A 69,504-nucleotide genomic window follows, 5' to 3' on the forward strand; every position below is an offset into this window, starting at 1 on the left:
GAACCAAACTTTTTTTCGTCCAAGTGGGCGCTACTCTCTGGACAACCATCACTACCTCACCTAACCTAACCCATTTATGGTGGTATTAATTGCCTTATCAGAGAGGTTGTGCCGAAATAGCTTTAAGGGAGGCTGGGAAGTAGGCCTTTCCGGCGCTATCGCACCCGAAAAAAAACTTGCACAACCAGCATGAGATATAACGGAAGTTTTAAAGGCTCCCAGATACGAAGAATCGGAGACTAGAAACCCGTCCTTTCTCACTCCATCCATTCATTCACTTCCATCACATTCACATCCGATTTGATCACATAGTATGTACATATGTGTATATCTCATTGAACAAATAATTAGTTTCTTAGCACTGGCAAGGAAACATAATACTCTAGCACATAAGATTTGTTAACTTATTGTTAGTTTCTCATACAAGAAGGATTCAATAAATAAAAATAAATTCGGAACCATTTGATCTCGATGAAAGATGCGCAGTCTTGTTCTTGCCTAAGCAATACAATTGCACAAGATATGCTCTGTGGTTTCATCATCCTTCAGATAGAGTCTACACTTTGTCTCATTCCCAATGTAAATTTTTTAGAGGTAATAATTTAAGTAAATGAGTAAATTACCTGTCAGAAAACCAACTATTTTCCTCAAGTTTACTTTACGCATATTATGCAGTTCCCTATTGTGAGTTTGGCTTGATAAGGTTCTAGTGAGACTTTCCAATGGTGGTAATTCTTTGAGTATTCTTCCAACTATTTATCCTGCACTTAACTTCTGCCCAGTTGATACCACAGTATAGTTCTGCTGCCGATCCTGCCCTAGCTAGTTCATCAGCAATTTCTTGGGCTTTACTTCCAGAGTGACCCGCAACCAGCAAAGTGAAATTTTACTTGTTGCACTAAGTTGGTTTAGGTTGTTAAGTTATTCGTACATTAATTTCGTTTTCACAGAATGTGCTTATAATGCGGTTAACTGCCCCTGTATATAACCATGTAAGCACCTTGGTTGCCCTCCATATGATTTATTCTCGCACAGATTGAAATTACTTTAATTTCAGCCAGGGAAAACGCTAAGCCATTTGCGCATTGGTTCGGAGATTTTCGTATTTATTTTCGAACCGTCTGTGAACCATTTGACACTTCTGGACGACTCTAGGTCCTCCCAGTTCCCATTATTCACGGTCATAATCTCACTTCAAATCTACGGTTAAAAACACACTTGGAATCAAATAATACCGGACTATTTGATTCCAGCATCAAACCCTGTCTCCTGCAGTTTTATTAGGAGATTATCAAATTCTAAAGACCACAGAAGTGGTGACAAAACTCTTCCTAGTGGACTGCCTTTCATTGCCTTGACTGAGGCGGTTTCGCCCCCTAGAGTTGAGCTAATTATTCTGCTGCCAAGCATCGATTTCTCGTGTTATCGATAATCCGTGTTATCGGCGCCTTCAATGCCTAAGAAAGCGAATAAAGCAATTTTCCTAGAACTTAGAGCTTTCTCTATCCTTGTTACAACTTAGTGAAGTGCCTCTTCTGTGGATTTTCCTTCATTATATCCAAACTGAAATTGATGCAGTGGCGTTTTGTTTATAACTTCTCTCTAATATGAAGATCTACTAATCTTGCATAGTTTTTAGGAGAAATGATGTAAGACTAACTGCAAACCTACTTTTGTATTAGTATGCATTACGAATAAACCTGCGCATACGCTATGAAAAGCGTTTTAGCTAAGCTTCTCCTCGAAGTTGAGGTATGTGTTTTGCTGTTGTCTCACGAACGGCGATTTCACGCCACCAATGACCGCGGAAGTTTAATTTTTTTAAACATATTTTAAGAGGTTTGGAATAGCTGGTGTCGTAGTTGCACGTACACCCATCTTCAAAATTACACATTTAGAAATATAATACAATTAAGGCCATTAACGGCTTTTCAAACATTAAAAAGAAGTTAATTATACGCATTTCTAATTTCCTAAGAATACCGTGCCGCAACGAATTTATGAATCTACTTATGTGCGTACAGTCATAGGCATGCGTGTATGTACGCACATAGTAGGAGGGTTCAGCAATTGACGGGTTTCCGGAACACTAGGCGAGGCATAGACACAAGGACTGGCGTCAGTGTGTGAGAACTGGTGCGCAATAGGTCGTACCTCCAAACATACAGATGCACCTTTGCACTAATTGTTCATTCTTATTATCGACGGTATGGTCACTTTGACCGTCATTATCATTTGGATCATCATTTGGTCATCATTTCTGACAAATCATGTTGAGAACCTTTTGATGTTATCCTCAGCGTTAATTGTTTGTGTAATTTCGAGGTTCTCATTTTAGCCTTGTTTGCTTGTTTTGTATGTAAGTACCTCTTTCGCCACTTGTTGACAGATGGCGGTATGCTATACATATGCATAAATGCATTGAAACTAACTCAGTGCGACTGCACAGCATGTTGGCACAACACTGCAAAATATTCTCCTTTCCACTGTTTACAATCAATCAATTTGAAAATTCTCTTATAGTTTGCTCTAATCATACGTGCTTATACATTTGCACTTACACATGTGTATTTGCGTGTTTGTAGAAGAGAAACTCGCACACCCCATTGCTTATTTTCTTGAGATTTTTACTCAGATCTGAACCAGTTTGGAATGTAGAATTTGTTGGTTGATTGTATTAAATATTTCAGTGTTGCAACGACAGCTGGCCCATATATTCTGTAGGTGTGAAGTGTGGAGAATTCGTGTGTTTTTTCTTATCTAAATTGCTTTTTGAGTATCAATAATTTACCCAAAGTGCGATTCAGTGTTGTGGTGTCGCGCTGGAGATCTAGTGTCAGAAGTTTTGTTACTACCTTCGTTGTTTTAAAATATATATTTATACGAGCATGTACTTTATTTTTTAACTACTCTTTTTGATATGGAAACTGAGAAAGGAGAACGAATCATTATCTATGCATAATTGCAAAATATTCTTTACTTGTGGACTATATTAGGAAATGTAGTACTTATATGCAAGACGGGATAAAAATATCGGTTTTTTTTATTTTAAATTGTCTATTTATGAATTATTATACTCGTATGTGTATATTGAAAGAGGTGATCAAATGATCTCCTATACGCAATTGCGATGCCTTTCTGAAAATATCGTGACGTAATTTACGGTGCAGCTGGGAACTACTACTACTAGCTTCTACAAAAGTTTTACTAAATTCGGTATTTTAAATTTACTAAATTGTAAGGTAATATTAGAAATTAACAGCACCAGAAAGAATCTAAATATAAGATAAATTTAGAGCTTTTTACTCAATCAGAATAATGGAAAAATTTTCTAAATATATTCCACACCTGAATTTTTTCATCACATGACGCCACATGAGAATGCTTCAAAAAATTCACATTTTGCCAGCGTTTTCATGAATTTCACGGTTTCATAAATATTAAATCTGTAACTTTTAATTAATTAAGTATTAATTAAATCATTGATTATCCGTATCCTTAGAAATACTTAGCTTTAATGTTCCCAAACGTAGCTTTAATGTTCCCGAACTAAGTTTGCTATCAATACTCCCTTAGTACGAGCTATGGGTGAATTAAATACAATCTGTTAAAACGCTTCAATTCTCTTTCCGCCCGAAACAGGATCTTCAGAACATCTTTATGTATTTATAAGACACTTCTATCATAAGCTTTAATATATCTGTGACTAAATAACACAAAATCTTCGCCACTACCTCTACTATAATTTGGATATACCAGTAGGCTGTGATATAATAAAAAACAAAAACTTTTACATTACAAATGACTACAAATATTGAAGCTGATATATATGTGGCAGAATTAATTCCCACACGTTATGAAGTCCAACTTTTATCTTGCAAACTAGCTGTGCGCTCCTCAAAATTAGTAGCATTAAAAATTAGATGTTGACACGCAATACCTCTCAGAGCGTCTGTATATATGTATGTATTTACGTACACGCACGGATTTGGCTGAACTATAATTGGTTGTACCAATATCTGAGGAAAAGACTTATACATTCATATGCCTGTGAGTCCGTTTATAATTGTATTTATATACATACTTATGCGCATGCGTACAAATAATTTTTAGCCGATGCTTCGAAGAAAACTGAGGTTAATACTTATATGAAATAAGCAGTAAAACCGTAATCAAGTGGGACTGTAAAAGCGGACACTAAAATTATAATCAGATTATGATCACTAATGATCCTTTAATAATTATCGTTTAGACTTACTTAAGAAATCAAATCAAATCGAAATCATTTCCGTGCTTGTGTGCCATCAAACCGTCGCCACCGCGAGCACTGGTGCCTGATTGCGGGAGAAATCATTAAAAATTGGATTTCATTAAATTTTTTGAGAGTGCGAAACAGGAAGTGGCGATCATGTCATGAAGTCTATACGGCTTAGTTCGGTTGTAGGTCAATTTCAACAACTCGTTCACACATACACACGAATGGAGCAAAATATTTCCACAATATATTTATTTATCTATAAGATGCAAAACTTAGGCGTTTACTGCTTTAATTTTCAAAACGATAGATTTTTTCTACATACACGCATGTAAATATGTATTATTTCCGTTTTTATTTATTGCAGGGAATTTTCTTAATAACACCCATTACATATATACATAGATGCATAATAGCTTTTTAAGTATGAAACTTATTTATAGTATTAGTGTAAAATGTATATGTATAAGTAGAAGAATTGGGTACAGCGTTAATTTTTTCGTAGCGATTGTATTGGCGACTTATGTTCAACTCGCTTTCTACTTTGTTAGCAACCGAGGACAGGTGTAATTTAATTATCCTCACGTGTAAATACCACAATAGCTATACCATATAACGGTTCGTTTTTATCCTTAAATTTACTTAACTGCTTTGTTAGTGTTGTTTATTATTTGTACACCCGGTTTCGGGTCTCTGCTGCTCGTTGATTTCCATCCACAACGTTAATGCGACCAAGTCCCATTTAAGTGACACATAAAATTGGTCACTTATCTTAGTTGCCACCGAATTGCAGCAGCGCCCTGCCGTTCTGTAGTAATACAAAGTGGCTAATGCAGGGGAATGGGAAACGTACTTGACTATTCGACGACATATCAGCAACCCCAAGTGAGCCCGCTACAAATTTCGTCCAGTCATGTGCGCGCATTCGTGACCTTAATATCCATTCTTTGGTTGCCCTTGCGGACGTTTGTGCTATTGTTGGCTATTTTATTTGACGTGGTAGTTGTCAGGTGTGCTGTCTCGTATGGCCACATTATTCTGAAAGGTGGTTAAATTGTGTAAACGCTTATTGCCTTTTACAGAAAAACATGTTGCGAAGGCGTTAGATTTCACAATTAGTAACTCAAGTTGATTACAAACAAGCAAAAAAATAAACACACAAAGAGATACAAATTTTACAAAAAACGCTCATACATAGACTCATTCAAATGCTCCAAACATTTTTCGTAAGTGCTATTCGCCATATATTAGCGCTTCCGCTCTAAATTAATTGAGTTTCAAATATAATTTATGTTTATATAAAGACACTGTATATTTATTTTTCAAGTCGCACTTGTTACAGTTTTTTTCTAAACAGTTATTTTTAATAATTCAATTCATTGTATTGCAATTTATCTTTTATATGATTATACATTTTTTCGATATTTCATAAGCATAGAAACGCCAAGTTGTGTGGTCTTTCTAAGGCAGATGAGGCCTCACTCTGCCTCCAACAGTTTGTGCGGGATTTAACTCTCCGTTGGACACCTTTTTTAAAACATTCGGCTAGACATCCGAGTCTAACATTTTTAAAAGGTTATACCATAAATCGATGGAAAATTAAACTTTAAGAAACTAACTAGAAGCTCAAGTCGTTAGCTATTATAGAACTATGTTAAATTCAGGTCCAAAGTCGAAAAAGCCTGGCCAGAAAGGTTTCCGGGTGCCCAACGGAGGGTTAATAGTTTCAAATTATTATTAGTATTAGTATTAATTCGTATGGCATTGCCGTCGTTAACTACCAAAGAACGAGTAGAGAGTGGTTTTTGTTCATCGGCGAAGAACTATACATCTCCATTTTCTACTTAGTCCAGATTCTACATTGATGACACAGATTTATAAAATTCACTGTTTTGGGGTGAAAGCACTGAAAACACGTTTTCGTGTACCATATTTTCTCTTTTCACTTTTGCGCCGCAAAGTCACCTTCAGTGCACAGAATTACATTGGAACCCAGTCTCATATCAACACAAAAATACCTGTGGATTTGCAGAGCGCACAAATTTCCATCGTTAGTGATGCATTATTGCCTCCATATTCTATGCTTTCTGTATTGCTACATGCACTTTGCCAGTTTCTGGCCAAGATACTTGGAAAGCGCCGTTGTAATTTCCGTTATTGTCACCATCCACAAGGAGATGAAGGGTGCTCTCCATAATTTAAGTATGTTTTTTATATAAGTCTTATTTGGAATATCCAACTTATTCTTCGGAAGCTATACGGCAGAATCGAAAAATTCGCTATCATTGCTTGCGCGGACCTTTTTGTTGAGCAGTACACTTTAAGAGCAAAATGGATAGTCGTACTCAATTCTTGTTTGAATTTAATTCTTTATTGTACTTTATTATAAAATGTATATTTCAAATTTTATCAAAATTGTTTGTTACAGATGAATGTATTTGCATTCCAACTTTTGTTGCAGCTAGAATTCTTCTTCGCAAGATAATGGAAATAAACTTACGATAAAAAACTAGTGAATACACAAGCAATTAATTTATCATTAAACACAGGATGTTAAAACAACGTAGTGTAACCCAAAACGTTATAAAAAAACTATAACAGTGAATTAAGATGACGCAAAATAACTTTGCTTTAACGGCTTTAAGTCACTTAGAAGTTGCATGAAAAAATATACAGATTCCATTTCTTTACTCTTTTCAATGCAGAAACATAAAAAAATATATTTCCAAGTCAACAATTGCAAGTTATGCAAAGTGAATGTAATATGCAGCAACATAACTATTTGTATAGATGTAAACCCGTACTGGTCAAAGTATAGAAACTATTTCAATCGCTACCCACGTAATTGATATCCACCTATGCATGTATGATGGCATGGAGCAATGTGGCCAGCAGGAATAAAACTAAGTTTCAATGACTAATCTATCATTGAATAAAAGAAAAAATGGAAAAGGTATAATTGTCAAAATGTTCAACTTTTGGCAAACATTATTTGAAATTATTGGGGATCTACGCAGATAAAAACATATAAAACTGTAGTCCTATATAAACATATCAGCGCATAATCATAGTTGGAAATAAGCCGGTTCTAACTATATTTCTTAAACAGAACTTTGAGAAAACTATAATGTAATTAGTACCTGGTTTTTAGCATAAAACCGGGCATCAATTTAAACCCATCACAAGCTGGTACTAAAATTGGTTTTAAGCAAATTAAAAAACGAAACCAGGAGAAATCAATAAAAGGTTGCTTAAATATTAGAAATAATAATCATTTTTCATTTTAACGATATTGATATTGACAGAATAAATGATGAAAGATTATTAACGCTCCTTAATCCATTTGAGTTTGTTGAAAATGCTCTTTATAAACAAAAGCAAAAAAGATCAAAAATCAAAGCAAATATTAAGCTTCTTTAAACTAACCCTTTATTATTCTAAAATTCAATGGGCTATTAAACTGCATACTTGAGTTTTTTCTCAAAATTCTGGTTAAAACTTCTGAATTTTTTGTCAACATTTTTTTAAGTTTTTAAATTTTGTGCACAGAGTGAAACTTTAGGCTACATAAGTTTTGTTGTAATATGAACTATATTTTACTTACTTTTTGTTTCTCTACCGCTCTTAATTCCCAAGGTTTATATGAAAATAAACCTATTTAAATGTAAATTTATAAACATACACTTGTCGGATGACATTAAAATATGATAGATTAGTGTCAAAGTTAATTCTTACTAAAATGTATTGTAGTACACAATTTAATATGGCAGAGAAAATAAACCCAGTTCTTGCTTAACTTAACCTGGGTTTAACTCAGGACTAACATTATGCGTCCTTGATATTTTCCACGTAAATACACACATATGATTCAATTTAAATATGTCTAAGTACATGCATAAATACCTAAATACATATGACATTAATTCGGTCCGTAGATGTCCTTAAGAGGTATCTCTACTGTGAGCCAGTCTTCTAGCAATTAATTGTCTCAATCGTATTAATGACAATTTGCCATGAGATGGTTCTATCAATGAGTATCATTTTTAACTTTTTAACTCCCATGTGAAATCGATATGATTCATACATACATACATGGTATAAATTTACAATTCATTCAAATACACACACCTACAAGTAGCTGCATATACTCATTTTACACTTTTTGTTAAATACTCTGAAAACGAGTACATGCAGACAAATGCTAAGCGAATAGAGCGTAAGCTAAACGAGCGAGTATTTTGGGGCCTACTGCACCGAAAAGTCAATAAAAACTGGTCTAAACAGACTCATAAGTAAGTTATATCTAAGTAAATTTATAATTTTGATTATTTTATGCAAACTCGTGATATATTCACATTTAGATATAATGGTAAATATTTTAAGAATTCTTCTCTATTTATAAGTGGTTGCTGTGCCCATCCTATTTTAGGTGTTTGGCAAAATTTTTCCTCCAGTTTGTGAAGTGTGCATTGGTATTGTAGAGAATGGTTCCGATGGATGGTGAAAAAACTCTCTTACTGCCATTCGCCTTTAAATGATTCTGTTGCATACGGTTCAAGCAGCTCACAACTTCCGGGCTTTACCCAATTATATTCTGGCTAGCTTCCGAACACCCGTTTGGGAGCGAGCTAATGTGAAAAGGCGAAACAGCACAGGACATCTCGTTGTGCGCTGAATTTGGGATCTGCCACGTACAAAAGGAACTATCAATGAAAATACAAATAGAGCCTAGGATAAGAACTTCTTACTCTGATGACGAGCACGGCAAACGAACTGCTGAAAATCCCGATCCTGATTGGGACTTTGGTTCCGCTATCCGACAAAGCGGACTGCCGATTGAGCTATTCCATCATGGCGGCAAATAGCTGATAAGGTGCAAGCATCAGCTCTTATGCAAAGTATGGTCGGATGAATGCGTGCCTGCTGATTGAAATTTAAGAAGGCTGATCCTACAATCTCTGCCAACTACCCCGGAATAAGTCTTCTAAATACCGCGTACAAATTTCTATTAAACTTATTGTGCAAAATACTGAAGCTCACCATCAACCAACTAATTGGACCTTATTAGTGTCACTTTAGGCCTGGAAAATCCACATTTGACCAGATATTCACAATACGCCAAGTCTTGAAAAATATCCATGAAAGGAAAATCGACACACATCATCTTTTCGTCGATTTTAAAGCCACATATGACAGCGCGAAAAGAAGTTGACAAGACGGTCGCGCAAAATGGCGTTGATCAATATCAGTCGCTCCGTCAGAATTGGCAAAGACCTATTCGAGCCATTTGATACCAAACAAGGTGTCAGGCAGAGGGACTCTCTCTCTCTCGCGTGACTTCTTTAACCTGAAGCTGGAAAAGATTGTGCGCGGAACTGAATCGCTTAGGCACCATTTATTATAAAAGCCCTTTGACAGTTATGAACCAGCACGTTTATTTAGAACCAGCATTAACACCCAGCTCTAGCTATTTTGGACTAAGTAGCCAATTGAGTAGTAAAGTCCTCTCTTGACGAACAAAACTAACATTTTATAAATGTCCCAAAATCTTTTATCTCCCCTTTATATCAATTCTTATCCTGAAACGTGCCAAGAATAGCCGCTGACGACATTAGAGCTTTATAGGATGAATATGATAGTTTATGAAATAAGAATACTTGCGGATAAATGGGGGACAGGTTCTTAATTATATGTGAATGCGTTTCTGGAAATAGTTTGTTCAAGAATGATGCAATTTTACATGGTTAAAGAACTATCTATAATTACCGTATGCAATATTTTTAATTTTCTAGCTGCGGAATGAGCTAAATCTTAAATTGATGAACTCTAAGCTGGACACTTATGCACATTATTAAAACTACTGATTCTACTATAGTGGGCGCACATAGCGGGATCACACTTTACAATTTTATTTCAATCATCCGATTTCTCATTAATACTTCCTCACAAATCTTTCCGATCGTAACGTAAATTGACTCTGATTCATGCAACTGGTTTTTTGCACTCCTAGAAATCAAATAACTTCTTCGAAAAATATAAACTGATGTATGTAGTATAATTGACGTATAAAACACTAAAATAAGTATGATCTTTGTTATTAATTTTAATGGAAACTTGTTTTTATACGAGTATTTATGTACTTAATACTAGCTGAGGAGACCTGTACGTGAATCTTACTCTATATCTGGACATGAAACCTTAAATGATATATAAATTTGTTGCTGAAGACGGTCGCCCCTCGGCAGGTAATGCTTTATCTTCAAGTGCATATCTGCCATGAAAAAAGCGTCTACGTTCGGAAGTAGCATACAACACCCGCATTGTAGGTCCGCCCATTTGTTGGACAATATCAATATGCCAAAAAATAGAGGCGGATCTTATCGTAACCTAACCTATCTAAACACATAAAAAATAAATATAAGCAAATATGTATATACCATAATGGGATTCAAAGACGGCGTAGGTCTTTGATAGCAATTCTTTAGTATATTACATTTTAAGTATCCACTCTTTGGAGTGGTTTTTCGACTGACGGAGGCATTGGAGCGTGTTTTTCGAAATTGATGCCGGTAATGCTGTTAAGTCCAAGATGGTTCCAGAGCTGAAGAACGAAATCGTAAGCGTCATAAATTATATACAGCCTGAACTATGTCAAAAAGCCATGAAAAATTGTAGTATTCGCATTCTGTATTGGCGGGGACGTAGTGGCCCTTAACGGATATTGTGTTTCATACATAAATGCCATAGACTAAAACACATGATGAAATAAAAATGTTGTTGTGTTTTATTTTTAAAAGGAAATCTGAGGTCTTATTGAACCACCCTGTATTAGACTAATGAGTGTTATTTTCTTTTTGTCTTTTTCAATTTCATTTCTGAAGTACTTGAACGGTAAAATGTATTTAAATAAAATGTAATTGTTTCACAATTAATTATTGATATTATTTTATACTGTACGACTACCTTTTCCAGAGAGCAAAGTTATAACATATATACCTAACATATTTACCTTCTTTTTGAAATAGGGGAAACCATATTTTAATTGATTTTATTCATTAATCATTGAAACCGCATTAAAAGGTTATTAAGTATTGCGGCGGCTTCCGTTCATATACAGAATCGATTAGATTGGATAACTCCGTAACGAATTCGTCGAATGACGCTGCATTGGTATAAATATATGTATGTATGTACATACTTACGTGAGCTTGGATTGATACTTCAACAATGAGTAAGAAAACACTGTGGTGGAATCAGGAGTGTGTCAAAAAGATTCTTATGAAGCTCATGCACAAGATGAAAACGAGTTATTAAATTTTGCTTAACTGTCATAATAAACGTTAATTAATAGTTTATAGCTATAGTTATATAAAGTTATACTTTCGACCCACAACTAATGCATTTATAATTTTAAGTGAGGTTAAGAATAGTTTGAATTTCTAAAAAAACATTACTTTAAGCTCATATTGAAATGCTATACTGATATATCACATGTGATATATAAAAATTAATGATGGCCATTTGCTCATAAATGAAGTTGGTCGACAAACCAAAAAATAATTTGGATAATCAGAATTAATTACATTTCTAAATAGACCCCATTTTTACGTGGACAATTTCTCAATGTGGTATGTTTCACTTGAAGTGTGCAACGCACATAATTTCAAAAGTTACTCCGTTCGTTACCAATTTGCCAACAGTAAATGAATTCGAAATAGATGTCACTTATTTCTTGCCTATCTAGAGGCTATCGAAGTACTTAAGTAAAGGCAAAATAAGTCATCAATCAAATTAACGTGATCGGTACTTGGAAATGTGCATCGCTGATTATCCTTTTCCAAAGAACATTTGTTAAAACTGTACCACAAAAGTAACCGACTCGTCATTTTTTGTCCAAATTATAGTTTACCTTTGTGTGAGTTGTTGCGCGAAGGTGTGAGGTATGGCGATCTTTTTGCTGCCATCCAATCACACTAAAACCATTAGCTAAGCGAATGCAAGAACAGGTATAAAAGAAATTTTCAATGGTGTAATGTAATTTATCATCAATCAAGATGTTCAAGTTGATAACTGGTGGTTGGGTCTTAAATAAGAGCGTTTGTCAATAATTCAATTAACTCCTTTGGAACGAGATGTGTGCTTTAATGAAAATATATAACATAATTTGAAATCTGTTAATATATCTTTAAGTTAATTTTTTGCTACATATAGCACATGCTTTTGATGACAATGATGGTTCATAGGGCATTAAAAACTCTATACTAGCCATTAAAAAAGTTTACAAAAGAGAAGTAAACTAAATTAATAAAGCAAAAATGAGTAAATTACAAAATAAAATAAATGTTGGACCATGAATTGAGTACACTAATGAATATTTTTTTTTTAAGGCTAATTTGACAAACTTTGTGCGTATAGAGACTAAAATTTGTAGATTGCATGTGGTAAATAGTGTGTATGTATGTATGCAGACACTGCCAAATGACAACTGTATTCACTTGTATAGTGACATGTTTTCGGGTGACGAAATTTCCGGTCACCAACAATAAAATGAGGCCACTATTTAAGACACAACACGGGAACAAAGGGAACTGAGTGACGGTAGTAAAACAACCGTGGTTAACCTGCAATAATTAAAATTGAATAGTTGGTTTATACATAATTTAATAGACCACAAACAATTAAATTGCATAGTTATGAGAGAAATTTGAATTTAAATTGAAATATAAGCTAATTACTAAATTCGTGAAGCGCAAATAATAAATTCAAAATAATAGTGGACACGGAATGTCAAGAATTACGTTAGCGACATTTACCTTTACGCATCGACAACGACTGGCGTACCTATAAATGAGTGTATGCATGTTTGTGCATTTATAATTTATGGCCTCATGAACAGTGCACTCTAATAACTTCTGAGTTTTCTTAAAAGTATAAGCAACCGTAAATATGTAGTTCTCTTCTTCTTCTTAATTGGCGCTATAACCGCTTACGCGATTTTGGCCGAGTTTAACAAAGCGCGCCAGTCGTATGTAGTTACGAAAAGGAAATAAAGCTCAATTAATTCCGAGTTCAAAGAATTTATACATTTCGTTTTTGATGATTATTATTAACTTTGCTCCTGAAATTTGAACTACTTCTTATGCGTCAAAACTAATATCCTGACGGTCTCAGAGAAAATAAAACATTTTCAACTTCACCATAAATGAAGACTCATTGTAGTCTCTTAGGCTTAGCCATAGACTAGTAGAAAGTGGAGTCGAATCAAATTTCCCTTCAATTTACAAGGCATGTGGAATAGTAATTTAGACAAAAATCATTTTATAATACACATCTATGCATGAATATGTACGTATTTCCATATCAATATGCACGTGTACAATTTTGTATACCTGTAAGTTATTTAGTGTCCTCAACAGCGCTTTCACCCAACAAATAAATTTGTCTACACTTTGCTTTTGATAGCATTAGTTCAACCAATATAATTCCAGAATTAAAATCGCACCAGTTGAGGCGGATCCCTGAAAATTAAGTATATATGTACTACACATAAGTACATAGGTATATACTGGTAAGCATGTAGATAAAACGATGCGCAGCTTAAAATGCGGGAGTTCGAGAACAAAAAACGTAAATTACTTTAGGAAAGTACTCGTGTATTTGCTATTTAAATATGCAAAAAGAGTGCAATTTACATAAATTTTTCCGACATTAAAACAATTTTAACTCACGACACCTTCACCCTTCACACCTACATCAATAATATACCTAAATGTGCCACTCTCTAGGTGGGTGGTTTGAAATTATTATTTCCACACCTCCCAGCTTTTATTCGCGGGTAATGTACTGACAGAATTACAGAGGGGTGAATTTTCACTGACAACTTTGTCGTCGGCCACATTAACAAATTTACATCACGCCCTTCCCCGGGCTTTTAAAACACCCTATAAACGTATACAAAAATGTTGGCAGTGTTTCCATCCCTGCTGCTGCGTATTACCACTTTGTTACTATATTTTTTTGTTTCTGGTGCTTTGGTTTGGTGTTATTTTGTAAAGGCAGGTACCCAATACTGCAGCGCAAAGTCAAAATTACATATTCCAACACCATTAGTGCTAAAAGTGAGAACATTAAAACATTTTAAGTTTCATTTTGACTAGCACTCTTTAGATTCAAATTTAATACGAAGCTTAATTTGAATGTATTTAGTATTAAGAGCAAGTGACATGATGGTGTGTAACATGTAAAATTAGGCACCATTTGAAGAAATAAATGTAACTAGGATATGTAGATACCCCATGCGTATATAAAATTCTTCGGTAACTATTTCTGAAACATATTTAATACTTTACTCGTGAGTGGCTTTAATCTAAACGTCCACCACGTTGACGTATCTCTAGCTTCACTATTATTCGCGATTTTTGTTACGGAGGGCATCTACTAATGTGCAAGATTAAATTTGTTCACATAACCGATAGCTGTAATAACCCAACGTAATCTATGACCGAATTGGCGGCCGCCGTAGCCGAATGGGTCGGTGCGCGACTACCATTCCGAATTCACAGAGAGAACGTAGGTTCAAATCTCGGTGAAACACCAAAATCACGAAAAACATTTTTCTAATAGCGGTCGCCCCTCGGCAGGCAATGGCAAACCTCCGAGTGTATTTCTGCCATGAAAAAGCTCCTCATAAAAATATCTGCCGTTCGGAGTCGGCTTAAAACTGTAGATCCCTCCATTTGTGGAACAACATCAAGACGCGCACACCATAAATAAGAGGAGGAGCTCGGCCAAACACCCAAAAAAGGGTGTAAGCGCCAATTATATATGTATATCTATATATATAAAAATGAAATGATGTTCGTTTGTACGCATTTTTTTGGGCCGATACGAGGCCAATTTTATTCGTTCTTTTTTCATATTATAGGGATCCACTAGGGGAAGGTTTTTAGCAAAAAAAATTTCTTTTAAATATTTTCTTCATATAAAAAAAAGAAAAAATAAAAATATTGTACAAAACAAAACTTGCTCGATTCTTAGATTAAAGTAAGTTTCGAATCGACATTCATTTTATGTGTACAACATTTTTTGAATTTTTCGTTATTGTATACAGATATTTCAAATGATTCGAATGAAATTTTTTTTTTTTTTTTATTTCTTCCATAAAATATTACACCTGTCGTTAGACAATAAGTAATTTGATTTACAAAAAGATGGAATGAGATGGATATTGAAGGGCCAATGCCCCAAGCTCATTTAGAAGAAATATATACATATTATTTAAAAACAAGTGGTTAACAAACAATGACATATACGATTAGTTGACAATTGATTACAAGGATTTTGCAAGATCTGTTGGTGTTTGACGGTTAAGCCGACTTTGGGTAGATTTTTCTTTATTTGGTAGTCTTTTCATCATAGGATTTGTATGCGTTAATAGTCTATTTATGTGTCTTCTGCTAGCGCTTTGTATTGTTTCATCAATAGTATCGATGTCAAGGTCGCGATGAATATCTGCGTTAGGTATGTACCAAGGTGCATTAGTTAAGGTCCTAAGTATTTATGAAAATAATGTTTCAATTCAATTGAGCAATGCTTTCTTTGACCAATTCTATATGGAAATGAATGCGTTTGCAAACGATGTTTTCGGCTATGAACAAATGTTGGAATCGAATGAAAAAGGAAAGAAACGCGAAATGATAAAAAAAATTCTTGGAAAATTTAAAATGAATGGTGCTTCATTGGAAAAATTCAAAGGTAATAAGAACATACACAAGATAAAGTTAGAATTCGAATTTTTAGATTTACACCACACAACAACTCATTCCAACTCTGATTTTGAAATCCTGTTGGAATTGGTGATCGATAATTTTGTCACTATAATGGTCAATGGAAATTTGCGTGTATCAGACCCTGCATATTATTTACCATATCAACTTTTTATGGAACATATGGACCAAATGAACACAAAAAAATTATTTAGTTTTGTTTTGATTTTTTGCAACATTTTGGTTTTCAGTTAATACAATAAAAACAATACTGTTTTTTCGTGAACACAAAATTCTAAATTTATTACGTTGTTTGTTTAGAATTTTTTTAGAAAAAAAGTAAATTTTTTGGTTTTGAGGAAATTTGTTTATTGTTGCTATTTGTGAAAGCGTAGATATTTGTAAGTATTTGACTATAATCCTAAAAGTTAATGGAATACCACTATGACACATAGAAAACATTTTTTCAAAGGGGTGTTTTTCGAAAATTATAAAAAAAATTGTTTTCAAAAATTTTGAAGAAATAAAGTAAAATAAAAAAATTTCGAAAGCATGAAATTTTTTCAAAACCAAATTTTCCTCAAAAAGATAAAAGAAATTTCTTCGAAGAGGTGTTTTTCTAAAATTACAAAAAAAAAAATTTCAAAAATTTTAATCAAATAAAATAAAATAAAACTTTTTCAAGGGTATGAAATTTTTTCAAAACAAAATTTTCTGAAAACCAAAAAAAATGAAAAAAAAAAATGGTGTTTTCAAAGCATTTCATATTCCACTATTAATAGAGAATACATTTTTTCGAGAGGTGTTTTTCAAAGCGGAAAAAAATCTTTTTTAACAAATCAATTTAAACTTTTCCAAAAGTATGAAATTTTTTCAAGAACAAAATTTTCTCAAAAACGTTAAATTAAAAAAAAATAGTTTTTTCAAAATATTTAATTTTCAGCAATTAACTGAGAAGAAATTTGTTAGAGCGAAGTGTTTTTCAAAACCTCAAAAAACACTTTTTAACCAAAAAAAATAAACCTTTTTTCAAAAACAACAGGAATGATAACATTGCCTAACAATTTCTGCACTTTTGCACAGTCTAAAGAGGCATTGATACAGAGTGTATTTCCAAACATAGTTCAACATTACAAAAACCATGATTGACTCAGCGAAAGAGCAATTTTAGCTGGGAAAAATAAGGACGTCAATGATATAAATTCAGCTATTTTAGATCAAATACCTGGTGACATAGTTGCGTATAAGTCAATGGACACTATTACTGATCAAGATGAGATCGTAAATTATCCAACTGAATTCTTAAACTCACTCGATTTGCCAGGCTTACCACCTCATAATTTACGATTAAAAATTGGAGCACCGATTATTATGCTGCGCAATAGTAATGTGCCCCGACTTTGCACTGGTACCAGACTCGCTGTGAAGAAGCTAATGGGTAACGTTATCGAAGCAACAATTTTGAAAGGGAAGTACAAAGGAGAAGACATTTTGATACCCTGAATTCCACTGCTTCCGGCGGATTTACCATTCGATTTCAAACGTTTGCAGTTCCCTATTCGCCTTGCCTTCGCTATGAGAATTAATAAGGCGCAAGGACAGTCTCTACAAATGTGCGGTATTAATTTAGAATACCCAATTTTTTCTCATGTACAATTGGATGTAGCTTGCTCACGAGTTGGCAAACCATCGTCATTATTCACGCGAAAGATGAAAAAACCAAAAACGTTGTCTACCAAAAAGTGTTACAATAAAGTTCGAATGAAATTGTATCAAAGAATTTGCTTTGTTTCGTATTAATTTTATTCTCTTTCAGCAAATCATTGAATTTATCGTCTAGCGAAGCGGGCGAGGGTACGCTAGTATATATATAATCTATGACCGAAATTTTATGGAGAGTCCGGAGGAAACGAGACAGCTGTTGTTGAACACTCCCTGAGCAGTAAGATCTTCACAGTGAACAAAACTAAATGGGCGAACTCCACTTTCAGACCATTTAAATCGCCAGGTGTTGGTAACATACAGCCGTGTCTACTTCAGCACGGCGGGAATGTATTAGCACTGGTTTTAACATATATTGTATTTTCAGGATAAGCCTGGAATTGGCCGCAGTGCCTACGAATTGGAGTAAAGCTAGGCCTCAAAAGCCTTTCGACCCATGACCTTAACTTCTTTCCTGCCCCTTACGACTAAGATCGAAAAGGCGTTGGCTGGTAAGGAAATTGACCTCTGTACAGCGGTAGACATTGCAAAGGCTTTTGATAAGGCTTCTTTTAGTTCTATTGAGGAAGGTATGGCTAGAAAGAAAAACGATATACTAATCATAACGTGAATTCTCAACATGCTGAAGAATTGGACAATAATCTTTGAAACTGGACCGAAAATATTATGTGTCAAGCCAATAAGTATGGGAATAAGTGTCCGCCCTCGTAAAAAAGGTGTCGCTGCTGATACTATTATTGTGTTCTTCTCTTCTTAATTGGCGCGATAACCGCTTACGCGATTTTGGCCGAGCTTAACAAAGCGCGCCAGTCGTTTCTCTCTCGTGCTAACCGGCGCCAATTGGACACACCAAGTGAAGCCAAGTCCTTCTCCACCTGATCTTTCCAACGCAGAGGAGGCCTTCCTCTTCCTCTGCTACCACCAGCTGGTACCGCATCGAATACTTTCAAAGCCGGAGCGTTTGAATCCATTCGGACGACATGACCCAGCCAACGAAGCCGCTGGATCTTTATTCGCTGCGCTATGTCTATGTCGTCGTAAAGCTCATACAGCTCATCGTTCCATCGCCTGCGATATTCGCCGTTGCCAACGTGCAAAGGTCCAAAAACCTTACGCAGAATCTTTCTCTCGAACACTCCAAGCGTCGCTTCATCGGATGTTGTCATCGTCCAAGCTTCTGCGCCATAAGTTAGGACGGGCATGATGAGAGTCTTGTAGAGTGTTAGTTTTGTTCGTCGAGAGAGGACTTTACTGCTCAGTTGCCTACTTAGTCCAAAGTAGCACTTGTTGGCAAGAGAGATTCTACGTTGGATTTCAAGGCTGACATTGTTATCGGTGTTAATGCTGGTTCCTAAATAAACGAAGTCTTTTACAACCTCGAAATTATAACTGTCTACAGTGACGTGGGTGCCGATACGCGAGTGCGCCGACTGTTTGTTTGAAGACAGGAGGTACTTCGTTTTGTCCTCGTTCACCACCAAACCCATTCGCTTTGCCTCTTTATCCAGTTTGGAGAAGGCAGAACTAACAGCGCGGTTGTTAAGGCCGATGATATCAATATCATCGGCATACGCCAACAATTGTACGCTCTTATAAAAAATTGTGCCTGAGCGATTAAGTTCTGCGGCTCGTACGATGCTCTCCAACATCAGGTTAAAGAAGTCACACGACAGCGAGTCACCCTGTCTGAAACCTCGTTTGGTATCAAACGGCTCGGAGAGGTCCTTCCCAATTCTGACGGCGCTGCTGGTGTTGAGCAACGTCATCTTACATAGCCGTATTAGTTTTGCGGGGATACCAAATTCAGACATAGCGGCATACAGGTAACTCCTTTCCGTACTGTCGAATGCAGCTTTGAAGTCGACGAAAAGATGGTGTGTGTCGATTCTCCTTTCATGGGTCTTTTCCAAGATTTGGCGTATTGAGAATATTTGGTCGATGGTAGACTTTCCAGGTCTGAAGCCACACTGATAAGGTCCAATCAGCTGGTTGACGGTGGGCTTCAGCCTTTCACACAATACGCTCGCTAGAACCTTATAGGCGATATTTAGAAGACTAATCCCGCGGTAATTGGCACAAATTGCAGGATCGCCCTTCTTATGGATTGGGCAGAGCATACTTAAATTCCAATCGGCAGGCATGCTTTCATCCGACCATATTTTGCATAGGAGCTGATGCATGCACCTTACCAGCTCCTCGCCGCCATGTTTGAATAGCTCAGCCGGCAGTCCGTCGGCGCCCGCGGCTTTGTTGTTCTTTAGCCGCGTTATCGCTATTCTCACCTCGTCATGGTCAGGTAACGGAACGACAATTCCGTCGTCAACGATTGGGGTATCGGGATCTTAACATTCTCTATGACATGCGCAGCTGTCACCGTTTAACAGGCTTTGTTGCTGTTTTCATTGGGGGGGCTTTTTAAGTGGCGGGTCCCAAACCCAGCGCACAACCAGCTATGCTGGGATGCTTCGCCTTCTCACTTTAGCTCACTCCCGGACGGGTGTTCGGAAGCTAACCAGAGGATACGTGGGCTAATCCCGGACGTTGTGAGCTGCTTGGACCATATGTAGAAGAATCGTCCTGGCCACTCCCAAGTGAATGGCGATCAGTAACTTTCCCCACTTGCGTGGACTTCTACACATGGAACCATCCTCCTATTATTGTGTTCGCTCTAGTAATATACTGGTGATTGGAAGGTGCATATGTGAGGTCTCGAGGTAGTTGACATTCGTTTGAAGCGCAAAGATCTTTTTTATCTGACGCCAAAAAGGCAATTTCTACGTGAGTGATAAAGACCGCGAAGGGGCACCGAAAAAATTTTAAAATGCTCAACGACAACAATTATTGGATGAAGACGCATGTCGAGCCTTTGCTGATAAGGCTAAAGAGTTGGATGTTAACAGCCGTCGGTAAGCGTTTGCACGCGATGTGATAAGGCCAGAAAGCAGGTAACTAGGTGGCACATCAATTGAAGGAGAGGGATATCGAGAAACGTTTGGTGACGTGTGAGATGCTTCTTGAACGGCAGAAAAGATAAGGTTTTCTGCATCGCATCGTCACTGCCGATGAAAAATGGATCTATTATGATAACCCTAAGTGTCGGAAATGTTGGAGCCGGCCAGGTGAACCAGGTCCATCGACAGTGAAAAAAATCTTTATGTTTCAAAGGTTTTGTTGTGCATCTGGTGGGATCAGAAGGGAGTCATTTATTATGAACTCCTTAAATCATTTGAAACCATCACTGGCGGTCGTTACCGACGGCAGCTAATACGTTTGAATCGAGGTCTCAAAGAATAGCGGCCGGAATGAGACGGTAGACATAACAAACTGATTTTGCTGCATGACAACTCCAGGCCACACGTTGCTAAATCGGTCCAGAAATTTTTAGAGGGACTGAATTGGAAAATTTGAAATCTTGCCCCACCCGCCATATTCCCCAGACATTGCACTTTCGGATTACCATCAGTTCCGATCAATGCAGTCAGCCTTATTAGAGAGCAGTTCACTTCTTACGAGAGTATCGCAAACTGGCTCAATGGATGTATCAAGTCAAGAGAACTCGAATTTTTCGTCAGAGGAATCAGTATGCTACCGGAATGAGACGGTAGATATAACAAACTGATTTTGCTGCATGACAACACCAGGTCACATGTTGCTGAATCGGTCTAGAAATATTTAGAGGGACTGAATTGGAAAATGGGAAATCTTGCCCCACCCGCCATATTCCCCAGGCAATGCAGTTTGGGATTACCATCTGTTCCGATCAATGCAGTCAGCCTTATTGAAGAGCGGTTCACTTCTTACGAGAGTATCGCAAACTGGCTCAATGAATGTATCAAGTCAAGAGAACTCGAATTTTTTGCCAGAGGAATCCGTATGCTACCTGAAAGATGGAGTAAAGCTGTAGCTTCCAATAGCACATAATTCACATTATACCATGTATTATTTAATTGTTTAAATATTTTGTAACTTTGGCTAAGAAAGGACGGAAACTTATTCCCATACCCAATATATATATATGTAATTGGTGCTTCCACCCTTTTTGCGTGTTTGACCGAGCTCCTCCTCCTATTTGTGGCATGCGCCTTGATGTTGTTTCACAAATGGATGGACCTGAGTTTTAAGCCGACTTCGAACTGCAAATGGTTTTTTATGCGGAGCTTTGCTATTGCCTGCCGAGGGGCGATCGCTATTAGAAAAAACGTTTTCTTCATTTTGTTGTTTAACGGAGACTCGCACCTACGTTCTCTCTGAATTCCACATGGTAGTCACGCACTAACCCATTCGGCTACGGCGGCAGGAGAGTCACGCTCGGGCTTATGCTTGAATGCGTGTATTATCGGTTTGTGATCCGTATAGATAATTATGACTTTGGCGCAAATATTAACCTGCTTCGTAAATTGCGGAAACTCAAAAAGGCCAAACGGTGTGATGATAGCCGTTTCTCTACGTTCTGCCCTGGTACTGTGTAAATTAGCGGTTATACCCGCAAGGCATCGAATTGGTATAGTACGTTCAATAAGGCGACGGTAATCGCGGCATGGGTGCCATTCACCAAACTTCTTGATTGGGAGATGTGGTAGAGATCGTCTTGGGATATATGATCGTCTTGCAATGCCCATTTTGATCATCTTATCAAGGGCGATCAGAGATTATCGATGAGCGCGACTACTTTTGCGTTGTATGCGAAATGTGAGTATATGCACCATCGGGGTGAAATTCGGCAAGCAAGTGCCCAAATGATGATGATTTATTTAACTGTTTGAAGTTTAATTGATTGCGCATCCACGCTCCTGATTGTGCCTGTAGTGTATAGCCAAGTGGCTACGTCGATAAGTCGTTGGTTCTTAAGGTCCAAGAAGCGGGCGCAATGCAAAAATAATAAAGCACCGCGTCAACGCTCTGCGAAAACCGATATTCAAATTGATAGTTAGAATGCCGAGTATATTAATAGGCACTGCCAATAGTAACTGGTCGCCATCCCAGTAATGTTATCCCTGTGGGGATAAACTGGGACTACCACACCTGTGTCCACCAAAAGTAGGGTTCACGAGTGTCGGTCTGTAATGAAGAGGCGGTACGATTGTGAAAGAGAGGCGCTTTGCGCCGCAGGGGTTATAACTTGATAGAAGTCATCTTCAGGGGTGTGACCTGTGATTTTCCAAGGCTCCGCCAAAGTGGCCGCTAAAGTCATTGCGATTGATGTCGATATCTATATTAGCTTAAATAATAGTCTTACTCCTAGTTTTTTCTAACAGTCGGCTTAAAACTGCAGGTCCCTCCTTTTGTGAAAAACATCAAGCCACACGCCACAAATAAGAGGAGGAGTTCAATCAAAGACCTATTCATAACACCATAACTTTTTTGTGCGAAATTAGTTTTTATTGATTTCAAAGACAAAATTGTTCAAAAATGATTACAATTTTAACATATATTCACTTTGGCTCGATATGGCCACCTTTTGTCTTGACTATAGCCTTCAAACGGTCAAAAAATGAGTTGCATGCTGCACAAATGTGATCTTGAGGTATTTTGGCCCATTCTCGTATAATCGCTTTTTTCAGCGCATCTATACTGGCATATTTTTTAGTCCTTACCTTGCTCTCCAAAATGGACTAGATGGAATAGTCCATCGGATTTGCGTCTGGCGAATTCGAAAGCCATTGTGTGGACGAAATGAAGTGTGGAATATGATTTTTTAACCATTGTTGGTTCACTCGAGCTTTATGAGACGGTGCCGAGTCCTGTTGGAACGTCCATGGTCTACGATCGAAATGTTTGCGTGTCCACGGCTCTAAAGCAGCTTCTAAAACATTTTCCCGATAATAAATCGCATTCACTTTGACACCAGGCTCGATAAAAACGATTGGAGAGCGTCCATCAGCGGTCACTGCGGCCCAAACCATTACTTGCGATGGGAAATTGCTTCAAGTGGCCATACGTAGGCTCAAATTCTCGTATGAGCGTTCGGTCAAGTAAACACGATCGTTTTGCTCAATTGGGACATTTTTTTTCATCAGAAAACACAATGTTAGGAAATTCGCCACGTTCGTGCAAGCGCAACAACTCCTTTGCTCTTTCGCACCGAACTTTTTTTGCTGGGGTGAAAGATCGTGTGCTATTTGGAGCTTGTAAGCCTTGACCTTGAGCTCATTTTTCAATATGCGTTGAATGATGTCTTGCTATATTTTCAGTTCTTTGGCCATTTCTCTTCCACTTCGACGTGGATTTCGTTCAAGTCGAACCTTCACTTTCCGAACCATTTCTGGCGTTGTTGCGGTTTTTTTGGTCCACCTCCATAGCGTTTTGTAATGCTACCAGTATCATTTTAACGTTTTATAGTGCGATACACAAACATTTTATTCACTTTGAGGGGACTGAGCTCACGAACAATGGCTGGTTGTGATTTTCCTGCCAAATATAACGCAATCTCACTATTACGTTTGAATTCCATCACAGAAAAAAATATCAACACAACTGAGACGCAAATCCTTTTGATGGCTTATAAACAATATATTTAACTGTCATTAGAACAATTTTGACGTTGATGTCGTGAACTGTTTTACAGATACAAGCAGTGTGAAGTTGGTAAAACTTCATATCGTTCACCCTGTATATAAGAGAGATAGTGTAAGCATAGTAATATTAGAATAATAATGTAAAGTATAATGATAAATAGCTTAGACCTTTGTTGATAAAGTAAATTATTAATTGTTTAATGTGGGTGACGGTACACAAATAGATCCACACACGAGCAACTCGACGGAGGTATTGGATTGGAAGGCAGTCCCTAGGTCTTAATTTAAAAGATATTTAGTTAAGGCGGAACAAACTACCGCTTAAACTCCTCCATACGTTAATAAGCCCAACATGACGAAGAACAATGAAGCTACTTCCATATTATTATGAAGGAAAAATCACATAATTAAAATTGCCAACTCGTCTCGTTGGCGATGCTTCAAGCACTAGGTCCAATTTTTCACGTCTTGGTCCATTGTGTGCGGCGTTATTCCGGCGATAGCATCTCGAATTTTGGCCTCGCTCTCGTACAAATTGGTTGGATGTAATTACCGTGGACTAAGCGTAATCTCAGAGAAAATGATTAAAGAATGTCAAGTCGCATAATCGCGGTGAACGCTCGCCGTGAGATGACTCGGTTGTCAAATTTTTCCTTCACAACTTCGAGCATTGTTATGGCATGTAGTGCCGTTGTTAGAATTACAGTTCGGATGTATCGATGCTGTCGATCTCTGATTACAGGAAGTTGACTAAACTCACTCCATACCATGATCCATTGGCGGCAACTTTCTTGTTCCTTTTCTCATTTTGGGAAAAATTAGGTCCTATGATGTCGTCATCGCATAAACTGCATCAAAGAGTCAATCTTGGTGAATACATAGACGTTTGATTGGGTGGGATGTGGGTTGTGTTTGCTCCAATGATGTCAATTTTGCGTTGGCATGGCCGCTGAGCCATAAATGGCCTCGTCGAAGAGTTGATTTTTTTTATTTACAAAAATTCCAGATCTCGGTATTTACAACTGATCCGGAATTTCGCTAATATTTTCAATAATAATGAAATGGCAAACATTACTAAATATTTTGGCCACACACATACTTATGTGAAGTATAAGCAACATCTTTTCCTACATTTTTCCAAATAAGTTTTCCAAAACTGTATCGAATGGTATTCAGTTCCGGGCAGCACTGATACGTCACTGGTCTGGATAAAGAAACCTTACGTTTTGCACAACACAAGATTTTATATCGAATTCTTCATACACTAAAAATGGAACAAATAAGAGTAAGGATACATAAATACAAGCTTGACACTTCTCTAGGGCGGTGGGCGTCTTAATGTTTTTACACAAATGGAGAGACTTACAGTTTTATGCCACCTCCGAACGGCAGTTGATTTTTTTATTAGGAGCTTTTTCATGCCAGAAGTAAATTTGGAGGTTTGTCAATACCTGCCGGGGGGTGACCGTTATTAGAAAAAACCTTTTCTATCATTTGGTGTTGCATACCCATAATGGGTCTTGAATCCGGGCCCTACCGAATAATATTATCTCACCAATCCATTCGATCACCGTTTGAATAGGGTGCTGCATTAACATTTTCACAATAGCAACACTAATTGTTGTCGTACACAAACATTTAATATATATATTGTAATATTTTAATAGTGCATATGCCGGGCATCTGAAAAACCGGATCACTAGTGTAAGCTGAGTGGGAATGTAAAAATTAACGAAGAAACATCAGCAAATAAGTTGATTTTCATATAAAACCATTGATACAAATATACTCATCGGAGAAACACGCATGCGTATATTAATATTTAATAGTTTTATTTCTGCTTTTTTACATTATTATTTTCTTAAATAAATCTAAATCTTTTTACTTTACTATTCTCTTAAATAAATTTATATCAATAAGCGCAAATTGCATTTAGTGACCTAACTGAACTAATTTTACGTAAAACATACATACACACACATATATGTACATAATTGAATATGTATGCACATGTGTTCTGAAATTGGCCTGGGTGTTAAATTTATGTGTGCATTTTAGTTAAACTCGAATTCTATCGCTCAATTATGTCAAGATAACACACAGGTTGGCATTGGTCCGTGCCGCATATTCCCATTCGATTGCTCACGAAAACAGCGCATCGAAAGGACAAGTTTAACAGCGACTACAAACAACCGTCATATTAGTTATTTGACTTGCCAATGGATGTGTGTGCATGGCGTTAAAATCGTTTTAAAATAAATGCCATGTGTATTAAAGTGCGCCGGTGCCTTTATTCTATAGTTCTTTCACCTTTCATTCTCACTCAATTTATCGACGTTGCTCTCCGAGTTTATTTTAAAATTTATTACCAAAATTATCGACTAAACGATGCAGGCGAGAACAACCCATAAACTGAGTGTCCGCAACTTATTTGTTATACGAGTAGGTACGATCGGTCTCGAGAGGTGATTGACTAGGTCAGCTAAGTGGGAAGGTATACGATAACGAGGTTTATATGCTTACCACGCTTCAATCATTTAATGTGGGCCAACAACTGGCGCAGCGTCCGTCAACGCGAGTGCACGATCAAAAATTAAGGGACATTTAAAAGCGACATAAAGCGGAATGCAAAGAGCCTGAATAAAATACAAACCTTTTAATTTTCTTGTACTAAAAATTTGTTATCTCTTAAACTGGGCAATAAAATACAAATAAACAAAAAATCAAATAACCAGCCGACTAAGTAAGTATACGCAGGCAAATTAGGTATATACATATAATATAATACAATAAAGGAACTGAAAAAATTTCAAAGTAGATGATATATACATTTTTATGTACTTATGTATGTACATGGAGGAACCCAGAGAATTATTTTGGAAAGATAGCTTTAATTACCGTTTTTATTTATTCAAGTTTAATAACCAAAGTTTTTCCTCTTTCATATTTTCCATTTCATTTCTGCGTATAGGATTTGCTTGAATATCTATTCCCTATTCCTTGTCATATGTAATCATAATTATGGTGACAGTGTATTTGTAACGAACATGTGTTTTTTTTATTCACAATATCTATAGCGCACCCTTTAAAGAAATCCTCCATATATGTTTCATACAATTTCAGTAACTCATTTTCCAATCCCAGAAGCACTTCTTACATGTGATTTCAGGTATAGCCTTGATCTTTTCCGGTGATGCAATATTTTTCTCTTCCGTTTGCATGCCCATAAAAATGATAGTCTCGAATGCAAAAAAAAAATGAGTTCCTGCTGTATTAAAATGACAAGTTCTATATCTCTTCACTTCAGTTAAAAAAAAAAGATTATAATTATTATTAGATCTGTTTCTGAGTAATTTATGTTTCTTTTTCCCAAAAGTAGCAGAACTTTTTCTGTGGAGGAGATCGCATAAAGTTAATTAAGTTCGGTACTACTTGAAATGGAAAATCCAAATCATCGAATATTAAAGTGTTCTATGGTTGGTACACGCACAAATAAATTCAATTATTTCCAAAGATTATAAATACAAGTTTCTTTACGGTCCCTTAATTCTGATCAGTTTACTCTCGCGGAGCCTAAACCAAAATGCTGTTTTATTTTCAGGGGGCATTTATTTTGCTTTTCGCCAGGACAGTCAAATTTTGGTGTGATTTTCTCCATATATTCATAGGGTTCGTGTTCTTTTCTTTTATTGTTACATGCGATAAAATATACGGCAAATATTTGCCTTATCTACTTATAAAATATATATATTATATTTATTTCAGCTATAATATTTTAACAGGTGGTGCGTTGTGAAATGTAGAACAAATTTGCATCAAAACGTCAATTTCGAAAAAATGGCACATACAGGCTCATCCACCTGTTTTTGGGTATATGGCTCAGCTTCTCCTTCTATTAGTGGCGTGCGTTTTGATGTTGTTCTCCAAATGGGTAGACCTACAGTTTTAAGTCCGAAGAGTAAGTGGGAGCTGTTTTATGGCAGAAATACACTCAGAGGTGTGCGTTTGCCTGCCGAGGTGCGACCGGTATTAGAAAAACGTTTTCTATCATTTGGTGTTTCATGCACGGAGACTCGATCCTGCGCACTGGTAGTCACGCACCATCCCATTCAACTATGGCGGTCGTCGGCACATACCATGCGATAATTTCACTCAAAGTAGTCGATATAATTTGTAGAAGAGTTGAATTTTTCTTATTATATTCTCATATGAAATATGTAAAATTTTTGCAGAGCGTATGACAATATTTTCGTAATATCGCTATATTATAAAATATGATTTTTTTAGAAATGAGAAAATTATAAATAAAGAACGAACCGAACATCGATTTTTAAGGCCGGATCGAAGGCGAACAAACAGACGCAAACAATGAACTTTTTACAAATGCAGTATTGTTAGGCAAACAAGGTACATGAGTCTCAATCATATTAGTTTCACCGCATAACACGTGTATTTATATTTGTAAACGATAGATGAATATAAAAACAATAGCTTATCGGTATTTTGAATTTGTGAGCGGCAACGTCGCTGAACAATTACCAGTAGAAAAAAATTTTAAAAGCTTAATTTTATAAAAAATTTTACCAAAACCGAACTAAATCTTTGTGGCCGAATATGTCCAAAATTGAAGCCGAAGTTCGGACAATATTTTCGTAATATCGCTATATTATAAAATATGATTTTTTTCAGAAATAAGAAAATTATAAATAGAGAACGAACCGAACATCGATTTTTAAGGCCGGATCGAAGGCGAACAAATGACGCAAACAATGAACTTTTTACAAATGCAGTATTGTTAGGCAAACAAGGTACATGAGTCTCAATCATATTAGTTTCACCGCATAACATGTGTATTTATATTTGTAAAAGATAGATGAATATAAAAACAATAGCTTATCGATATTTTGAATTTGTGAGCGGCACCGTCGCTGAACAATTGCCAGTAGAAAAAAAATTTAAAAGCATAATTTTATAAAAAATTTTACCAAAACCGAACTAAATCTTTGTGGCCGAACATATTTGAAATTGAAGCCGAAGTTCGGAAGATCTCTATTTTATTTACTTATTTGTTAATTTTAAGCTTATGTGCCGGCATTTTGCTCAAAAATTAAAGAAACTGAGCTTAGGCGGGTTATTAATAACAAAAAAGTGATTGAGGTAAACTTATTATAAAAACAGCAGAAACAACAATAACCAAGTATTTATCCATAAATTAATTCCCACTTAAACTGTGTTTATTTTTAAATAAAATATGTGGTTATATGTGTGCACAAATTATCGGAGTTGACAAGGTTCCACTAAACTTGTGAAAAATCATTTGAATATATGAGATAAACGCGCGATTAGGAAGATTTTAAAGTCATTTGTAAAGAGCAAACCAATGAAGCAGTTGTTTAGTAGTAATATGAAATGGCTCGTAGGTAACAACCGGCGTGTGTATTGGGAGAACACGTGAGGATAGAGGGGACCCGCACTTAAATTTATGTTTAAGTTCATAAAACTCGAAAAGTGCCGTAGACAGCTCTGCTAGTAGATAATATCGTTAAAAACTGCTTAAGTGCCTTCAACGAGTTTAAGGTGTCAGCTCTGTTCATTTGTATTTGTTTTAAAATCAATTAAAGCGAATTTGGAAATACAGATGAGACTCTTTTGTTTTGATACCTCGTATGTTAAACCTTTGTCGTTGGAATAGTCACCGCTTCACCGATAATCGCCGTCGATGTCGTTATTGTTGTTCTATTTCTTGTTTGTACAGTTGTTGGTACTTATTCGAGAGCATTAAATTTAATACAGGGGATCGCTTTGTGTTGATTTGCGGTTGACTAAAGGCAAATGTGTTAAGGGCAGACTATCAGTTTCTATCACACGTATCCATTTAAATAGGCATTGAGGACAGTTAACTAATTGAGTTAACAATTCGTTACCAACGAACAAATTCTTTGCTTGTGCCCAGGACACGTAATTTCCTAAACGAAGTCGTGCGCCAATTTATTTGTTTATTAAAGACATTTTATTCTTCTGTGATCAGCTCTTCGTACTAAAATAAAATTCTTAAATATAGGCAAAATCAGACTTTGAATGATAATGGAAATTTAGTACCGTATGCAACATTTACCATAATTGCACACATATAAACACATGTATACATTTTCAGACAAATATAAGTGTAGACATACTTACTACCATTGAATAAGCCAGTTCAAGTGTTAAATAAAACTATTGTGGCCGTATTACCAGTAACAATTTTGCCTAAAAGGTGTTGAAGCTGAAATAATGCACCCCGATCAGCATGATGGCTCTGAGAATGAATAAGTGCAGTCAAATGTATTTCTTCCTACATACAAATGCTACGTTCAGGCATATGCGTATAACAACCGAAAAGTAGCCTGCTGAGTCAGCTAGCGGTTGCTAATCGCCCAAATGTGTACAAATGTTAAAAAAAAATAGTTTAATGCACATCTAATGTCAAAGTTAGCATTGGCCTGCTGGTAACTCAAAGCAAACAGTTGCTGTATCCAATTACGATCTGTAATCCCGTCGAGTGCCGTGGCACGCTTCGACTGCTTGCTTATTGGCTCAACAGAAACTATAATTGAAGCTACTACGCGCTCTTGACTGCCTGATTGCTCAATGGGTGATGCGTGGATAGGGTGAATCATTTGAATGCACGGATGTACATATGCACGCATTTAAATTTAATTACTTCAATGCCTTTGCTAATTTGTCAATTGCCTACCACCACTGCCTGAAATGGAATATTTGTACATTAAATAATAATTAAAACAAATTGGTTTATTTAAAGAAAACCTTGGAACCATGAATATTTGGGGGTTTCGCACAAGTGTAAGTTCTAATCAAATCTTCTCAGTATAATTTATCATTGCGTTTAAGGGATGATTGTAATAATTATCGTATTTCAAATCAAAACATACCTTTTTGCGAATACTCGGATATGCCAACTTACAATAAAGTGTTATAACAAAAGCGGGAGGCATCTTTACCATTCGGTAGTGCCCGGATCCGAAAGCCTCTGTGTGTACAAAACAAAAAAACGATAGAAAAGGTTTTTTCTAATAGTAGTCGCGCCTCGACAAACCTCTGATTGAATTTCTGGCACGAAAAAGCTCCTCATAAAAAAACATCTGCTGTTCGGAGGCAGACTGAAACTGTAGACAGCTCCATGGGGATGGAAGAACATCTAGACGCACACCACCAATAGGAGAAGGAGCTTGGTCAAGCATCCAATTATGTATATATGTACGTAGTATGGGTGATAGATGTAAAAGTGTATATTTTTATAATTAGAAAATAGTGGATTTTCGATCAATATCCATTGTGAGTACAGCAAAATCTTAAACTCACCATATTTACAAACTTGTAGTTAATGAATTGGATTTGCGCCGTGCTACTAAAAAGTAGAATCCCACCCAGTATTCATTAGACACGTCATTATTGGAGACGAGATGTGCGTTTATAAATCACTCGAGTGAGTGGAGAGCTTCGAATGAACCAAGATCAAAAAACCACGTCGTTTTCAGTCACAACGGTTTTTATGGATTACAATGGTATTGCACACCACGAATTTTTGCAAGAATGTCAGACAGTTATATATGTGTATATGCATGCAAATGTATAATGTATATATATATATTAAGTATAATTGCAGCTCACATTCTTTTATAATGAATGCTTCGTCGAGCTCCTCCTCCTAATTGCGTTGGGCATCTTGACGTTGTTCCACAAATAGAGGGACCTGCAGATTTAGGCCGCCTCCGAGCGGCAGATGATTTGTTTATGATCAGCTTTTTCATGGCAGAAATGCAGTCAGATGTTTGCCATTGCCTACCGAAGGGAGATTGCTATTAGAAAAAACTTTTTGCATCACTTGGTTTTTCATGCACGTAGATTCGAACCTGCGCACTTACAAATGGTAGTCACGCACCTCTCACTCGGCTACAGTTAATAATGGCTATTACTTGGACAAGGCGGCCATTTTAAATGCGTCGCCGTGGGAGGGTGCAACACTGTGGGCCACAGAGGAATCCAAAATTCCTCACTCTCGGATCGCAGTGGGGTACTTTCCCAACTACCTCAAAGTTGAGACAGCCAAGATACCGGATTTTGTGCATTGACAGAATAAAGGCCTCAATGTTGATTCCTGGCGCTTGCTAAAAAGAGCCGAAAGAGGCTCTAACGTAACGCTAATCGTAGCGGTAGACCAAAAATCAGCCGCCAGCCTGAAAGAGTACAATGGTAGAGTAAACTACCGTTTCATCCAAGTGACCCTCAGGCTGAAAGCTGAAGACATAACGACGGAAGAGTTAGTTGACCAAATGGAGGCAGTGGAGTTACAAGAAGAGGATGAAAGTCCTCCGAACGACTCCGAAAACCAACCAACAAAATGAGGTACCTCCAGGCAAATCTTCACCATGCTAAGGGGGCTACAGCTGAGCTTAGCAGAAGACTTGCCGGAGGTATCAACATAGGGCTGATCCAAGAGCCCTGGATCTACAGAGGCCGTCCTCAAGGCCTCAATGTCCAAAACACACAGGTAATTTATGGCAAAAGCGCTGTCAAACCAAGGGCTGCAACATTAACATTAAACATTAATAACCAACATTAAAGAAAAGATACAATGAATGTCTTTTAGCTAAGCTTAATAACAGCGTAAGCAAAATAACATCAACAGAGGAGCTAGAAAAGGCAGTAACAGACATGACTGACTCAATAATAGCCTCATACCAAGACTGTTGTCCACTAAAAATGAAATCCTCCACGAAGAGGGTTCCCTTGTGGAACAACGAATTTGACAAACTTCGGAAAGCAACGAGGAAACTATTCAACACTGCAAGGAAAACAAATAAATGGGACGAATATAGGAAATCCCTAAACGAAACTCTTGGAAAGACTTCTGCAAGGATCTAAAAGATACTCCAGCAACAGCCAGAATCCAAAAATCACCCTCCAAAGGTGACTCAAGTCCCATAGGCACACTAAAAGGTCCAAACGGAACTATTACCAACACATTCTTAGAAACACTAGAGCTTCTTCTAAAGACTCACTTCCCAGATTATAAAAGTCATAACCTATCAATCGACAATAGTCTAGACATGGTAACTCACCATCAACGGAGATCGAAGGTCTCATTTGTCAACAAAATCATAAATTTTGAAAAGGTAGAGTGGGCAATTAACTCCTTCAAACCCTTTAAATCACCAGGCCCGGATGGAATATTCGCAGTACTTCTATCCAAAGACACTGTGGAACTGATCCGAGTCATGGTGAAAATCTTCAGAGCTAGTCTAATATTGGAATACATTCCAAAGATATGGAGGAAAGTGAAGGTAATATTTGTTCCAAAATCTTACAGACCAATCAGTCTATCGTCGTTCATGTTAAAGACAATGGAAAATCTACTTGAATACCATCTAAGAGAAGAAGTAATCTTCAAAAAACCCCTCCATAAGCTGCAATTTACTTACCAAAAAGGGAAATCCTCAGTCACAGCACTTCACACACTCGTTGTCAATATAGTTCCTTTATGGACATAGAGGGAGCCTTCGACAACGCAAATTATAAATTAGCACTCGAGAAAAGAGGTGCAAACCCTTTATTAACACATTGGATAAGTCACAGCACTGCACACACTCGTTGTCAATATAGAAAAGGCTCTAAATCAAAAAGAAATATCCCTCTGTTCCTTTATGGACATAGAGGGAGTCAAGCTGAACTTAATGTAACAACAGTAAACGGATGTCCGCAAGGAGGAGTTCTTCTCCGAGCTCCTCCTCCTATTTGTGGTGTGCGTCTTGATGTTGTTCCACAAATGGAAGGACCTACAGTTTCAAGCCGACTCCGAACGGCAGATATTTTTATGAGGAGCTTTTTCATGACTTTCTGTCGGAGGTTTGCTATTACTAGGGAGGTCCTGGGGCCTCAGCCCTAGTATGGCCCTCTGGATATACACCCAAATAGTTAGACCAATCATACTGTATGGGGCACTAGTATGGTGGAGCAAATCTATCCAAAAAACAGCGATAACCAAACTGGGAAAAGTACAAAGGCTTGCTTGCCTGTGCATTACAGGGGATATGAGAACTACCCCAACAGTTGGCATGGAAGCACTCCTTAATCTCCCACCACTTCATATAGCAATCCAAGAGGAAGCAGCTACACAAGCACTCATGCTACACATGAAAGAATCCTAAATAAGTATCCTAATATAATCCTAAATAAAATCAAAAACACCATAAGCATGGCCCAAGTTTCAGACCACATTGACCCAACCCTCTGTTTCACAAAAGGATACACAGTTACCTTTCCTGAGAGGATCGAGTGGAAAACAAACCCAAAATGGATGAATGATGATTCACCAAAATGGTACACCGATGGATCAAAAACACCTTATCGTGTAGGAGCAGGAGTAGTGGGGCCCAGAATCCACAAATCCTTCACTCTCACCAGGGACACCACCATCTTCCAAGCGGAATTATACGCAATAATGGAAGCAGCAAACATCATGCAACGTAGAAACCACAAGGGAGTAAAGATTAAAATACTCTCGGACAGCCAATCAGTTCTAAAAGCTTTAGATAGCTATACCTACAACTCAAAAACTCTCTTAGAATGTCACAAGGCACTCAATAACCTGGCATCCAAAAACAATATCTCATTAATTTGGGTACCAGAACATGAGGGGCATGACGGCAACGAAAAGGCAGACTTTCACGCCAAAAATGGGCAGATGCAAATTTCATCGGACCTAGTCCCATGTTTGGATTTAACAAAAACAGCCTAAAACAAAAAGTAAAATACTGGGCCAAATCTATTAAATCCTCTATTAAATCAGCTTTGTATCAACGTAGAGGATCTTAGGCACTCTAAAAAGTTCCTAAGTTTCAACGCTAAAAGAGCTAACATGGCCCTCACGTTAAACAAAAAGAGCATTCGCACTCTCACAGGCGCCCTCACGGGTCACTTCACCTGCAACAAACACCTACATAAATTAGGCATAACTAACACCAGCACCTGCAGATTTTGCTGCGAAGATGAAGAGTCTATAGAACATCTCATCATCGAATATCCGGGGTTGACGCATAGAAGGAAAAGGTTTCTAAACAAGTTCATGCTTACAGATGAAGACCTTCAATCACTCCCTCAGAAGGAGCTGGTACAATTCATAAGCATACTTAGCAGTCAATAAACAGCATAGGGTGCACAATAGATCAATATGGTCGCAGTGCTAAAGACCCATACCTTAACCCTTTACTACCATTAACCATTAACCATTACTTGGACGTTATGAGACATGTGGCCAAAGAAGTATGAAGCAATTGGCCAAAAAAGAAAGGGCTTGTAAATTTCGCACCAAGTAAAAGTAATTGAAATAATACCAGCAATGTTCCGAGTGCTAGATCAAAATTGTTTTGAGTGCCTTGCAGTTGATGGGGAGTGCTTTGATGAGAAATATATTCTTCTTCTTCTTGATTAGCGTGAAAACCGCTTACACGATTTTGGCCGAGTTTAACAAAGCGTCAGTCGTTTCAATATTATATATGTATATACAACACGTTTGAGGAATAAATTTGTATATTGAATTTTCTTAATTATTCCAGGAACCGATAGCTCGAGTAAACATTAATAGATTTCAGTGATACTTAATGTACATATTACCATTTGTCCATCCAAGATAAATTGGTATTGAAAATATGAGAAATCGGTCAATAACCACACCCCCTTCCATATAACGGTAATTTTCAAATTAGAAAAAAAGGTGATATCTCTGCTATAAAAGACATATATTACTCACATTAGGTACAAGTTATGAACCCAAAAAAGAAATACGACGTAAGTGAAACATTTGAAAATGGGTAGCGGCTTAATGAAACTCGGTTTTAAAAGGGAGGAAATGTTTAAGATTACTACCGAAAAGAAGGATGGCGCATGGGCTTTAGCTCCAAAGACAATATACTTAACTTTTATACAGATGTATCCAAAATGACTCTACTCCATTATACTGTCCTGCTATATACTGTCCAGAGTTAGGCCTAAGGAAGTCGTATAAGCTTCCATATCACTGCAGTGTATTCCAGAACCCAAAAAAGATAAGTCGGACTCGATTTACACTACCACTAACACGAAGATATAACTATGATAGGTGAGCTGACGGGACCCAGCTCAATAGTAGCGTATACTTATACGATAGGAATCTATGACACCGAGGAATGCAGGAAATGTAGGGAGCCGGCTGAAGGGAAACTGTAGAAGATCTCCTCTTCAGATGTTCTGCGTTATTCAAATCATGCTTAAAACATCAGGATTTGATGGATTGGAAGATATCTCAGACGTAGGTACATATATGGTAATGGTATTCACGCATTTGGCTACGGCGACCCCTTACACCGCATAGTATTAATTCAATCATCTTAAGTCTTTGATAATAATTAGGATGGCCAAGTAATAAAAACTCTATCCACAAATATTTGCAAATTTTTAAGGCAACAGGAAACAAATATATTTAAATATGTATGTGGATATACTTGTATATTTTGTGAGCTCCATCATATAGCCTAATTATCAAGAGGTATCAATCAAGTTTGGCCTCAGAAATTTTGATCCTTGCTTACGGGACTATATTTTTTGCTAACGTGACTTTATAAATAAGTGATTAAATAAGTTAGACAATAAACCGTTAGTTAGACAATATAATAAATATGTGTGCCTTCGCAGAAAAAATTCTGAATTATGTAAATCCTGATTTGGGAAGGATACGTAGGGATTTGTTTAACCCTTCTCCACATTTTCCTCGAACTAATCCCAAAAACAAAAACAAACATAAAAACTACCCACCGTGACCCCACTGCTGTGACTCATGAACCCAAAATAAAGCCACAAATAAAGTTGTTGGGTATGTGTGTCAAATTGACTCAAAACACACAAACTGATGGGAGGCTTTATGAACTGGGATGGAGAGTCACAAAAACGGATTTTGTGACAAAGGAAATCCTAATGCAACATGGGAAGGAGCATGCGGAATGTATGTTCGCACGTAAGCATACATAAATATACTAAAAAGATACATGTTCAATGTATATAAAAAACTAAGTCATACTACATGTACAACCGTTGGCTGCAAAAGTCTTTCACTATGCGAGTATGAGTTTGTGTGAGCGTGCAGTTAAGCCTATTTTCAGTACGGAAGTCACATAGTTTACCGTGATTTAAGCACTTATTTCATACTGTGGAAGTATTCTTTCTTCTTCGTAAGTAACTGCTCATTTTATTTGATAATAGCCCAATTATAAAAGGATTTATGGCCTTCGGAAGTGCGCTTAGAAGTTTTTATTTCGCAACTACATTACTGCGGGACAAATTGAAAAGCAAAATTTATTATCTTAACTACGTATGTATGAGTTTATATGATGTTACATGAACATATTTTGGGTGAGATGCGGTCACCACTTTTTTATGTTTGTCACGTGATTGGCCAATTCCACAACAAATTTGTGCTAAAAGAGTAAAAAACATTTAATGTGCAAATAGCATCATCCGGATCATTAATTTCTTTGTACAACCACAAAGGAATCAAATTACATATCTCTCTTGTATAAAACGTATATTCACTGTTTCTTGTAAGGAATTATTCAACCCCTTTCGGTTCGGCTTTTATGATCAAAAAATTTTAATATCTTAGAAAAACATGAAAGTCTGTTCTTCAAACAAATAAAACTTATTTGCTGATCTATTAAAAAGAGGTCGCATCCCCCTTCTCGGTAGACGAAGCCCAAAATATTTGATGTCATGTCTGAAATTTATTTCTTATGATTTCGTTTTCTTAAATACTCGCAAATAGCAAAAACTATCGTATTATTTTAAATTTTATTAGCTATTAATGTTCCTTTTCAACTATGACCATAAATTAATTGATTCGTTACAAATGTAAATATCTGCATGCAAATCCAAATGTTGAGAATGCAAATTGCTCACCAATTTATGAAAACTTGTTGTGTTACTCACATAAGTACATTCAAATATATTTATAGAATGTACATATACACACATTCAAGCTTCGAATTTTGCTAACATTGTAACCCTATAAATTAAAATGTTAACGTATTAACGACAACCAGCCTGTCAACTTGAGTCAAGCGCGCAAAATCATCGCTAAGAATTTGGAAACAATTTCGATTTACTCATAAGGATCATTGAAACAAATCTATTCAAGTGCTCTTCAAGTGCAATGAAATGGGAGTGAAAGTATAATGAAACCGCCATGTAAACAGGAAGTAACGTGCTAAACAAAAACAAACAATAAAAGGCATTGTTGAAACGTCGAATTGGCAGTGATGTTGTGAAAAAGTAAGCATTAAAATGGGGTGGAAAACTTGGTGCCTCGGGTCGATTCATTCACATTTTCGAGTGCTTTCATCACAAGGGGTGAGAAAATACTTTAAATGGATAGCGTGCGACCAATATTTTTTGGTAGCAGTAAGTTCTTGTAAACGAAAATTCATGGTGAAAAGCGGAGGATGGCGTCAACGCTAAATGCACAACGCCGTAAGTCAAATAAGTTGCACCCGACGAAATATGCTGCCTTTGTTTTTTGTAAGAATTTACCAACGAATATTTATGTGCATATGAGGAAACGTAATTCAAATAACCCTGTAGGAAAATGAATACTCATTACATACGAATATAAGCTTAAATTAAAATTCACGCACTATCATCACAAAATCCTAAACTCTACTCTTATATCTGGAGTGGGGAAGATAATTGGAGAGTGGTGTTATGAATTCACGAGATGAGTATAGCGAGTTATTAAATTCAAAAATATATTTATTCGATTACTCGGGTAGGACAGGGTAAGGAAACTTAAACATATTTTGCCGATAATTTACCATATTCTATTTGATGTGCGCGGTCATCTCGAGGTCACATGGTAACAAATATTTTCTGTAAACCTATTGTTTGCCGATGAACATAGACCTTCACGCATGTGTCTTTAAAAAATGCTAACATATATTTTACTAGTAGTACTGAAATAGATTCTTATTTCTTATTGCGCAAGGCTATAAATAAGGGTAATATTGTTAAACCAACTACTCACTTACAAGTACACACCCTTTAAAGCAAAAAATTAAGTTTCAGTTTGAATTTGAGTGCCGTTTAAGTGGGCGAAATACACTTCAGAAACTTGCTCATATATTCACATGCACTTAAAAACTATGAAATATTTTTTTATTATTTTTATAAATACTGAATTAAAAATGTTATATAATTGGGACGCACATTCTTTGCTGGGTGTTTCATCATCTCCTCCTCCAATTTTTGGTGCGCGTCTTGATGTTGTTTCATAAATGAAGGGATTTATATTTTTATGCATCCTCCGAATGGAAGATGGTTTTTATGAGAAGAAATATACTCGGAGATTTGCCAATAATCGACTGCTGTGTCATGATATACAAGGAGCGTTATTAGTCTTTCGAGCTGAATGCCGAAGATTTAAGTTCGATAAAGCTTTTATAGCGTACTAATAACAGTGATCTTCCGATTCCAGTAACCCTCAAGTAATCCTTCTGTCTCTGCTAGGACAGGCACCTTGACGCGGTGCAGGGCCTTTTTCGAATCTCAAACTGGATTTGGCTTCCCTTTGATTTCTATTACCACTTGACAACGATGACCAAGCCACCTCCTATCCCGGGATAATATTCGCCACCGTGCCCATTGAATGCTTTACAGACAGTAAGTTGATTCGGGTGTATTATAACAGTACCTCCTCAACAACAACATTAACAATAATAAGAAGAGCAGTTGGAGGAAGCGGGATAAATACTATTTCCACCTACTATCACCACCACTTTTGCTGCCGAGCAAGGAACACACTTTGTCGAGGAGCACAGCGTCTGATACTGGTCGGGCTAGTAACCGATCAGACGTATCCACCTCGCAGCAGCGGGATCGGCCAACCACAGAGAAGGGGGAAACTGACAGCCGAGCTCGCCCCCGCTTTAAAGTGGAAAAGGGCGCAGATAACCCTACAGATATCAAGCATCAAGAGGCACCGAGCACATCCACTGTCTCTTGAGGTATGGCCCAGTGAGCGACAAGCCATTCCTGCGTCAGCAGCCCCGCGTGATAAAAATGTTCAGCATAGCACTTATTCGGAAACCAAAGAAGACATTATTTTGGCAGTGCTTCCCAAGAACTATCCTGCAGAGATTCTAGGGCCAGAAGATCTCATTGTGCTCCAGGAAGCCATAATGGATGAGGTCTTCAAAGGATGGATTCACCTACTACCCTCTTCCGGGGTTTACTTCAGGCCGGGTCTTCTGCTAGCTGACTGCCGAGATGAAAAGACTTCAGACTCGCTTGCAAGTGTGGCACCCTGGCTTGCAGAGTGGAAAAGGGATGGTATACCTCCAACTCACAACGTACCGGCATACCTCCCGAAGAGCACAGACAAGTCTGCGGACTTCGTGATTGGGCTGCTTAAAGCTCAGTCTTCTGCTAGCTGATTCCCGGGATGAAAAGACTTCGCACCGGCTTGCAAGTGTGGCACCCTGGCTTGCAGAGTGGAAAATGGATGGTATAGCTCCAACTCACAACGTACCGGTATACCTCCCGAAAAGCACAAGTCTGCGGGCTTCGTGATTGGGCTGCTCAAGGCCCAGAACAGCGACCGAAAATGGAAGCTTGGTGCGAGGAAATGGGACTTATGCTCAACCTGGGTATCGAAGAAAACACCTATGAAACCACAAGGAGGATGGGCCTCCTGACTTACCGTTACAGCTCTGCTACCATGAGACCAAGGAGACTGAGGGCTGTAAGGGATAATGAGGCGAATTCGGAGGCCATGGTCACTGAGGATGGCAACCGTCCTGTAGTCCAAACGGCCCAACGGGCTCTACCTAACATTGGTGACTTTGCAGGAACGAATATTGTATATAGTCCGTCGATGTTAGAAGAAAGGGTTAGGAAGGCAGTGCGAAGGCAATTTAATAAAGCCGTAGCAGAGAGGGCTTGTGCGCTACCGTTATTCGTTGTATCCCGAGTTCAATGGATATGAAACATTAAATCGGCAAAAGAGTTTCTTCTAACAGTTCTACGTGAACTAGTACATTTCTGCCATAAAAAGCTTCTCGCATAAACGCAGTAAAGTTCGGAAACGGCATAAAACTTTGCGCCCCCATTTTGCACCACAAATATAATATAATTTCGAATAAAACAATATTATTACTTTTTTTAAATGTTTATTTCTTCATTAACTCCTTTCTATATAAATTTATCAAACTGAAATACAAATACATAACCATATATGATTTCTGGTGCCAGAAAGCTGAGTTCCAAACGCATAGTTATGTCTGTAAAGCAGGAAGTTTTCAACAGCATACGAAGTTCTGGAATATTTAAGTTCTTTATAATGCAAAAAAAAAAAACATTTTGTTAATTATACCGACCTCAAAACCGCATACGATTGCCTATTTCTGCACTACTCCAACTGCGAACTTTATCGATTCTCATCAAGGCACGTACGGCTTCTTTGCCTGAACTCAAAGCAAAACTTTGTTTTGATTTCATACTCCATTGGCGACATTTTATACGAAGCTGCATTCAGCCGCTTATATGTTATGTCGCGCACTTAAGCGAAACTACTTGCCACTAGCTTCAACGTGCATTCTTCAAGTATTTCACACCTCAATAGCGTCATCATCAATGTCACTATTATCATGAATGAATTGAGGAACTTTTTCTGTTTGCTCCATATGCTCCGGTGGACTTCCCGGATCCAATTGAGGACTCGTTGAGAAATCACCGATATCGACGCTTCTGCGGTTCAACTCTAAGTCCCTAATTTGTTGTTGGCTGGATGAATGTGCAAAAGAAAGGTGGTTGTTGTTCGGAGGATGTGCAATGGCTGATGTGTGATAATAATTACTAAGCGAGGAAAGGGAATTAGAATCATTAATCTGTGCAAATGGCACAGGTATTGACGATAAACCGTTCAAAGGTTGTACGCTCGTATACATTCCATAAGATATTGGCTTTTGGAGCACAGCAGCAGCAGCCGCTTGACGATAATATAAGTCAATAGCGTTAGCGGACGTGGCATGAGTCGTTTGAGTTGCATATGGCCAAGGACTCAGATAAGGAGAGTTTCCATAGAGACGCTGGAAAGCAGCGTAATTCCCCGCTTCAGCAAGTAACTCCAATCCAACAGCAGTTTGCCGTTTCCACTTGGTTCTGAAAAAATAGAATCATGTAATTAAAATTTTTATAAGTGCACATATTAATTAATATTTTGTTGGGTCATGGTTTTTTTTTTTAATCTATAGCATAAGCGTTATTATAAGCAAAAAACATTGTGATTAATGAATTCTAAGCTACTGGGAATAAAAACACATGTAAACAAACCATTATGTTATGGCTATGTGTAGCGTTATATCATCTTAATCAATGGAAAATATTTCAAACTATTTATATAAAGTATATTTATACATTTTTCAGATATGTACCAATATCAACCTTAGCATACGTCTTCTCCAGCATAACTGGAGAAAAGTCTCATACTATTTGTTTTACAATGAAAAATTGTTACAAACTCCTAGATCTAAAAGGTAAATATTCGAAGTCATCTGACAAGCTTTATGTTATTCATATGACTGTATCATTGTCAGAGTGATTTCCGTTTGAGCCAACGTGACTACTGCTGAAAACACTCGTTGAGCACTTAAGCGAGGTAATTGCAAAGGGCACACTTTTTGATTCGTTTTGGTTTGTAGTGCATTTCACTCTCCTTCCACTGTGTTCCGCTATTAAAATATTCGTTACGGAGATTTGCGCGAAGCCAAGTTACGCATGTAATTCTCATACAACCATAGAACCTCCCTTGACGACGATGCTCAGTGAGAGTTATAAGCAGTCAATACACATGCGTTTCATTGTCATTAATCATCTGTCATCGGTTCCGACATGATTTCATGAAGTAAGTGGTGACTGAATTTTCGGGTTTATACTATTTGAACCCTTCTCAATAAATAATAGAGTTTTAATATCTACTTATACATACAGAAAATTTACTGTTAATTCATCCAGGTCATTTATGATCGCTGTTTCCATTGCTTCATTAACATCAACTCACTGAATCCAAATGTAGTAAAAAAATGTAGAAAAATTAAACAATTTAACGATCATATTTTTTGTGTGGCTCTTTAACCGTTTGCGCGTTTTGGATAAGACAAAAAAATTTTTCCAGTTGTGTCTCTCGTTTGCAAAGTTTCGGCATGGTCCTGCTACTGTACTCGCTGTTCCGGAGTATGACATTAACCATAGGTATGGCATTGTCAAGCGAACACAGCCAATATCATTATAAAGTCATCGTATATAATCAGTCATAACCTTTATTCGATATCGTCCACTTTTCTGCGCTAAATAAAAGTAGAGGCTTAAGATTGTATTTTGTCTTAACTCGTCAAATAGATTATAAGTCATTAGATTCTCTGAAATCAAATTTATGGCAGTAGTTTATTTATCCTTATTACATAAACTACACAATTATTTAGAAAAAATTACGCACAGAAGAAGAAGTTCGAGGTATGGGTGCCACACGCATTGAGATAAACCAATGTTTTAGACTGAATTAATGCCTGCGATTTCGAAAATCTACTGTCAACAACTGACCGATAGCACTGATAGCTTGGATGAGAAGTTCCATTATTATTCACGTCCGTATTATTCAGGTCTGGCCCCCAGTGATTATCACCTTTTCAAGCGTCTACAAAATTTTCTTGAGGCTTGCGAAAATGAGGTGGCGGGTATGGGCGAAGAATTATTCAACAGGACAATTTTCAAATTGCCTTCGAAATAGATAATAAAGTCCTTTAGTCAATTAGTCATAGCTGTGTAAAATTCATCTTCGAAATAAACCAAAAAACGCTCAGAACACTTTCTTCGCCTAATATGCCAAGCTACAAATTCTATAAATATAAGCTACGTTGTTCCAGTCCTTAAAAATAAAAAAAAATAATAAAAAAAAACTAAGCGATTGCTGAGCAAACCGAATGAAATTGTACTGAAATCTTTTAATTATTAAGGTATGAGAAGCATACTTGTAGATCGGATTCCATATTAAAGAGGTGTTCCATATTAAAAAATTATAGAGCAATGTTCGAGTATATGGGCCTTTAAAACCTCCCGCATAGCATCTCATGAAAGATCAAGAAATAAGAAGGAGTGTTTTTAAGGAGTGCAATTTGGTTATGTATACAAATTCAGAAAATATTTGTTAATGTAATATTAAGAAACAATTTATTTGAAAATTTATTTAAGTTGAAGTAGTGGATTATCCGCTGGGCAGACAATCTTGCAAAAACCAGGAATTTAGAATGACTAAAACAGGCATCAATGCCGTTTATAAACAAAGCGAATAATACAGAACCAAGAATGCTGCCCTGAGGCACACCCGAAGTGGTCACAAAAGTGAATGATTTAGTATTCTCGATCTCTACAAATCATATTTTATTAGAGATATACAGTCTTAATATTAGGAATACTCAATGGAAACCAATATTCAAAGCTTTTGTTTAAATTGTATTTATTTAGAAGCCATACAGTGCTCAGATATAACTGAACTGATTGACTAGATTTTGGAAACCCTCTGATATAGCCACTAGCATTCCCCAAACATTTATTCTGAATGCTTATGATGTTACAACAATAACAACGTTTCTCATGTCTGCACAGTCACTTTCACGGTGACCGGAGACTCACATAAATCCTTGAGACTTCTCAGCATTTAAAGAGTGCTGAATAAAGACCATTTTTATAATTAGGACAATTTCCGAGATGTTAGAATAGTTCTTACTAGAGACAGCCATATCAAAACGTCTACATGATTTTCAAAGATTTACTACAACTCAAATTTGAAATGGTTCAAAAAAATTTAACTTTAAATAAAAAATACAGATTGCCTGGCCAGCTGGACATTTAAGCTCAGTTGGACTACCTTATTTAAATATTAGTTACGAAACACCGAAACGCTAGAAAATGAAAGCATCTGTGAACATCATAAAATCCTATACTCGTGGAATATCATACTAAGAGCACTAATGAGTCTGCATAGATTTTCATTGCTTCATTGATTATAAATTAGATTAAAAACTGAATTTTTTTGCAAAAATGCACTCGAAGGTTCACCATTATCTGATGAGGGCGACCATCATGAGAAAAATACGTTTGCATCTATAGAAAAACATCAAGACGCAAATAATGAATTGGAGCAAAAGCTCAGCTAAGCACCAAATAAAAGATATTCAAGAATTCAAAAAAATAACTTTTCTCTAGAATATTGTACACTAATATATTTTTGTCAACAATTAATTATTGCAATAAATATTGAGATGAAGTAATAAGTTCAAAAGTCAAATTTAAAAAAATAGTTTAAAAAAACTAAAAAACACGCTTTTATTGCTAATCGAACTAAAAAGTAGAAAATAAAGTTTAATGACAAAGAGACCTATAATGAAGTAATAGCAAATCGAAGGATCAGTCATAGTCAACTGCCTCAGAACAGAATTATAACAAATATTAAGATACAAATAGAGTAATTCAAATTAGAGTTAAAAGCGTGGGATGCTTGATATAGTAAATATTACAATCATTCTATTGGCAACTACCTATGTACAGAGGGTTATGAAAGTGAAGCAAAATGCATCCCACGCTTTTAACTCTAATTTGAATTACTCTATTTGTATCTTAATATTTGTTATAATTCTGTTCTGAGGTAGTTGACTATGACTGATCCTTCGATTTGCTATTACTTCATTATAGGTCTCTTTGTCATTAAAATTTATTTTCTACTTTTTAGTTCGATTAGCAATAAAAGCGTGTTTTTTAGTTTTTTTAAACTATTTTTTTATTTTCTACTTTTTAGTTCGATTAGCAATAAAAGCGTGTTTCTTAGTTTTTTTTTTAACTATATTTTATTTTTAGTATATGTAGGTTTTACGAGTAATATACTATTACACAACCGCACACTAAATACTAACCACAATGGTGGTGTGGAAACTAAAAATTCCCAATTTTTGTTTAAAAAAATACCCAATTCATGTTTCTACCGGTATTGGCAAATGTTATAAAAAATACACATTTTTCAGCGCTCTCACGAGAAAAAGAGTTTCCCATCTAGTCATCTATGTTGTGTGTTCCGAGTCGATCAGATTTTTAGAAGCCAGTGAAAATTAAGCTCAAAGATTCCGTTACAGTCATTCATACATACAACCCGAGCTAATAAAAGTGTGTCAAAAAAATAAAATATTAATCCTGGCGATCCTAATAAGGATAATGGAAAATTTATCTCACATGTCTCACGCTGCACTCGTTCTTCGTGACTATTTCGCCAAAAATTCCACGCATATCGTTCCGCAACCACCGTATTCGCCTGATTTGGCTCCGTGTGACTTCTGGCTATTCCCAAAACTCAAGAGACCACTTCCGGAAATGGACTATTTGGCATGTGTCGGGGATTGGAAAAATCGTTGGCATAAGTGTATTTCATCGAGAGGGCATTATTTTGAAGGGGATGAAATTGATTTACAAGAATAAATAAAGATTTTTCATTTTACAACCAAATTCACCTTACTTTTTGCCCACAGGTAAAAAAAGAAAATATTAATCCTGGCAATCCCAATAAGGATAATGGAAAACTTTTATCAAATTATTGCATTGACATCGGTCATTGATAGGTGTGCAAAATTTCAAGTCGATCAGATGTTTAGAAGCCAGTGAAAATTAAGCTCAAAGATTCCGTTACACACATACATACATACATACATACATACAACCCGACCTAATAAAAGTGTGTTAAAAAAAAAACAAATCAACATTCAGTTAGCTTACCCACACAGTAGTCTAATCTAAAGAAAAGAAGACTGAATAAATTGGATTCAAAATTTGCGAATGTAAATGTGTCACCACTTTGGCATTATGCATCATTTCTATATATAATATTAATATTAAATTATTTTTAATAGATTCAAAGGCAAACATACCTGCGATTTTGATACCAGGTCTTCACCTGGCAATCGCTCAACTCCAATTTGTTGGCCAACTCCATTCGGTCTTGTACACTCAAATACTTTTGACGTTCAAATGACTTTTCCAGAGTCTGAAGTTGATGGTCGGTAAATGCAGTGCGTGCTTTTCGTTGTTTTTTTGATAAACTCAATAGACCTTCGCTTTTGCAGCTGTATTCGTCTTCATCTTTGCCACCTGTCGGTTTACAAAAGAGAAACGAATAGGACATAAATTAAAATTCAAATTCACTGCCTTGACATAAAAATGATAGGCGTAAGGGGGCCCATTACTTATCTTAAACGGCCCAAAACGAATGACTTAAGTAACAAGTTTAATATGTACGTATAAATGTATGTTCCAACAGTATAAATACTAAGTAGATATTTATATTATTGTATATTAAATCAAAATTTAAAAATATTTAAATATAAAAGCATCTGTAGCGCAAGTTATGTCAAAATTATTATATTTTCATAAGACGCGTTAATTAAAGTAATAAGTTAAAAAATCAAACCATTTTGCAAGTTTTGCGCCCAAGTGTATTTCAAACGCTGTGTCAAAATGTGTGGTTGCAAAGTATGTGAGGCAAGTTATCAAAAATTTCATGTCTGTTTGAAATTAAGTATGCAAATATAAAAGAGATTATGCGCTTTGTGGTTTCTCTAGTATACGCAAGCATATGCAAGTAAACATTTCCTTATGCTGCTTAGCAAGCAAAAACAATGCATTCTAGCTCGTCAGGTGAGGCAAGCCTACATACATTCGTTTACACGTATGTATGTATTTAGACCACAAAATTATTTCCGCAGTGCGAGAGTGTCTAAGATAAATTGTTAATGTGCATTTTTACTACGTCACTGAACGTTAACAATTTCTACAAACATACCAAGTCTATATGTACTCCTGCACACATTCACAAACTCGTATGCTAGTATTTTAACATGCATTTTCTGCAGTTGCGGCTACACCATTAAATACCTTAAGCTAAATTGCATTAAACATGGTTAAATGCGCAACTGTTATAGCGTTTCTTTGCTTTTGCTTTATAGGGGAACTCAACGTTTTGAACCACTTAATGGTACAAGTGTTGTTGTTTGTTGCAATTTTCGTTTTAATAATTGTGGAGTGCATGGTTGTTAGCATCGATGTTGTTGCTTTCTGCACCAACAATAACAACAGCAGTGAGTTCCTACACGCTAGCCTCCTTACTATTTCGTATTACTTCACAATACCTGTACCCTCAGCCGGTTATTTCCCGACTACTACACAAATACATATGTATCATACGCCGTTCACACAGAGTATATACAACATCTGTACTTATATGTGTTCGTTGCATAATTATTTAGTTTTGCACTTAATTGCTTCGTTAGTATTGTATTTTTATTGTTTTGGTAATTTTTACCGCCTGACTGAGGAGTCACATAGAACTGTGATACTTTGTGATAAACTATTTAAGACTTTTTGGCAGTAAATTGCTATTCTGCTTAAACATATTTATTTAAAAGTACAAAGCGAGAAGCAAAACCATACTCAAGTAGCACTAATATTAGCAAATTTGAATTTACTGGATAAAATTTGTCCACCACCCCCAATGTGTCATTGTATGAATTGGAAAATTTAATTGTATGTGTTTAAAAGACATATAGAATCCCTTCTTGTATGGCTTGCTGCGTAATTCGATAGTTAACTTTACTTCACGACTAAACCATCCCAAGAGCGGGATGGGGAAACAAACTGTTTAGTTAAATGCTCATTGTATGTATTTCATACTAAATAGTCAAGTTCTTCATCAACAGTTTCTTACGGGTAACAGTAGTTGCAATGAAAACCATTTAATTATAAAACTCAACCGTTAGAATTATCAGCATTTTAGTCCCTATATTAAAATCCCCGCTATTATTTAAATTAAACATAAATTTAAATCAAACATAAAAAAAATGATGCTGTCGCCAGCAGTAAAACACATTGGACGTAACAGAAGAACAGGGTTTTCACAGCGATGAAAGAAGTATATATATATACATACATATATAAATTATATTCATAATAATTATAAATATATTTATAATATACATATTAGTTTGGTAAAAATAAATCCATATTCTTGCGTAAAACTTTTGCGCAAATTATTTAAAACTGTTTTAAGTTCGATCTTTAGGTCCTGAGCGATGCTACGGCTACTAACATGCCGGTCAACTTCTATTATTTGATAAAATTTACGGCATTTTCCTTAACATCCAAAATACCTGAATGCGATCGCCGAAACCAAAATTCCACGTAATTAGCTGTTGCAATATCGGCACAATAAACACCATTTATATTATAATTTCTGCGGCCCGGCTTGCATTTCGCCTTTATCAAAGAAAAAGTGTAAAATCTACCGAATTTTCTCTTTGTTGACTTCCATTGTTAACACCCAGTAACTCACAACTGAATGGAACAAGCAAAAAACAGCAAAATAATTTTTTAGCGCGAAATGTCAACGAGCATAAACATTAAATTGTTCGATCGATACTTTCGAGATATCAATCAATACAGCCATCTACCCAGAAAATAATGGGTTTCTTGTTCGCCAAACTAATATATATATATATATATATAAATATATACAAGTATATATATAACTTTAACTTCTTCCATTTTGTGGCGTACATATTGATGTGTTTTCACGAATTGAGAGACCTACCTACCCTATTTTTATGAGGAGCTTTTTCATGGCAGAAATACACTTGAAGATTCGCCATCGCTTGCTAGGAGGCGGCTGACTTTTTCTATCAATTGGTGTTTCATGCCAGGAGATTCCGACCCGGGCACTACCGAAGAGTAGTCATGCCCAACGGCTACAGAAGCCGCCAAAGAAAAAAAGTTTCCATTGGATTTATTATTATTATTATATTATTATGTATACACAATTAATCAATAATATTTGAATAACTTTATTACTAAATGGAAAAAAAATATTTTTGGTGATGAAAATCTTTATTTCGACCATTCTTTGTCTGTTGGTATGTTGCTACTATCTAGTAGACAAGTGTACGACGCTATTTGCACAAATAATAAGTCTTCCGATAGGAAAGATTTTATTTACATATTTGGTAGAAATACAATTATATTATATTACATTGCGAAAACACTCTAGTAATTAGGACTATCGGGCAGCTACTTATATTACAAGTATATTGTTTTACATTTTATTGTATTATATATATATATATATTTTTTTTTTTGTCAATAACATCGTCTACATGACATTGAAGACGTGACTTCACTAATTTGTACCTACCCATTCTTGATGAAGCGAATCATAACCGGAGATGATAGAAATATAAGTTCAATAGCACGACACACAAACAAGCCAAACAATCTGTGAATTGTCGCATCAAAAATAGTCCCAAATCAAAAAAAAAATTGTTAAAATTGCTCTGAAACGTAGAACATGGAGACAGTTTTATTAGATTAGGTATGTATAAAGAGGTATTTATACCTTTTTTATTTAATTTTGATCCAAAACGGACGAAAGAAAGAGGGAAACAAATTTAGAAGTTAATTTAGAAGAGATAAATTACAAAAATATCTAAAAAATTATCAGTTTTTCATACTTAAAAACGCAGTTCGATGCGTTCACTCATCAAAGTTTCTGAAACTTGTGAGCAATTGTTCACTCAACTGTAAACGCATAAAAAGTTGAGCGTCAGTTCAGTCACTTCACACTTCAATGAAAATATGTTTGTCCTCTTAAAACTAAATTTCGAAGGGATACAATGTAGATCGATTTCATGCGTGATTATTGGCTCAAATATCCATCATCTTTCGAAAGTTGACCAAAAAGTAAAGTAATCGTCATATGGTGATCGCACGCGTCTCAAATGACACGCGTCGGGTCTAAATGAAATGTATATACATTCGTATAAGTGAAAATATAAAATATAAATTTCAGAAGACCAGGCCAGGCAACATGTTGCATTGTGCTCGGTACGTACAAAATATTTTAAAAATAAAATAACTTGGCATTTGTATTTACATATTTACATACATCGTTTCATACATATATATGTAAATTTTTCCACTAAATCAATTTTGTGGTACAATTCAATGTCCAGGATAATGTGTACAGAAATATTAATTTAACGAAATGTATTTTTCGTAGTTGGTGATAAATACTTGTTTAAGCGACATGATACTTTAAAGATATGTCTAAAGGTTTATAAAGTAAAGTAAAGATATGACTAAACGGCGGATTATGCATACTTCGCATAATTTCGAAAACTGTAAAAGACTTAAGGCTGTTATAGTTTTCTTATATTAATTAATATGCTTCGTGCGTGACTACCATTCGGAGGTGCATAGGGTCGAAGCTCCGTGCATGCAACACTAAATAATAGAAATTATTTTTCCAATAGCGATCGCTGTTTGGCAAGCAATGGCAAACCTGCGATTGTATTTCTGCCATGAAACAGCTCCTCATAAAAACCAATTGCCGGTCGGACTCGGCTTAAAACTGTAGGTCCCCCCATTTGTGGAACAACATCAAGACGCTCACCACAAATAGCAGGAGGAGCTTGGTCAAGCACTCAATAATTATTATATAATATAATTAAATATTTCTATAATGTAATAATACTCGTATGCGTTTCATGCAAGTCTGTAAAAATATTGCATTGGTGTCACTTTGAAATATCACTTAACAAAACGTTCGCAGCTGTGGTAATTTCCGGGTAACCAAAGATATGCAAAATGCATTCAAGAGATGCATAACCGAAGTGCGAAGTATTGTACGCATTATCAAATTTATATATTTCTGAGCAAATAAAATAAACGTACAATATTTAAGAAATATGTTTAACCGCAATAATTGTTGTTCTCTCCGATTAAGAGTATCTCGAATGCATTGGTAGAAAAAGCAAAATGTTGAGATTGACGTTGTAATTCGTTGTGTTGAAAAATTAAAATTAAAAAGCTGTTCAGTATTAAGTAAAACACAAGTGGGACTTACTATCTTGACTTAAAATAAAAATGTTTAGCCCGCAGTGGTATTGTACAAAGCCAATGTGTACCAATGAGCGCATATTTTAAAACCCTTAAAAAATTAAAGCATTTAGAGCAGGATGCGACCTGAATTCTACTTATAAGATAACAAAAGGATAAATATAGTTTTGAAGCTTCTTAGTTTACCTCATACGACTGCCGTAGTACGTAGGCAGAAATTTCAGACTGGAGTTAATTGAAATGTCGCTTGTTAAGAAATTTAGATATGGTTATTTTCTCCTTGGCAAAGGGAAATGGATGGGAAGCCAAGCAAACCACCAAAAGTAAAATGAAAAGCTTTAAAAAGAAAATCTATTGAAAGGTGTATGCAATAATGACATAGAGCAATAGTAAATTTATTAGAAAAACAAATTGGCGAGGTAAGTAGGGCAGATTTTAAATACAAATCCTGTCAAGGCATCAAACCAATTATGTCAAAAAGCCGTTCCCAACCAAACTTGTCGGCTGCAAGCAATGGTTTCATACCTGTTTAATAATAAAGATAACGAGGTTCGTGGCCAAAATTTACAATAACGTGCCAAATAATCAAAAGTTACTTATTGTGAACGCAAACTAAATTCAGAGATTAAAAAAATGACGTACATATATACACATATAAGTATATATGTATGTACAGTCTAATCTTGGTAATTCGGACACTTGATAATTCGGACAACGCGGTAATCCGGACACCAAAACGTTTTCTATTGAAGTATCTGAAATCCGGACACCACGTATTCATGTACCTCTAAAATTCGGACACTTCTTTATTTTCCAGTGAATATGCTGAAATAAAAAGGAATTTCCTTATTTTTTATTCTATTTTATAAAGGGGACTCCCATGCTAACTATTTTGCGTGAATAGTGCGTTTAAGTGCTCGTCAGCCTCCTAGTTCATATTCATAAGCATATTTGCGTAACGTGTAGTTCAGTAGGTAATTTCAAACATTAACTCCATCATTTCTTTAACTGTATAAATTTAACTATGGCACCAGCAGCTAAGAAAAAACATACGTAAGTAGGTAAATCTACAATTTCGGACATGAAATCAAGTGGATTAAAGATTGATAGGTAAAAAACGAAAACATTTTGTAAGAAGAGTTTTGATTATATTTTGCAGTTACATTGCTAGAACAGAATGTGGCCTTGGAAAGCGTAAAACTATGCGACCTGCGGAGTTTGAAAAGATGGAAGACCACTTGTATAAATGGTTTGTAAACGCAAGACGAAACAATGCACCGATTTCCTCGGAAATCATCAAAGAAAAGGCCAAACAATTCTGTTCCCAAATTTACGGACAAAGTGTGGAATTTGTGGCTAGTAATGGTTGGTTTAGTAATTTTCGCTCCCGATATGGAATTAAATTCTTAAAAATATCTGGCGAAAAACTTTCCAATGATTCTACTGCTGTGCAACCCTTTATTGAAAAATTGCGAAAGAAAATTACAGAAATGGGCATTACGTATGATCCGGTTTATAATGTAGATGAGACTGCTTTGTTTTGGAGAAAACTTCCACAAAAAAAACTTGCATTGCATAATGAAAAATCCGCACCCGGATGCAAAATTGGAAAAGAAGAGTAAGACTTCTAGTTTGCTGTAATGCAACCGGAGAACATAAACTTGCATTGTTCATGATAGGGAAAGCCAAAAACCCCAGAGCGTTTAAAAAAGTAAACCTTCCGCTTGGGTACTCCCATACCAAAAATGCTTGGATGACAGAGCAAATCTTTAAAAATTGGTTTGAAAACTCATTCGTTAAAGAAGTAAAGCGTTACTTAAAGGAAAAGAATTTACCAGTTAAAGCCATTTTACTGCTAGTCAATGCAACTTGCCATCCCCAATCACTGTCGGATGTCGATAAGGACATACATATATGTTATGTTTTTGCCACCAAACTGCACGGCTCTTATACAGCCAATGGACCAAAATGCTATCCGAATTTTAAAGAAAAACTATCGGAAGAGTTTTTTGCCTCTACTATTGTCCAGCCCAACGAGCAATCTACCGGAATCTTTAAAAAACTTTACATTAAAAGATGTGGCTTTTTTATCGTCTAATGCTTGGAAAAATGTGGATGAATGCGTGCTCAGAAAATGTTTTAACAAAATTCTTTATTACGAAGAATGGGACTCAGATGATGATTTGCCTCTTGCGATGCTACGGCCCAGCAGCTCAACTAAAATAATTGATCTTCTTGTTGAAATATCCCCTGATGTATATAATGATCGAGATTACTGAGTGGTTGAATGACGACACTGATTTCGATATCAACGAGATTGAGGAAGAAGATAACGAGAACAGCAGTCTTGACGAAAATGAAAGTCAAGATCCTAAAATTTCGCACTCTCAAGCTATTGTCGCATTTGATAGTTGTATTAAATATGCAGAGGAACAGGAATTTTCATCCGGAGACATTTTAAAACTTGTGAGTCTCAGAGATATTGCCTTCAGAAAGAGAAATGAAACAAAACTGCGGCAAACGAATATATTGAATTATTTTACGGCCGAATGAAAACTAATATATGTACATATAACTCATTGAATATTAATCAATTTAAGATTAAATAAAAGTTTATTTTATTTAATTACTGATCCACTGATTTCTATTAAATTTTTTACCCACTCGATAATCCGGAAAATTCGATATTTCGGACAACCTCTGGTATTTAATTGTCCGAATTATCGAGATTATACTGTATATGCAAATATACATATCTGGGGTCACAATCAATAGCCGCCTAGTTCGAAAATCACACTTTCTAGAAAAAGTAATATACTTTATATATTTGTAAATTATAGAAAAGCCAATGCCTTAAGCCAATGTGCTGTTATGAATAACTTTCTAAAGAAATATATTAAGAAGACGAGCTTTCACTTAAACGTAGACCTTTGTTGGTAGAAAACGGTAACATATTTAATCCAGATCTTTCTTTAATTATCTTAGGTGGTTATTGTTTGTGGCCACAGATATTTTGCTTACCACAAGTGTCACTCTCGCTGTCGTCAATAGTACTGGCTTGATCGCCACTAATACTGCCTCCACTAAAGCCATTTGCCCCTGTGGTCTTTCCATTATCATTTTGCATACTAAAATCATGTGATCTAATTTGAGTGGCACGTGGCGGTGATCGCGAACGGTCATCCTGGCATATTCCGCAATCAATAGCACCTTCACACTCCTTGTCGGTGGCAGCTTCACCGCTTAGGTTATTATGGGTTTGATGCATTTGATGTAAAGCTGCGTATCGTGTCGGTTGGGTCACATTTATGTTATTTGTCATACCGCCAATGACGGCAGGTGCGTGAAGGTGGGTCCTAAAAGCACGTGTTGCTAATGATGTTTGTTGTTGGCCCTGACTATCCTTCGGTCTCAATGCATTGTCTTTATGTGAGAGATGTTGTTGATGCGATGTTAAACCTGTGAAATACGACTGCTGCTGTTTAATCCAATGTTGATTCTGCTGTTGTAAATAGTGCTGAATAGTACTATGCGAACCACCATTTTTGTTTATATTCTTGGAGCTTTGAATGTTGCTATTTATTAGTTTCGCTGCAGACTCGGTATTGACTTCAGTTCCGAAGACAGCCGCCGCAGCTGCTGCGCTACCGGCTAAAATGTCTGTTATCATAAAACGGGACCGCGATGATTGTTGTATTGAGAGCGAATCGCACTGCATTTTATTGGTACTTGGTAGAGGTATAGGAGTTGGCGTTGTTGTAGTGGACATTTCGGGTGGCATTGTTGTCATTGATTATTAGATTGCACAGAAATTATTTTCCGGATAACTTGCAAATTTATTACTTGTAGTTTTATAACTGTTTTCTCCACTCCTCATGCACGTACATACATGTTATGTGTATATTTGCTTTTAAATATATATATATTCGTTAAAACCTGTTTAAATCAAACATTTATTCATACAATTCGATTATTTTTACTAGCGTGAAATGTTTATTTGTAATACCGTCGCTTGTGGCCTTTTATCAAAAACATGGAAGGAATTGTAATTTACCATTGAAAAACACTAACCACTCATCGCCAATACAAAACCGAAACTAAACCCTGAATCAATTGATGTTGTACACCTCAGCCAAAAACCCGAAACTCGCGCTCACAGATACACACCAACACAAACAACAGGCCTAGAGCAGCTCCGCCAGTGCCGCTTTGTTCACCTCTCAAACGCTATCTTTCACCTGCCGTTGTCTCGTTTACACTAAGGCTCGGAGCACTTTGCCACCACCTTAAGGGGTATGTTTACATTTTTGTGGACTCTCATAGTTAAATTTGTACAAACATGCAACTTACTTAGCTAATGTGTTAACGGAATGTGCGTCCCATTAGAATCCTGAATAAGTTATATTCTCCGTTTGCAAATACGGTTTGTAAAGCACAATATGTGCTTCCACAGTTATTGGTCGTAATTGTTTCCGATTGACATTCATTAGTCAATGGAGCAAATACCACTACATGAACACAAACTATGCTGACATGGTGGAGAAAACGTAAAATTATTGCTACTGTTAAATCCCAAGCTACATAGAATACAATGTGTGACTTTTCTGAGGGGAACGCATGGTGAATTTCGTATGCATATGTAAATGTATAGTAGCTTCTTAGGAAACTTTTTTATGTCATATTGTTATTTTTGGGGGTGGTTCGTTCACATGGAGTCTGCTATAAAGTTGATCATATATAGAATAAGTATTTAGAAGAAATCTTCACCAGTGGACTGATTTGTGATCTAGCTTAATAAAGGCAAATACATATGTATACAAATATATCTCTAGATTAGGTACTGACGAAAGGTTTGGTTGTGAAGGACTAAGGAAGACTTCTAGTTGATAGAATAAAGAACTCGACCCCGCGCGTCAAAGAAGAACAAAGACGTTGGTGCTGATGAATTGTACACATCAACTTCCCTATACAATACACCCAACTCTTTTTGTACAAAATTTAATTCCCAAAAGAATGCCTGATGAAGTACAGATTTTTTTAACACATACATACACACATACATATATTCCTTGCATCGAAGCAATAAGTGTATTTCAAAACTAACAGAATCCGACTAGAACAATATTTTCTTACTCATGATCCTGATATGAAGCGTGCATTAAAATTTGAACTAATCCTTTCTCTTGTGTAGCTAGACATCAAGACGATGAATAGTTGCGAAATCGAGTTTCATTCCTGATTTCATTTAAAACTAAACTTTCATATGGTGTGAATAAATATGTATGTACATATGTACATACATATGTATTTATGAATTAACATTCAAGGGTGTATTTTCTTTCCCCCTCCAAACGTTTTTGGTATAACGAAATTTTATTAAAATTTGACATGTATGTACGTATGTGTATGCATATCTACAATTTCTCATGTACGAAAATTACTTTCATAGTTTTAGTTTTATACAAAATTGCTGTATAGATGTAGTGTTCGTGTGCTATAATTAGTGTTCTACTTTTCCTATAATTGCCATGAATTCACCACACATTAACATTCGTTGGGTAAGTATTATGTTTAAGTAAACATACAACCATATTTATAGCTACGCAGTGGAACAAAGATATTTTTGAATACACATGCACAGATTGCAATGCACACAACCTTATACAATATCATAATTGAAATTGCCCAATTTCATTTGGCATCTTAATTACTTCAGCTTCCAATTGCTTTGTACTGCTGTGATAAAATATAACTCCGCCCTGAAAGGAACTGGTTTTACAGCATCATAAAAGACTTGGCTCCAAAAAGAGCCCACTCGAGCCTTATTTATTGCTGCACTGTTCCCACAGCATGATACGCATGCCCAAATCAGTGATATAAGTGATATATTCGCAGGGTAGAAAACTGTAGGGGTTGGCTACGACGAAAAGGGGAGGGAAAAGTGCTGCTTCCTGCGATGCTCGTGGTCTCTGTTATTTTTCAGCTATTATCACTTTTTGTATAGCATTTTACCAGTAAATTGGCAGCAGTTAAGAGGTGCTCCCTTTACAAAAATGGCACTTCATTTGGTTTGAACACTCATAGCTGTAAGCATGGATATGTTCTTACATATACATATGTACGTGTACATATTTTTTAATTGCATATCTTATTTAATTATTTTTTAGTGCATATGGATACAATTTCTACATACGTAACTATATGGTGTACATGCTGTGGGTATAGAATAGGAGAATCCATCTCCTTAGTTAATAGTATAAATTGACAGTATCTGCAAAAATATAATAATACGTGTGTAAGAGTAGATTTACAACATTTTGTTCTTCGCTCACTTTCGGCCGCTATTGAATTTTTTAAACTGCGACTTCAGATATAACCTACAACTTGTAAATTTTCGTTGGAATACTTACTTGCCCATCATTTTAAAATTTCTACTGATAAATACAATAACAACAATTGAATGGCATAGACTATCTTTGTAAATATGTGCCCATAATTTTAAGAGTGGTTTAAGTTACTACTTAAAAAATATTTGAATTTGTTTATTAGTCATTTGATATCTATCACCTTAACAACTAAAAAAATATGTTCACTAAAATTTTTACGTTATTGGCGAAAATGAAGCCGAAGAAAATGTCTTCAACATTATACGAGAGTCGTTTATTGCTAATTATGGAAATAGTTCAAGTAAAAAAAACCAAAAAAATATAACTAAATTTGTTTATAAGTCATTTGATATCTATCACCTTAACAACTAAAAAAATATGTTCACTAAAATTTTTACGTTATTGTCGAAAATGAAGTCGAAGAAAATGTCTTCAACGTTATACGAGAGTCGTTTATTGCTAATTATGGAAATAGTTCAAGTAAAAAAAAAAACAAAAAATAGGTAATTAGTTACTATATGTATTTATACGAAGGGACACTAGATTGTGTTAGCTGTTTTGTTCTTATGCGGTTTTAATTAGTGTCGTTTTGAGGATGATCTTGATCGCATAAGTAATGAAAAAATATTATTTTTCATGTTTACTATGGATTTTTACCGGATTCCTCTATTAAATTTGGGTAGTCAGTAAAGAATTATTTGTATGCCAGTTACTTAGTTGATTTTGAAAATGATCTAAGGCATTTTAAGTTAAAAAAAGTAGTTTTACAACAGTAGATTAGTACAAATCTTCACACCCATAATAAATTTTCATTATTAAAGCTCAAAAAAATTTGAAAAAACCCTATACCTCAATATAATTGCTCCAAACGCTATTTCTTAAGGGGGGAGCCTGATTTAGAAGCTTCAAAAAATCATTTTTTTTTTTGCATAAATGTCTTTCCAAACTATCCAAGAATGTGTCCTCAAAATATCAGAAGCAAATTCAAAATATTTTCGCAGTTACAGAATAAATTGTGAGCAAGCGTGGAGCAGGTATACGAGCGGATTTTTTATATACAAAAACTTTGACGCGCGATTTCGAGATAAACGAGATAACATTGATTGTATTCGAAATTAAATTATCTTCTAGTTGAACCTAAAAAACCTTAAGAAAGTCTTGATTAACCCACTTTTTAAACAGTCTAAAGTAAATTTGTTTTTCCAAAAAAATTAATTTTTTTTTAATTAGCGAAAAATTGTTGAATTTCTCACTTTTTGTTTAATTTTCTTGGTTTAACTAGAAGCTATACTATACTAAAATAAAAAAATTTTTGGGTTTTTGGTTTCAGATGAAAATTGCGACTTGCATCTTTCCCGCCGCACAACACATGCACACTCGAGGCGCCTCGGCAAAATGCTTGTACCAGTCACAATATGTTTTATATATATATATTGTATATTTTAACGAAAAAATTTGAGAAGACTGCTGAAATATATAACAATAACACCTGAAAGTTTCGTTTCAATCGAATATTTCTTTCCTTCCCAAAAAAATCCACGAAAAAATCGATTTTTGAAGCCTCTAAAGCAGGCTCCCCCCTTAATTTTTTCGTATGACGAAATATATGAATTAGATCAAATTTCAAATTAGTTAGTTAGTTCAAGTTAAAATTCAAGTCTAAATTGAGCGGAACCGGAATTACGAATCTTTTCATTGAAAAATATTTTTGTTGAGATAAGGATATTATTATCTGGGTCATTTCTGATTAATTTGTAATGTAGTAACAATAATGTCCACACCTAACCGTGTTCGAGATATTCGATTTTAAATAGCAATAAATCATCAATAAACACATCATTAAAAAAGAATTTGGTTGGGAAACCATTCTGCAAATTATTTTAAAAATTAGTATGCCTTTTAGCTATCCGATTTTTAACATGTTTAATCATTATATTATTTCAAGCCTATCGGATAATAATAACATTTTATGAGCACGGTTTTGCCATTTTATAATCTAAATTGATGTTTTCGCGCCACAAACCTGCATACATATATATATCTCAATGGTGTTTGGCGTTGCATTAACCCATTTGCCAGTAGCAACTTCAGATTTATATGGGCATAAATTAAAAACAAAAATTTCATACAAACGCACCGAGGCTTCCTGTCACATGCCAGACTCTGGTTCAGATTATGCAGGTCCATGGTTAACAGCACTTCATAAGTCCAACGTGGTGAGCAAGCACTACAGCTGGACAGGGCCGTGGAGAGAGTATTCGGGCCCCGGGAGAAAATTGAGATGCGGGCCCCTTCAAATTATGTCTAATTCATATAATTCGAATTACTCTCGAGTCCGGGCCCCTCTGAAAACTCCGGGCCCGGGGGAAAAAGTACCCGATCCCACCCCCCTCTCGTCGGGCCTGCAGCTGGATAACATACATTCATACATATTATATATTGTTTCTGGCCCAGAGTAAACAATCAATGTAGATAAAGGAAAACTTAAACTCGACCACTAAAGTCCTGCTCCGGAGCAATGCACTTTGTATGCATATTTATTATGAATTAAATTTTTCTTTTTCTTGAGTGACACTAGCGCCTTACCACACTGGAATTTTTCGAGGAGGGAAATTTTTATGAAATATTTTGGCTTTATCAAAAGAATAAAATCTGTGTACCAAAATGGCTAGTTGGCACGATCCATAAACAAATTTTAAAATTTTTTTGAGCTGCTTAGAGGTTCTTTTGAAGAATATCGTTGTACAGAGATGAGGAAATAGAATAATCCCATATTTAATACATTTTTAATAAAAAGTTTCAGATGTTAATAAACAATGATTTTTTACTAGGTAATTTTATTTAAAAAAAATAAATAAATTTACATGGCTTCAGGTTGTAATTCCTTTAATGTTTGCTGGCATTTAAACTTTTACCTTTTACCTTATTCTACAAATGGTTCTACCCAAAGAAACCGTTTTGCAATTTTTTTTTGTCCAATTTTACTCTGGTATAGATTAGCAAATTTAGCATGTAACTTGGTGCAGAAATACATAAATAGCCATTCATATTGGTAAAATGTAAATTAGTTTCCCCTAAACATTTCAAAAACTCTAAATCTGGTAGAGAAGCAGCTCGGCCAAATGCCTCCAAAATTGATTAACTTTCTGTGACGATTTCATAACATAAATTTTAAATATTTAATTCTCAAAATATTAAGAAGTAATGATTTTTGTCGAACAAAAAATTATAAAATTAGTAGATATAGGTAAATCAACTTAAAATCATTTAAAGCAAAGTTAACTGGTAGAGAAATTTGTTACACGCTTTAAAACTGAATCATAAGGGTGTACGCGCCAAATATGGAATACACACTATACACGCAATTGGTATCATAACGGGACTTTTGAAAAACAGTTGCTAGAACTATAAAATTAAGACTAAATAGATCGAAATATTTAAGTGTGCCAATCATTTTGTTTATTGAAAATGAGTACTTTTTCATTTATAGATACTATTAATTAAGTATAATAAAAAAACGAAATGAATTGAGTGAATATAGTAGAGAATTTGTCCTTCTGTTTAGCGATTGTTTTTATAATTAAAAGTCATTCCATAAATGGTCAAGAAACACGATAAAATTGATCTTCACTTGGTCTTCACTTTTAAAGCTTATAGAAAATGCAGCATCCGATTTATGATAGATAAAAATGGTTATTGTCCAGAAAGAGATAGGGACATCCTTGGGCATTAGCGGAACCAGCATGCATTCAATATTGTATGCACATCTGGCCGTCAAGAAAATTTCGCAATTGGCCAAAAAGAAATTCAGCCGTGGGGGGTCAAAGCACGTCTTTTACGTCGCAACAGATGACGAATCTTGGACCAAACAGCAATTGATAGTCTCGGTGTTCCAAGACGAGCCTAACCCAACAAAAGTTGTTCGCGGAAAAGCTGGTCATGTCGCAGCTGTACGGCTAAAGAAACTTAAAGCAGTCAATTCTGAGTGGTAAAAAACCATTTGTTTGCCAGAATTGATTGCCATTTGTTTGCCTTCCTTTCGCAGAATTACTCGCTCACACAAGAGAGCTTTTGAGCATTCATCCACCTGATGGGAGAAACACTGTTCAAGCGAAGCAAGTGCTTGAAAAGTGTTATTGAGACTCCGCTGCACCAGAAACAACAATAAAACGATGGTTTGCTAACTTCAAACGTGGTCGTAAAAACACCGATGATGTACAACGTCCAGATGCGGCGGTAACACCAAAAAACAACAAAATAATCTACAAAATCGAAAAATAAAGTTTGGTGAGTTGCTGACATCGTAAGGATATCAAAAGAACGTGTTGACTTTATATTGCATAAGCATTTGACTATGAGAAAGCTCTGTTCAAAGTCGGTGCCGCGTTTACTCACTGTTTTCTTTTATCAAGACAACGCACGGTGTCACAAGTCAATCAAAACAATGGCAAAACTACATGAATAGAACTTCGAATTGCTCCCATATCCACCGTATTCGCTAAATTTGGCAAAACCTAATTTTGAACAAAAAAACTCAAATATCACAAGCACATTTCAACAAAAACATTAAGTTTTCAACGCCTAATATATAAGTAATATAATATTTAGCTTTGGCCGTCTACTACTTAAGGGCATATAACTCATACATACATATACATATACATATGTCCATATATTTTTCGATGCGCTCATAACTCGAAAACTTTATTGCAGTTAGCCATAAATATATAAATTTATTTATATATGTGTGTGTTTTAAACACACATATAGGTATGTATAGGCAAATTCCATTTTTAGGTGAGGACCTGATGCAAATTACAATTTCGGATTTGAAGTTCACCCCACCAGAAGCAACCTGTGCGTTTTTCCTTTTACTAATGTAAAGCAATCTTTGACGGTTGCCAATTGGCCTGTGTACTTCGTGTCGCTATTGCATTTGTTGTAAAAGTTTCTATGCTGATTTGTTGAATCCAAAATTCGCTTCAGCTTATTTTATATTCATGGGCTGGGATTTACAAATTTACATTCATTTGCAAGCAAAGCTCAAGTGGCAAACACAGGATGGAAAATATAGAATCCGTTTCCTATAATTAAACTTTGTGATTGTAATTCGTTGTATTTCAAACCGACGTCCGGAAGCAAAAGAAAATTCCCTAAATACATATTTGCACACATACATACATATACATTCATATGTATAAAATTATTAAAATTATAACATCCATCATCTTTTATTTAAGTATTTTGGGTCAAAAGTGTCTTAATAGAGCTAAAAACTTTCAGACAACTGATTTCAAAAATATAAGAAAACATGTGAGGCAGTGCTTCCGAACTTTATATATCCGCTCACATTTTAGTAAATTTTAATTTGGATCAAACAAACTCGTAGACAATGAGAGTTATAGCTTGTAACATCGGACGAACGACCGGATAATTAGTCTTAGGTTAGGCTAATTTAACCCGGCTGGTATTAAATCACGCATAGACCTTTTGGTCCCTAGCGATATCAGATGGGGACTCAGTGGCGTAGATAGGGAGGGATCAATCAACCCACACACCCCCCCCATGAGAAATTCAAACTAAAATTTTTGAAAAATTGTACTTATACATGTATATGCATCCATTTCTCGAAATGCCTTCAACCTTTTTGCAGTATGACATCATTTAAACCACTTTAAAATGAGAAAGAAAAAATCTTTTTATAATATTTCCATAATCACGTTTGCCTTGTTATTTGTTTATCATCTCATGATGAAAAGATTTTTAGTGGCAAGAACACCCTTTGCTAAGAATAGCGAAAATGAAGAAAATGCAGAATTATCTGCTGAAACGACTGCGAAGAAACTTCGTTGTGAAGCGTCAGGCAGTGAAAATACAGTCGAAGAAAATTCTCTCGATGAAAGTGGAGAGAGTGTTGAACAATGCATCCCTCAAGAAGTTATAAATAAAAATGACATCGGAAATTTTGTCGACACACGTTTGAATGACTCCCGAAGGTTCGATTTATTAAAAAATGGTTGAATTGAATCTGACTCGATGGGTTTCGAAATTTGAGGCCGTCAACGACTTTTTTGAGTTATTCCCGTTTGTTTACGAAACTCTAGATGCAATGAGAACCTCGGAAAAAGACGCCAAAAATCTGAAAAACGCCATGGATTTCGAATTTTTAATATGTTTACATATTATCAATGTAATTTTTCAACTTTCGTTGCCTTTGAGTCGTGAATTGCAAAAGGTTAATTTAGATTTGGTCCAAGCCATGGATCTCGCCAAAGATTTGCGCGTGGAAGTAAAAAAGATTCGCGCAAAAGAAGACGCTTTTTCTGCAATTTACGAAGCTTCGAAAAAATTGCTGAAAATTTTGACATTGAGATCAAACACAAAAGAATAGCGCGCAGACAAAAAAATCGAGCAAATCCTGAAGTTCAAAGCACGGAAGATTATTTTCATGTGACAGCGTTCAATCATTTTCTAGATTTTTACATCATGGATCTTGGAGAAAGATTTACCAAACATGAAAATATATTAGAAGGATTTTCGGCCCTATTCAAGCATGATTTGAACGAAATCGACAAAGTAGCTGATAAATTCATCAAAACAGTCGAGTTTTACCAGGAATTTCTCACTGCGGGGCCACATGCTGTTCTTGTCGAATTAAAAATTTTCCGAATATCAATGTGTTGCTAAGGATATTAGCTACTTTACCAGTATCAACATCTACTGCGGAACGCACTTTCTCTAGTTTGAAACGGATAAAGACGATTTTGAGAAACACGACAAAAGAAGTAAGTTTCTTTAAGATCTTGATCTTTTCTCTAAGATCTATAAATTTTATTACAAAATTAGACATTTATCCGACATCCCGAAAACTTGATTTTCTTCTTTAATTGATGCAAGAATTTTTTGCATATTGAGGGCATCCAAGTGAAAAAATGTATCCATAATTTTTTGTTTGTTTATATAGAGTATGGTAAGTGATTCCCATGATTATGGAAAAAGAAAACCGATAAAAATATATTGAATGTAAAAAAAAGATATTGTCAAATTATCCTCCGACTGTATTTCTGCCATGAAAAAGCTCCTCATAAAAAACAAAAACAAATATTTGCCGTTCGGAGTCGGCTTGAAACTGTAGGTCCCTCCATTTGTGAAACAACATCAAGACGCACGCCAAGGTACTTAGTTAGTTGTTGTCTAGCTGCGGGAGGTTTCACGCCGGGACCTTATACATCCTAGTAAAAAGTATTATGTTCGTTTTTTCCGCATTTATTTCTAGATCTGCGCGAGATGTCCAGTGATAGACAGTTTTTAGAGTATTTTTAATCACATTACTTATTGTGTCCAGGTACTTTCCCGAAACTACTATAGTTATGTCATCTGCATATGCCACTAGATTTATGCACCTCCATCGAATTTCTTAAGCAGTTCATTTACTGTAAGTAACTACAATAGCGGCATGCATGTTTGATAATACTACATGGGGAAGCAATTCGCTAAAAAAGATCGGATTTTTGGGAAAACCACTCGTGCACCATCGCACCATCCGTCAATTTTTGACCAAGAACGAAACGAATGCCTGCGATTTTTGAAATAATATATAATATACTGGGCGGCAGTGACCATGGTGGTGGAGAACCGAAAGGGACTCAAATTGGTGGCGATGCTCAAAAAGGATCTGTCTCTGCGCTAGCGTTCCCGCGCCTGGCTCCCCTCCAAACCTTCTACTCCACAGGAGATGACGGAAATCTTCCGCTAATGCAATTCCAAATATCCCACGCACATCAAGATGGTTAAGATGAAGAAATCCTTTCAGTTACGTGCTATGTTGCTAACAGATGCCCCAGCTAGGGCGAGACGAAGGAAAACCGACATCTGCATTTTCACCAACGCAAATTCCAACCACACTTACTAAAGAAGTACGGGCATAATCGTAAGAGATTCGAATTTTTGCTTTTATTCCGGGCGAAAACTTGATTATTTTTAACAGTGGTAAGGACTCCACTACCATTATTGCTGCCCTCTTAGCGGGACTTCTGAACTTTCTGACCCTGTACTAAACAAAATATTGACAATTAGGAAAGATTTTTATCAAGGAAGACCTTTTTGTTATTTTGTGCACATATTGGAAAATCTGAATGCTTTTGTGCACAGTGCTTTCCCCCACAATGTGGCAAACTAAAATTTTGCATAAACGCGTTATCACTCAACGAAAATGGCTCATTGGCATAACGCAAGCTTCTTAAGTGACACGGACGATTTTTTTTTCATAATTTTCCTCTTTGACTAGTAAAATAATCTTAGAGTCAAACAGATTCTTCTTTGTCAAGAGGATTTGTATCTTGACAAGAAAGGAGCTTTTTATTTGCAGCGTAGAATACCGAAATCTTGATAAGCAAAATGTTAAGGTTGAGACCTGTACGTTAAATTTTATACGTTAAATTTTAATAATATAACAATTTAATCATTTGGTTTTTTCAGACAACGGTTTTTTCAGACCGTGGTCGCCACTCGAAACTCATGGGAATATTAAAGTCGCATGGTCCAGATAGCATCGTACTTGCTCAGCTGTACACATTTTCAGAGGTGTCTTGTCATTGGTCGGTTGGTGTATTTATGCGACTTACATTCATACCCAAGACGGTCAAGAACTCACATATATCCTCTAAGGATTTCAGGTCAACCAGTCTTTCATAATTTTTACTAAAGGTCCTTGAAAGGCTGATTGATGTTCTCCCGAAGGCAAACACAAAGTCTCTAGATAAGCTGGTGATCGGAACTGACTTTATCTGGTTTATCTATAGAATGCTTTGTAAAAAAACGGTCGTAACAGAGTAGAATGATTTGTAAAAAAACGGTCGTAACGGTCTCCACCGACAGCCGAGTTTGGGCACTCTGCAAGGCGGAAGTGGCTCATGGACCGTATATAGCGGTCATCGGGGAACCGTCACTAGACTGACGAGAATATTTAAAATACCCACAGCTCAACTCCCCTCAATAGGGGACACTTCAAAGGGTTTTTCCGACAGAATGAAGTACCTGGAACTAATTCTTGAAAGAAAGATAACGTGAAAGTCCAACATTGAGGAGAAGAGTAGCAGAGGTGCCATTGGTAAACGGTGGTTCCTCTCGCGTAGAGTATACAGGGTTGCCCATATTCGACGGACCCATCTGGCAACCCTGTATCTTTTGACAGAGACGTCAATGATTATTGAATGGGACGGTAAACAAGCAAAATTGCCGTATTTACGCCACTGAAAATTCTCACGAAATTCAAGAGATACCTCTTTATGACGAAAAAGTCACTGTTTGGTGCGGCGTTAGTGCAAAAACGATTATTGGGCCGTTTTTCTTCGAAAATGAAGATAGTCAAGCTGTTACCGTCAATCAGGAGCGTTATCGTGATATGACAACCACATTTGTGATGTGAATTATTCGTCGAAAGCATATGAGGCAGTTCTGGTTTCAACAAAACAGCGCTCCACCACACCCATCTCGCACCACAATCGATTATTTGAAGAAATTGTTTCCTCTTCGTTTGATATCGAAAAATGGCGATTTTGACTGGCCACCGCGTTCGCCCGATTTAACGCCACCTGACTTCTTCTTGTGGGGATATTTAAAATCAAAGACTTATATTAATAAACCAAAGACCATAGAAGAGCTCAAGAACAACATCCGTGAGGAAATAGCCGCTATTCCAGCCGAAATGTTAGCTAAAACTATGGAAAATGCTGAAAACGGGCACAATACGCGGTACAGGCTCAAGGCGGCCATTTGAGAGATATAATATTCAAAAAGTGATATCAACAAATCTACTTGAACCAAATAAAATGATTATTATCGTCAACATAAAAAAAATTGTGTTTTTCTTTGATTAAAAAAAAAAGCACATGGGTCCGTCGAATATGGGCAACCCAGTACTAATAATTTGCTTTTCACAGGCACCAAAAAATAAAGACAAAAACGTAATTTATTTAAAATAATGTGTTTTGTAACCACCTGAAGGTCAAGTGGGAATAATGGTCGGTAGTAAACCCAGGGCATGAAACACCAAACGATAAAAAAATTATTTTTTAATAGTGGCCGCTCCCCTGCAGAAAATGGAAAACCTCCTATTACGGAGAAAAAAGATAGACGGAGTACAGCAAAGCGAAGCCTTACAGACAGAGACAAAAGAAGACGAGCCTATAACATAAAGCTGGCTACAAGAATGATGGGCTCAGATATGGGGAATAGTGGACGTCGTTCTGAGCCCTTCCGAAGTAATGCCGAAAGTAGTTCCGGGAAGGGAATCATTTTAGTGGCCACACCACACCACTAGACGGTGGTTGCTGTAAGTACGAAGGAATTTTGAACCCTACCTCATCCACCAAAAACAAAAAACCACATCCGACTGTATTTCTGCCTTGAACATTTTCCTCATAAACAACTATATACGGCATGAAACTGTAATGAAATAAATGAACGTGTAAAGAAAAGAAATATTTCAAGAAACCTAGAATACTCTCTAGATTTATTTTATAGCATCAAAGTACGTACATACATATTCATTACATGGTAATCGTGGCCGATCAGTAACGAAATCTGTTCGTACATTTTAAACTAATTTGACATCGGTATGCCAGATTTTCCATATGTATACGAGTATTCACACATTTGTGACAACTAAGTAAAAGTTCAAGACCCCTGCAAACCAACTACCTGCTATTTATACTGCTAACTTGTGGGTATCGTTCACCTGTGAAGTTGTGAGCTTTGTAGTAATTTTATATTCTACGCCGTGCAATTGCTACCTACTTCCA

At 36.2% G+C, this 69,504-nt stretch overlaps 1 protein-coding gene and 1 long non-coding RNA gene across 2 annotated transcripts; one reads left to right on the plus strand and one right to left on the minus strand.

Moving 5' to 3' along the window:
- Positions 1-41,518: 41,518 nt before the first annotated feature.
- On the minus strand, positions 41,519-56,490 carry LOC128856772 (homeobox protein B-H2-like). Its single transcript, XM_054092087.1, has 5 exons — positions 56,323-56,490; positions 55,338-56,252; positions 47,303-47,522; positions 41,714-42,497; positions 41,519-41,653 (listed from the first exon to the last, which is right to left on the minus strand). Exons 2-4 carry the CDS (start codon positions 56,104-56,106, stop codon positions 41,945-41,947), a joined length of 1,542 nt encoding a protein of 513 aa, XP_053948062.1. The 5' UTR covers positions 56,107-56,252; positions 56,323-56,490; the 3' UTR covers positions 41,519-41,653; positions 41,714-41,944.
- Positions 56,491-58,322: 1,832 nt separating this feature from the next.
- On the plus strand, positions 58,323-60,181 carry LOC128859383 (uncharacterized). Its single transcript, XR_008454142.1, has 3 exons — positions 58,323-58,402; positions 58,484-58,531; positions 60,033-60,181. It is a non-coding gene; the product is annotated as an uncharacterized LOC128859383 (long non-coding RNA).
- The last annotated feature ends 9,323 nt before the right edge of the window (positions 60,182-69,504 follow it).

The sequence above is a fragment of the Anastrepha ludens genome, chromosome 3 (assembly GCF_028408465.1).
Source record: "Anastrepha ludens isolate Willacy chromosome 3, idAnaLude1.1, whole genome shotgun sequence".
Classification (NCBI taxonomy): Eukaryota; Metazoa; Arthropoda; class Insecta; order Diptera; family Tephritidae; genus Anastrepha; species Anastrepha ludens.

Coding starts and splice junctions, on each gene's coding strand:
- LOC128856772 (XM_054092087.1), bottom strand. CDS start 56,106: ATGACAACAATGCCACCCGAAATGTCCACTACAACAACGCCAACTCCT. Junction 47,523..55,337: donor CAGCGAGAGTGACACTTGTG/GTAAGCAAAATA, acceptor GTAAACCGACAG/GTGGCAAAGATGAAGACGAA. Junction 42,498..47,302: donor ACCTGGTATCAAAATCGCAG/GTATGTTTGCCT, acceptor CTATTTTTTCAG/AACCAAGTGGAAACGGCAAA.